This window comes from Crinia signifera, chromosome 7 (genome assembly GCF_055691185.1).
Source record: "Crinia signifera chromosome 7, ASM5569118v1, whole genome shotgun sequence".
Taxonomy (NCBI): Eukaryota; Metazoa; Chordata; class Amphibia; order Anura; family Myobatrachidae; genus Crinia; species Crinia signifera.
The window spans coordinates 10,324,471-10,396,559 of NC_139223.1; the positions used below are offsets into that span (position 1 = coordinate 10,324,471).

Genomic DNA, 72,089 nt, shown 5'->3' on the forward strand with positions numbered 1-72,089 from the left:
GCTCAACAGAGCGTTCCACATTCAAAGAATCCTGTGCAGAAAAAAATTCTCTTAGTTTAAGCTGACGGTTTAAATATTGAACATCACATTTCCACTTTAAATGATTGAAGGAGTTAGTAGGGACATAACTAAGTCCTTTACTAAGAACTGTAATTTCGTCCCCAGTCAATATACGATCTGACAAATTGTAGACTAGACTTAGGTCCTCCGCCCCCTCCCTCTGGCAGCTTTTGGCTTTGTGGCGGGATCGCCCGCCCCTTCTGATGCGTTTTTGGCGCGGCCTGTACCCCTCCTGGTAGTAACCCCTAAAGGGGGTTTCCTTGACTTAGATTGATCTGAAAATTCTTCAGAAGAGGACTGTGCATCATTAAATGTAGAATGAGGTTTTTGCGATCTTTTATTGTAAGGCCGGTACTGCTGTCCTCTAGCTGACCTATCATTGCTACCTGCCAACCATCTATACACCTGGTGATCTTGGTAATCTCGATTGACAGTCTCAAATTTCTTTTTCTTGAATGCTATAAGTTCTTTTTTATAATTAGAGATCTGTCCATTCAATTTATCGATCCAATTGGATGATACATCCTTTACCAGGGTATCAAGGTGGCTGGTCTCAAACGCCTTGATTTTTTGACGTGTAACCTCCAATTCTCGACCCACTTCTTCAATCACCAAAGTAATCAGGTCAAGAGAGCACTTATTACAGACTGCAATCCATCTACGACAAAAATCTTTGTTAAATCTGCCAATCGTCGGGGAATTTTTAACTCTAAATCCCCTCGGTATTTTTTTATCACGTACATACTCAGAAAGAGTGACGCCGTGAAGGAGATAGTCAGTCTCTTTCTTTTTCATTCGCAATAAACTGTTATACAATTCATCAGCAGACGATGTTCCCGCAGCATCCACAAATCTCTCTTTAAACAGAACTGCCTCCGTCTCACTTTCTGAGAGACTCAGTAATTCACCAGTGGGTATGTCTACCCAATTAAAGCCAGTAGCTTCTTCCATAATTTGATAAGAAAAAGTCACCACACTGTCAGGGTCACAACACACTGAAATGCAAAGTCTCTGCTGTGAAATAACACCATTCACGGGTAGCTTAACCCACAGCCAATCCAAATGCTTGTAATCTGAGTGTCAATCCATATAGGTTCTGCACCAAACCATGCTGCTGTGCAATGAAGTGCCACAGTATGAACTATTCCAACGTGGAACAGACAAGATGTTATCCAAACTGGGCTATCGCATATGTACTGTTTTTGTAGCCAGGTATTCAGGTATCACAATAAGTGAAGTGGAGGTGCAAACATGGCTAGAACGTAGATCCCACAGGGGGCCAACGCTCACATATAGACCAATCCAATAAGCCGGCACCCTCCAAAGTTGTAACCAGCTGGTGGGATCTACGTTCTAGCCATGTTTGCACCTCCACTTCACTTATTGTGATACCTGAATACCTGGCTACAAAAACAGTACATATGCGATAGCCCAGTTTGGATAACATCTTGTCTGTTCCACGTTGGAATAGTTCATACTGTGGCACTTCATTGCACAGCAGCATGGTTTGGTGCAGAACCTATATGGATTGACACTCAGATTACAAGCATTTGGATTGGCTGTGGGTTAAGCTACCCGTGAATGGTGTTATTTCACAGCAGAGACTTTGCATTTCAGTGTGTTGTGACCCTGACAGTGTGGTGACTTTTTCTTATCAAATTATGGAAGAAGCTACTGGCTTTAATTGGGTAGACATACCCACTGGTGAATTACTGAGTCTCTCAGAAAGTGAGACGGAGGCAGTTCTGTTTAAAGAGAGATTTGTGGATGCTGCGGGAACATCGTCTGCTGATGAATTGTATAACAGTTTATTGCGAATGAAAAAGAAAGAGACTGACTATCTCCTTCACGGCGTCACTCTTTCTGAGTATGTACGTGATAAAAAAATACCGAGGGGATTTAGAGTTAAAAATTCCCCGACGATTGGCAGATTTAACAAAGATTTTTGTCGTAGATGGATTGCAGTCTGTAATAAGTGCTCTCTTGACCTGATTACTTTGGTGATTGAAGAAGTGGGTCGAGAATTGGAGGTTACACGTCAAAAAATCAAGGCGTTTGAGACCAGCCACCTTGATACCCTGGTAAAGGATGTATCATCCAATTGGATCGATAAATTGAATGGACAGATCTCTAATTATAAAAAAGAACTTATAGCATTCAAGAAAAAGAAATTTGAGACTGTCAATCGAGATTACCAAGATCACCAGGTGTATAGATGGTTGGCAGGTAGCAATGATAGGTCAGCTAGAGGACAGCAGTACCGGCCTTACAATAAAAGATCGCAAAAACCTCATTCTACATTTAATGATGCACAGTCCTCTTCTGAAGAATTTTCAGATCAATCTAAGTCAAGGAAACCCCCTTTAGGGGTTACTACCAGGAGGGGTACAGGCCGCGCCAAAAACGCATCAGAAGGGGCGGGCGATCCCGCCACAAAGCCAAAAGCTGCCAGAGGGAGGGGGCGGAGGACCTAAGTCTAGTCTACAATTTGTCAGATCGTATATTGACTGGGGACGAAATTACAGTTCTTAGTAAAGGACTTAGTTATGTCCCTACTAACTCCTTCAATCATTTAAAGTGGAAATGTGATGTTCAATATTTAAACCGTCAGCTTAAACTAAGAGAATTTTTTTCTGCACAGGATTCTTTGAATGTGGAACGCTCTGTTGAGCAGAGACGTTTTCATAAGAAATCACACTTTGAGCCAGTCACCCATAACCCTGCTATCCTTGGTTTTATTAGGGCATTGGATGTACAGGTAGCCAATGCACAGACTATACAATCTACTTATCGCAATAATTTACCCAAACATGAGTGGCAGGCGTTAAAAAACCTGAGCACTCATAAGGATATAATTATCCGACCAGCGGATAAGGGGGGAGGGGTGGTGGTCCAAAGTGTGAAACAGTACTGCTCCGAAATTGATAGACAGTTGTCTGACCATTCAGTCTATCACAAATTGTTGGGTGATCCCACTGATGAATATAAAAATTTCTTGGATTCTTTACTCATTGATTCTGTGTCTAAGGGCTTGATTTCAAAAGACTTGTGTGACTTTTTGATCACCGATTCTCCGGTGGTGCCGATCCTGTACACACTTCCGAAGATTCATAAGAACTTGTTATCTCCACCCGGGCGACCTATCATCTCAGCCCGGGGTTCTCTGTTTACTAACATTGCAGAATTTCTGGATTATTACCTTCAACCGTGTGTGCAGGATCGGCCCACCTACTTGAAAGATACTACTGAATTGTTGATTTTGCTTGATGAATTCGGCCATGTCCCTAACAATACTTGGTTATTCACATTGGATATTGTTAGCTTGTACACGAGCATCCCGCATGCTGGTGGGATACATGCTGTGGAAAATTTATTACGTGATAACCCTTTATACAAAGGCCCTTCTGTCTCATTGTTCTCTGCTTTGCTCAGCATCATCCTGAAGCAAAATTATTTTTATTACAATAATGCCTACTACAGGCAAGTGAGTGGCTGTGCCATGGGATCTCCCGTGGCACCGGCCTATGCCAACACTTATATGTTCCAGCTTGAAAATGATATATTTTTTTGCAGAGAATTAAGAGACAGGATTCTATGCTATAAACGGTACATAGATGACATATTGATTATATGGAAGGGGGACCCCCTAGATCTGTGTACACGCATAGCTGAAGTTAATCTTTGGGACTGCCCCATCAAATTTACTTTCAGTAAAAGTTTAGAAGAGATCGCCTTTCTTGATGTGCTGATTATGATTACTGACAACAAAATTGAAACCACTCTGTATGTGAAGCCAACTGACCGCAACACGTTGTTGCGGGCAGAAAGCTTTCACCCAGTCAGCACTCTCAATAGTTTGCCTTTTTCACAGTTCCTTCGAGCTAAAAGTATCGTGAGTAATCCTGAGACTCTAGAGATAGTTTTGTCTGACATGTCCAATAAATTTTTGGCAAGAGGTTATTCCATCATTACATTAGAAGCTGCTAAGAATAAATTGGCTCTAATTGACCGTAAACAGACACTTCTAAGATCAGCAAAAAAAACCACCGACAATACCATCCATTGGGTACAAGAATTTAATGTGGCTAGTGGACTAGTACGGAAACATACTAAACAGCTTTGGCCGATAGTCACTAGTGATAAAGATCTGCCCAAACTTAAGAACACTAAAATTATGTCTAGCTACAGGAGAGGGAAAAATCTGCGTGACTGGTTAGTTCGCACAGATGTTACCCCCATGACCCAATTCGATCCTTTGGTACAGGTTCGCAGTCCTGGTTGTCATAAATGCACGGGCTGTACCACATGTGGACATATGATTGCCTCAAGGTGGTTCTTCCACCCTCATACTGGGAAGAAATTCTCTATTCGATACCCTCTTGGGTGTGATAGTTCTTTTGTGATCTATATGGTCAAATGCCCGTGTGGCTTGTGCTACATTGGCAAGACGGTGAGGGCCTTCAAAGAACGGATGGCCCTACACCGTACGTCAATTCGCCATGCACTTAAAGGGAAACCATCTGACCAGCCACTAGCGAGGCACTTCTTTGAAGCCAGGCATAACATGGCCAATTTTAGGCATATAATTATTGACCATGTTCCCCTTAGTAAAAGGCGAGGTGACAGACATAAACAACTTCTTCGTCTGGAGTCAAAATGGATTTTCATGTTAGATACAGTGAAGCCCAGGGGTCTTAACGACCAGTTAAATCTAAATGTATTTTTCTAAACCTCTTTTGTAGAATGTTTATCTATCTATGTTATTTAGTACTGTTGCTTTAAGAAAGTATATCTGTATAACAGTCGTAACTATTAAGATAGGTTTAAAGTTATGCGATATTTGCACTGTTGCCATGCTAGATATCTGATGTTCCATATGTCATTGTTTTTAATCATTTTTTGATGGTGTGGTGATAAGTAGATGTTTAGCTACACTGTTTTTTAGAGAATGTATCGGGTTGCTATGGTAACCGCTGTCCGCGCTGTAACTCGGATGTGACTGACGGTTTACCCCGGAAGTCCTCTGACGTGCGGCGCGTGGACGCCGGTCCAGCCCCTTGGTTTAACACTGCACTTGTAGCGTATTTAAGGTGAGCACGTTTGATTGTTTGTTTGTACTCGTATTTGTATGCCGCCTGATGAAGGGTGAATAAACCCGAAAGCTTGCAGTTCTGGTGTCCTGTGTCATTTACCTGTGAGAAGTCCGCTGGGTGCCGCTGATCTGGATTGGTCTATATATATATATATATATATATATTTATATATATATATATTTCATTGCAACCCATTTTATTATGGTAGAGACTAGTTCCCATGCAGTATAGGTTACACATTTATTATTTAACTGCTGCTGCTGCAGCTTGCGGGGGGGGGTGGGAGGGGGAAGCGCTGCGTGCGCTGGGGGAGCCGGGTGAGCCTGCTGTTCCGCCGGAGCTGCCGGGTGAGTGCCGGGTGGGTGGGAGGGGGGTGCTGCCGCTCGGTGGTGATCGGTGCTGCACCGATCACCACCGTTTTCTGTGTTACCGAGCGGCTTAGCCGCCGGTAACACAGGAAACGCTGTGATTGGCTGTTCAGATTTGAACAGCCAATCACAGCGATCGCCGACCGGGGGGGGCACCCCTGCCCCCCCTGGGTGGCGAGGGGGGATGTCTGCTGTCAGGGACAGCAGACATCTCTTAACTGTCACCGCGTCTATAGACGCAGTGACAGTTAGAAGCCATGACGTACATGTACGTCAAATGTCGGGAAGTACTTCCCGACCATGACGTACATGTACGTCAAATGTCGGGAAGGGGTTAATGCAGATTTTGAGCTAAAATGGTTTTTATAAAGATTTTATGATGTTTTAACCTTCTGCTTGTTTACATTACATATACCCATATTTGCTGCTATTTTTGATACTCGTGCTTTTATTGTGATTTTTCTCATTTTTATATATACTTATTTATAGAGATGCTGGATTCCTGTTGGTTTTATATGGATTTTAAAAGGACTGATGTGTGGGCAAAATCTGTTGCCCTTAAATGCGCTGATCACGTGAGCGCATCAGGCTTGGACTTGAAACCGGAAGTAGCATGGACGCTATATACACCTTTTGCCTGGCTTCATCTACACCCAACAGGACCAGAGACAGGAACCGGAAGTGCGCGCTGCGCTTATCCAGCTCCCCGCAGCGTGTACTATATTCTTTTGGGTTCTGGACGAAACCGGAAGTGACGCGAACGTCACTCCGGGTTGCCTGTACCCGGAAGTGACGCGAGCGTCTATCTACAGGACTTACACCCGGAAGTTAGCTTCAATTACACCCGCGAAAGAGCGGGAAAACGGACGTTTATCATAGGCTGTTTGTGGCATAAATAGAGACGCTGATACCTTAGTAAGCATACACCTTGACAAAGGATCCAGTGGGATCTGAAACGCGTTGGTGGACACAGGGCCGGACAGACGCCCAGGAGAGGACATTACCACTGACTGTGAGAGCACCTGCGTGACCCGGGATCCGTATGTGATCTATCATATGTCTATTTGAACTGTTTTTTTCGCTAAACAGTTCCTATCCATCTGGTAATTACCTTTCCAGGCCTAAGTCTGTGACCCAGTGCACTTTGTATGCTTAATCCAGATGCTGTAAAAACCCCCCCTCTTTTTTTGAAATATTGTATCCCCATGTTTTAAACGATTGTGATAATTAAATACAGTTTTATGCGATGATATTTTTCCATACTTGTATTTCCACATATATTTTCATCTGATGTGGAGACGTCCCTGTGACTATCAAGGGTGAAAAACTACTCAGGAAAAAACCCCGATAAGGGAAGTGTTTACATTTATTATATTAGCGCTGGTTGAGGGTCTTAAGAGACCCGTGTGCAGCCTCCTCCGGTCGGGCCCCCTCCTCTTTGCTGGGAGCGGTAGCGCTTGCACTCAAGAGCGCTCAGACTCCACTGAGCATATACAGATTGCCGGAAAAATGGCTGCTGCGCCATTTTTACGGCAATTTCGGCAGCGCTCCTGCCGCCGCCGCTCGACTTTGGAGGGTAAATATTACAAGCCAAAGCAACAAACCATCAATATAAGAAAGGCGAGCGCTCAGTAAACAAACATTTCTAGTGGTTACCCTGAGCATAGACCGCTCGCCACTGAGCAGCATCCTTTCAAAATTCAAATAGGGTAGACACAGCAACTGCTGCCAACTGCCATTCCAAACTGACTCACTGGCAGTGGGTGTGGCTCTCCTATTTGATTTTGGACTGTGCTGCAGCACCCTCTCTGGAGCACCCACTGGTCACTACTATACTATAAGTTTTATTTGAGGAGATAGAATAAGATTCACAACATACTCAGACTACCGTCCCCGCACTCAGTTACTGACCCGCTATGGTGAAATGAATATTGCAGGTTCAAACAATGACAAAAGGTTGACACCAGCAAAATGTCGACATGGCAATGGTAAACAGATTAAAAGTTTTTTCACGATTTTTCCCTCTTTTTTCCCCACTTATTTATGCCTTGCCATCTATATGGACTCTGATTGGCCCGACGCGATGGCATGCACTACAGTAATTTGGGGTTTGCATGCCCAGGTGTCGTCATTGACAGAAAAAACTTGAAAAATGCATGTTGACCTTTTCATGTGTTGAACTTTTGCTTGGGTCAATCTTTTGTCACTAGTGCATGTCAACCGTTTCACAATGTCAACCTATTGCATGACACTTTTTGTATTGACTGTCTACCTAGACATTGGTCAATATGGGATTCCGACTGTCGGAACATCCCAACAGTCGGAATCCCGGGCCATTTTTGTCTGATCCGACAGTAACTCCACAGTCGGTATTCAAGGTACCGGCTGTTATGTGTCATAAAGTCAGTGGATCGGCGAAAACGGGCGCCATATTGAATACCCCGCTATGTCTGTGTACTAATCCACGGTCTTTCTGTGATTAGGCTATGCAGTAGGGGTGGGACCTCAGGTGAAGGGGTGGAGCATAGGGTGGAAGGTGTTGCTCAATCCCTGCCACTGTCATTTCAGGGACATGCCCAGCATTCCCCGAGCAGCTGGGCAGCCCCTGGCTCCCCTCCCCCCACTAAATAGATGCCTGGCAATTGGGACAGTTGGGTGGTATGGATCAGAGTGATCTCCTTTTTTCCTGCAGCTGCCTCCCTGACCCCACCCACTGCAGCCCAGCCCCATCTCTTCCTGCAGCAGCCAACCTGGCCCCTCTTACTGCAGCCCAGCCCCCTCTCTTCCCGCAGCTGCCTCTCTGGCTCCCCCCACTGTAGCCTAGTCCCCTCTATTCCTGCAGCAGCCTCACTGGCCCCTCCCACTGCAGACTAGTCCCCTCTATTCCTGCAGCAGCCTCCCTGGCCCCTCCCACTGCAGCCTAGTCCCCTCTCTTCCTGCAGTAGCCTCCCTGACCACACCCACTGCAGCCCAGCCCCCTCTCTTCCTGCAGCTGCCTCACTGGCCTCTCCCACTGCAGCCCAGCATCCTCTCTTCCTGAAGCAGCCTCCCTGACCCCACCCACTGTAGCCCAGCCCCCTCTCTTCCTGCAGCAGCCTCCCAGGCCCCTCCTACGGCAGCCCAGCCACTTCTCTTCCTGCAGCAGCCTCCCTGGCCCCTCCCACTGCAGCCCAGTCACCTCTCTTCCTGCAGCAGCCTCCCTGGCCCTTCCCACTGCAGACTAGTCCCCTCTATTCCTGCAGCAGCCTCCCTGGCCCCTCCCACTGCAGCCTAGTCCCCTCTCTTCCTGCAGTAGCCTCCCTGACCACACCCACTGCAGCCCAGCCCCCTCTCTTCCTGCAGCAGCCTCCCTGGCCCCTCCTACGGCAGCCCAGCCACCTCTCTTCCTGCAACAGCCTCCCTGGCCCCTCCCACTGCAGCCCAGCCGCATATCTTCCTGCAGCAGCCTCACTAGCCCCTCCCACTGCAGCCTAGTCACCTCTCTTCCTGCAGCAGTTTCACTGCCCCCCCCCCCACTGCAGCCCAGCCTCCTCTCTTCCTGACGCTGCCTCCCTGTCTCTGCCCACTGCAGCCCAGTCCCCTCTCTTTCTGCAGCAGTATCACTGGCCCCTCTCATTGCTGCACAGCCCCCTCTCTTCCTGCAGCAGCCTCCCTGGCCCCTCTTACTGCAGCCCAGCCACCTCTCTTGATGCAGCAGCCTCCCTGGCCCCTCTTACTGCAGCCCAGCCACCTCTCTTGATGCAGCAGCCTCCCTGGCCCCTCTTACTGCAGCCCAGCCACCTCTCTTGATGCAGCAGCCTCCCTGGCCCCTGCCACTGCAGCCCAGCCACATCTCTTACTGCAGCAGCCTCACTGGCCCCTCCCACTGCAGCCCAGTCACCTCTCTTCATGCAGCAGCCTCCCTGGCCCTTCCCACTGCAGCCCAGCCCCCTCTCTTCCTGAAGCTGCCTCCCTGTCTCCGCCCACTGCAGCCCAGCCCCCTCTCCTCTTCCTGCAGCAGTCTCAGGGGCCTCACCCACTGCTGGCCAGCCCCCTACTTCCTGCAGCTGCTTCTGTGACCCGAATGCAGCCTAGCACACAGCACCCCCTCCCCTGTTCCTTTTTCTGGTCCACAGTTTCCTGTTTGGTTTCCTGACCTCTGTCTGAGCCTTTGTCCTGTCTTTGAACCAGCAATACACAGTTCTAAGGGAATACAGACACTATTTATGGGACAACTGTTTGTACTATATATATGACCTGCTTATTTATTATCCAACTATTATATCGTGATGATATACTGCTTCCTGTGCCCTGGCTGCCTGTGCTCTAACTACATTATAACAATCTCCTTTTATAGACTAGAAATTCCATGGAATGTGAATCTCACGTGTACAGTACAAAATAGTCATACAGAATGGATACTGTATCATAATCAGTATAGTTACTTCTAAATTAACTTTTATTAAATTACTATTAAAAGGCTGCAAAATATATACCTAAAAGAACACATGTAACATTTAATGATGGTTAGACAAAATAGAGTCAGTGGTAGTGTTAAAAGGGCAAGTAGGTGACGAGTAGGTAGCGAGTAGGTGAGGAGTAGGTGGCGAGTAGCTAGCGAGTAGGTGACGAGAAGGTGGCACACTGCTATTGACACTAATTTTAACAGTTTCAGTAACTGCTATGAGTTTTGGTTCAGCGTCTTAGTGGTTAATAATTCAGTATTGGTGTTGACAGTACTCTAGTGTTGGTCCCTTTAGCTAAATAGCATCAGGTAAATTTCAACCCTCCAAGATACTGTGTAACATATTTACTTTCAGAGGAAGGCTTGTAACATTTTAGCTACAATTCAGACGCTGATTGACAAAGGAAGTGTTCCTTCTACCCTGTAGGTTTAACAATGAGCAGTCTGTAAGTCAGTCTGTCTGTCTGTAAGTTGTCGATCTCTTCACTAAGGTGTGATCAGGGCTGGTGTAAGGCTTCTCAGCACCCTAGGCAAAACATCAACCTACTGCCCCCCCCCCCCCCCCCCCCCTCCTCCATACTGTCACCAATATCCACTTTCAAACCCCTTAAAGCATACTTGTCTAACATTCCGGAATGGCAGTCAGGTTCGCAAAAATCGTGTGGTCCTCCCAGCCCCCTGGGAAGGTGGGCGAGTCCCCTGCTTTCTCTGGAGGCCTCCCTTTGCCACCCACAACAGAGTACAGGCAGAGGCGTAACTCTGGGAGGCAATGGAGCCATCTGCCGCCGGGCTCCTGCTCCCAAGAGGGCACCTCTCCTCCAGTAGCGCACGCAGGGGGTGGGGGGTTCTGAGTACCCAGGAGTCTAAGGACCCTAGGCTGAAAGCTGAGGGTCCCCTCTTTCCATAGGTACAAGCATTTTAAAAATCGGCCCTTGGGAACCGGAGATATCTGACTTCAAAGCAGTGGTCCCCATCCAAGCCTGTTAATTGCTCTCCCCAGTAAGATATTTTAGTTTTTGTCAGACCTAGAGATATATTCCTAAAGCTGGGACTCTCCCCCTTTGATGGACACTAGTAGCTTGTCTCTATTGTTCCCAGAACCAGAGATATCAGCCTTCCAGCAGCTGGTTACTGCTCCAGCTCCACACACCTGGTATGTAGTTTTATATACTCATTGGCAGATTGCTCTGCCTCCTGAAATCTGATCCCCTAGTCCCCAATACCATTTGGTAGGTGGGATTCTCTAGTTTTTAATTCCTTTAAAATCTAAGAAATCTATTTCCGGAAACTGGAGATATCTGCAGTAAAGCATGCTGTCCTCCCACCAGAAAATTGTGAATAATAAGCCCCCTCCACTATACACCCCTCCTCTGCATATTAAACATCCTCTACCACCCTGGAAGTTATGTATCACGGCCCCTTCATTCAGCCCAATGCCCCCTTCTCCCACCCCATCTCCCACTATCTGTGCAGTAAAGGGGTAATTAGTGGAAATTACTGATCCAGGCCCTACATGCTGAGCGGTTGATATAATACCCCCTACCACCTGCGGGACATCAAAGCTTCCCCCACCCCTACCGCTGGAGGATCGGTAGGGACCCCAATACATTGCTATGCCCACCCCTGTATGTATATATATATGTATGTATATATATATATTATATTTTATTATTATTATTATTATTATTATTTATAAACATTTGGTCTATCTATAATACTTTAACTGACCCGGCATATATTTATTTATTTTTATTTATTAACAGTTTCTTATATAGCGCAGCATATTCCGTTGCGCTTTACACCTAAGTCACCTAAGTGTCCATCTCTGTGCTTGGCTCTGCCCCTCTGGAAACCCCCTTCTGGAAATCTTGCATTTGCCCCTGTCCTCCCCTGCGAGTTTGAATCAGTTAATTGAACGCTTTCAATTTTACTTGTGTGGCTGACTTCAGCCGCCTAACATAATTTTTACAGTTCTCACCCTGTATTAGAAGAACCCTTGACCTGTTCTACTGGAAACACCTTAATGATTGAGCTATTGGAGGGGCACCAATATTTATCTTGCCTCCGGACAACTGGGACGAACTTACGCCACTGAGTACAGGGGACAGCAAAGTAGGACAGTAGGCCTCAAGGGAAAGTATGGAGGAGAGGTCTTAGTATTAAGCACAACAAGGATCCTCATTGACATCCTTGATATTTTGATAGGCAGATTTGGTGGTGCCCCCCCAGATCCCGGTGCCCTAGGCAGTCGCCTAAAGCTGCCTAATGGTAGAGCCGGCCCTGGGTGTGATAGATATAAAATGTATTAGAAATATCAGTTCTTCATATCTTGTTGATTTATTTAGCGTGTGTGCTTTATTGTTATAGCCCATATATATCGCTGGGTTCTATTTATAATGATTCTTATAGTGCCTGCTTCCCACCTCTGTTATATACGTGGTGGAAACGGCACAAGAATTAGAGTAGTGCTGTTAAGACACAATGATGTTAAAGTCCAACAGTACTATAATTGTTTTAAGTAACAAATAAAGGACAGATTGCCCGCTGTGTATACAGCACAGAGATTACAACTTAGGTGCCGGCTTTTGCTGCTCTGTGTCGGGTTACAGAGCCCACGGTAGACTGCACAATACACATGCTGCAGTTACTGTGTCTATTACCTCAGAGCGGCACAGACTGTTCACACGCTCCCAATACTCCTTGTTCCAGGCAATGCAGAGTTCAACTCCGGAGATCGGTCCACCACACAATCCTGGAAATGGGGGGGGGGGGGGGGGGGCTGGGGGGCTTGCCAGTCAGCCAACAAAGGGATCCAAATAAACAGCACCAACACTTAATGCATTTCGGTTTCAGTGGTCCTTCCTCAGGACTGCCTTTGTTTTGTCTAAACATCACTAAATGTTACATGTGTTCTTTTAGCTATATATTTCTCAGCCTTTTAATAGTAATTTAATAAAAGTTAATTTTTTAAGTAATTAGGTGCACCATATGAAGGACAAACTTTTTTTGTCTTAAAATGCTCTTACATACCCATGTCCATTTGTAGCACACCCTCATAGCATACATAAATATTTATGCTATATTCATCTTGAGGGTCCTCATTCGTCATATTTGTCCTGTGCGATTGGCACCCTGTCTCCTTGTGCCCCTCATTATCAGTATAGACATACGGAAATAAGGTCCCCCTTCCGCCCCCCCCCCCCCCCGGGAATGGTGTACAAGCCTTCTGCATGCCCCCGGACCCCCCACACACCCACACACCTGGTCACATCTCCCCCGCAATCAGGTTCAAATACCACAAATACGGACGGTCATTGATGATTTGTGGCTCTTTGGGAAGGGCTAAAATGATGCAAATCACTTAGTGACATTTATATCAGTCCCGGTCCCCCCCAAACTGCAGCTGACAGTCTCCTCTGCGGGCTTCACCCAGAGGAGACAGAAATTGTAGGCAAGTGTGGTATAGGAGAAGATACAATGGGAGAAATTTACTAAGATCGAATGGGTACAAATGCAAACATTCATTCGCATTCAATGTGATGTATGACCAGGACCCGGTGCCCAGCTAATTTACCATCATCCAAATTCGGCAGAATTGCTGTTTTTACAAATGGCAACTTCTACAAGATTCGGCTGTACAAATAAATACACCATGGATAGAACTCGGCCGTATATGGCCATAGATTTCTATCTGATCGGAAAATGTATTATCATTCGTACCGATAAATAAAAACCAGCCCCAGGCTCAATGAGCTGGTCCTGGTTTCAGAAATACAGATGAAAACATTGTTTGGGTCCCCCTGTATTTCTATAACCAGCACCAGCCTCTTGGCAAAGTCCTGGTTTCCAAAATACGAGGGACAAAAGGAGTAGGGGGCCCCCATATTTCTGACACCAGCACCAGGCTCACAGCCAGTGGTGTCCTGTTACAGCCAGGGGACACTTTTTACATAAGGTCCCCCGGCCAAAGCATGAGCAACATGGCTGTTTAGCCATGGCCGATTCCCTGGGGGAGTGGGGACCCCCACAATAAAGGGGTCCCCCCTCCAGGGGAACCTCAGTCCAGACAGAAGCCATGGGCTGTCCCCCCCAACACTGGGCTGTGGGTAGCGGGATGATGTTGAAAAAAGTGTAAAAATGACATTGTTAAAAAAAAAAATAATAATTAGGTTCTGTAGTAGAACTACAGGGCTCAGCAAGCCTCCCCCGCATGCTGGAACTTGGAGAACCACAAGTACCAGCATGCAGGGCAATACTGGGCCAACTTGGACTTGTAGTCCTGATACAGAACCAATACCCCAAGTACAAACACACACCTGTAAAAATAAAACTTTAATACATACTACAAACATTCATACATAGCTATAGGGTCCAAGGTAGGCCTGTTCTCTTGTCCAGTAGAACCCACATCGGTACCTGTGAATAAAAATACTCACCATCCCATCCGGCCAAGATTGCAGATGTAAGATGGTTCTTCCCTGCTCCCGAGCCCTCCTCTCGCAGGTTCCTCTCTCTTTCCTTTTCTTTAACAAATATCCTTAATTCATTTTCAGTCCATCATGTTCTCATTTCCCCGGCAAAACCAGGAATAATTCAGGTTTATGCTGACGATACACTGCCTTATACTGTACTAACAGCCAGAGAATCAGTCACTGCAGACCTTCATATTTGTACTGTATTTATTATGTAGAACTTTCATTCCATTACATTAGAACCACTACAATAAAACAATTTATATCCATAAATGGACTTATACACAGTATACTAGGGGGCCGGTACAATCAGCACATAGGGGTTTATTTATTAATATGCCGGGTAAAAGCTGGGAAGTTTAGACATTTCAGTCTGAAAAAAGTATGTCACTGACTACTAGCAGCAGCATGCTATGGATGAGTGCACACCAGCACAGATAAGACCCTGTGAGCGATCATGTGCTGTCTCTCTCTACTGTCAGGGGTTCCTACTAGGGGGAGGTGTAGTTCTATTGAAGATGAGATGTTGCCCATAGCAATCAATCTACTTAATGTTTATTTAGCATCTTCTAAAAGATAATAGATAGAACCTGATTGGTTGCTAGGGGCAACATCCCATCTTCAATAGAACTCCCATCTTAGTAAACAAACCCTTAAAATCTGTTTCTTATTGTCACATGATCTTTCTTTAGTCTACAAACTATCAAACATTTCTCAACTACTTTAAATTCTAGATATAGCCTAAGAAAGAGAAGTAACGAATCAGTATACATTATAACATGCAAACAGGATCATAGGAAGGAAACTGCAAGAGAACAATTAGCGCCGGAGCACAGTGAAGACCAGTGGCGGATCCAGGGGTGGGGCTGCAGCACAGTTCAAAATTCTAATTCAGAGCCACACCTCCGAGCAGCCTGGCAGCTCCCCGGGAGGCTCCCCGGGTGGCTCCTCCCCTATCTGAATTTTGAGATGTGCTGCGGGACCCCCTCTGAAGCTGCTACTGGTGAGGACCATGCCAGTTTGCATAGGTATCCCAGTACTACTGTCTGTATCCCATAGGCTTCTGCCATTCTCTGAGAGAGACAGCCTTGATGAACTTAATGCAAATAGCAGGTGTTGACCTCCTAAGATGTCACCTCCACATGTTCACCTGAGGTGCAGGAAAGCTGGGATTGGGGTGTGGGCGGTGGAAGCAGTCAGCTAAGCTTTTGCCTTTTAGGCTGCAAGATCTATTGTAAAACACATCCGCTTTCGCTCTCTCTGGATTTGGCTGCTTGCCGCTCTCTCTCAGGCTGTTCTGCGGATAACTTATCTTGTTGTCTCTTCAGGTCACAATCATGGACAAAATTTAGTACTAACTTCTTGCGTTTCTGTCTCTCGGTTTCTGGATTCTGGATTCTTTCCAACCGAAACTCAATATCTTTAATAACTTCTAGAAAAAACTTCAGGACGTCTTCATGTCTCCCGCGTGTCTTTAAGTGATCTTCTGGCGTGAAGTTTTCCAGGGCAAAAATCTGCTCCACCCCCATGCCCTTAAACTTGGACTTCACTTCTTTCAGATGGGGATTGGTCTTATGGGTAAGAACAACCATTGGGAAAATTGCTGTGTGGTAGAAATGTATATATAGACTGTTATTCCTCTGTTATGTATATAATGCATACCTATAACATGACAGAACATTGCCCTGTGATACCTAACTTGTCTGTGCACTTCTAGAAATGTTCGAGACCTTGTACAAATTAATCATATTGGACAGCATCTTTAGCTAATATTTAATAAAAAAAACTAAAGTTAAATAAGCATCAAGGCCAAAGTGTTAATTGAGTATATAGCCATGTCTCTAAGCACTGTTACCTTTATCAGGCAGTCCTCAATATACTGTATAGGCTGTTGTTTGTGATATTAATTTACCTGTTAGTTGTTTAACTGTGATCAGCAATTCCTTTATCTCCTCTGCATCTGCAGGACTCATTCCTTTCTTCACACTAAATGAAAAAAAAATATTATTTTTTTTATACACGATTCCTTTCATAAATCTACTTAAATAATTAACAATTCTTGGAGTAACAAAATAAAACATCCAACATGAAAAAACTATGAAGTCTCAAATAAGTAATGCGTGGTCAGCAACACTCCTCTGTGCTGCTGGGGACCCTGCTCCTTACACTATATAATCTCACCTAGGGGTTTCCTGCTGCCTCCATTCCCCTCCTCACATCATGTCACTGCCCCTGTCAGATGCAGCCCTGTCCTCACTGACACATCACTCATCTCCTGATATACTCTGTGCTGCTGGGGACCCTGCTCCTCCCACTATATAACTCTCAGTCTGTGGCTCCCTGCTGCCCCATTCCCCTCCTCACATCATGTCACTGCCCCTGTCACATGCAGCCCTGTCCTCACTGACACATCAGTCATCTCCTGATATACTCTGTGCTGCTGGGGACCCTGCTCCTCCCACTATATAACTCTCAGTCTGTGGCTTCATGCTGCCCCCATCCCCCTCCTCACATCATGTCACTGCCCCTGTCACATGCAGTCATGTCCTCACTGACACATCACTCATCTGCTGATATACTCTGATGATGTCACATGCAGCCCTGTCCTCACTGACTCATCACTGATCTCCTGATATACTCTGTGCTGGTGGGGACTCTGCTACTCCCACTATATAAAACTCAGTCTGTGGCTTCCTGCTGCCTCCATTCCCCTCCTCACATCATGTCACCGCTCCTGTCACAAGCAGCCCTGTCCTCACTGATTCATAACTCATTTCCTGATATACTCTGTGCTGCTGGGGACCCTGCTCCTCCCACTATAAAACCTCAGTCTGTGGCTTCCTGCCTCCATTCCCCTCCTCACATCATGTCACTGCCCCTGTCACATGCAGCCCTGTCCTCACTGACACATCTCTCATCTCCTGATATACTCTGTGCTGCTGGGGACCCTGCTCCTCCCACTATATAGCTCTCAGTCTGTGGCTTCCTGCTGCCTCCATTCCTCTCCTCACATTATGTCACTGCCCCTGACACATGCAGCCTTGTCCTAACTGACACATCATTCATCTCCTTAAATACTCTGTTGTGCTGGGGACCCTACTCCTCTCACTATATAACCTCAGTCTGTGGCTTCCTGCCTCAATTCCCCTCCTCACATCATGTCACTGCCCCTGTCACATGCAACCCTGTACTCACTGACACTTCACTCATCTCCTGATATACTCTGTGCTGCTGGAGAGCCTGCTCATCCCACTATATAGCTCTCAGACTGTGGCTTCCTGACGCCCCCATTCTCCACCTCACATCATGTCACTGCCCATGTCACATGTTCCTCATCTCCTGATATACTCTGTGCTGCTGGGGAGCCTGCTCATCCCACTATATAGCTCTCAGACTGTGGCTTCCTGACGCCCCCATTCTCCACCTCACATCATGTCACTGCACATGTCACATGTTCCTCATCTCCTGATATACTCTGTGCTGCTGGGGAGCCTGCTCCTCCCAGTATATAACTGTCAGTCTGTGGCTTCCTGCTGCCCTCATTCCCCTCCTCACATCATGTCACTGCCCCTGACACATACAACCTTGTCCTAACTGACACATCACTCATCTCCTGATATACTCTGTGTTGCTGGGGACCCTGCTGCTCCCACTATATAACTCTCAGTCTGTGGCTTCCTGCTGCCTCCATTCCCGTCCTCACATCATGTCACTGCCCCTGTCACATGCAGCCCTGTCCTCACTGACACATCAGTCATCTCCTGATATACTCTGTGATGCTGGGGACCCTGCTCCTCACACTATATAACTCTCAGTCTGTTGTATCCTGCTGCCCCCATTCCCCTCCTCACATCATGTCACTGCCGCTGTCACAGGCAGCCCTGTCCTCACTGACACATCACTCATCTCCTGATATACTCTGTGCTGCTGGGGACCCTGCACCTCCTACTATATAACTCTCAATCTGTGGCTTCCTGATGCCTCCATTCCTCTCCTCACATTATGTCACTGCCCCTGACACATGCAGCCTTGTCCTAACTGACACATCATTCATCTCCTTAAATACTCTGTTGTGCTGGGGACCCTACTCCTCTCACTATATAACCTCAGTCTGTGGCTTCCTGCCTCAATTCCCCTCCTCACATCATGTCACTGCCCCTGTCACATGCAGCCCTGTCCTCACTGACACATCGCTCATCTCCTGATATACTCTGTGCTGCTGGGGAGCCTGCTCCTCCTACGATATAGCTCTCAGACTGTGGCTTCCTGCTGCCTCCATTCCCGTCCTCACATCATGTCACTGCCCCTGTCACATGCAGCCCTGTCCTCACTGACACATCAGTCATCTCCTGATATACTCTGTGATGCTGGGGACCCTGCTCCTCACACTATATAACTCTCAGTCTGTTGTATCCTGCTGCCCCCATTCCCCTCCTCACATCATGTCACTGCCGCTGTCACAGGCAGCCCTGTCCTCACTGACACATCACTCATCTCCTGATATACTCTGTGCTGCTGGGGACCCTGCACCTCCTACTATATAACTCTCAATCTGTGGCTTCCTGATGCCTCCATTCCTCTCCTCACATTATGTCACTGCCCCTGACACATGCAGCCTTGTCCTAACTGACACATCATTCATCTCCTTAAATACTCTGTTGTGCTGGGGACCCTACTCCTCTCACTATATAACCTCAGTCTGTGGCTTCCTGCCTCCATTCCCCTCCTCACATCATGTCACTCCCCTTGTCACATGCAGCCCTCTCCTCACTGGCACATCACTCATCTCCTGATATACTCTGTGCTGCTGGGGACCCTGCTCCTCCCACTATATAACTTCAGTCTGTGGCTTCTTGCCGCCCCCATCCCCCCCCTCACATCATGTCACTGCCCCTGTCACATGCAGCCCTGTCCTCACTGACACATACCTCATCTCCTGATATACTCTGTGCTGCTGGGGACCCTGCTCCTCCCACTATATAACTCTCAGTCTGTGGCTTTCTGTTGCCTCCATTCCTCTCCTCACATCATGTCACTGCCCCTGTCACATGCAGCCCTGTCCTCACTGACACATCACTGATCTCATGATATACCATGTGCTGCTGGGGACCCTGCTCCTCCCACTATATAACTCACAGTCTGTGGCTTTCTGCTGCCTCCATTCCCCTCCACACATCATGTCACTGCTCCTGTCACATGCAGCCCTGTCCTCACTGACACATCGCTCATCTCCTGATATACTCTGTGCTGCTGGGGACCCTGCTTCTCCCACTATACAACTCTCAGTCTGTGGCTTCATGCTGCCTCTATTCCCCTCCCCACATCATGTAAGTGCCTCTGTCACATGCTGCCCTGTCCTCACTGACACATCGCTCATCTCCTGATATACTCTGTGCTGCTGGGAAACCTACTACTCCCTTTATATAACTCACAGTCTTTGGCTTTTTGCTGCCTCTATTCCCCTCCTCACATCAAGTCAGTGCCCCTGTCACATGCAGCCCTGTCCTCACTGATACTTCACTCATCTCCTGATATACTCTGTGCTGCTGGGGACCCGGCTCCTACCACTATATAACTCAGTCTGTGGCTTCCTGCTACCTCCATTCCCCTCCTAACATCATGTCACTGCCCCTGTCACATGCAGCCCTGTCCTCACTGACACATCACTCATCTCCTGATATACTCTGTGCTGCTGTGGACCCTGCTCCTCCTACGATATAGCTCTCAGACTGTGGCTTCCTGCTGCCCCCATTCCCCTCCTCACATCATGTCACTCCCCTTGTCACATGCAGCCCTCTCCTCACTGGCACATCACTCATCTCCTGATATACTCCGTGCTGCTGGGGAACCTGCTCCTCCCACTATATAACTCTCAGTCTGTGGCTGCTGCCTCCATTCCCCTACTCGCATCATTTCACTGCCTATGTCACATGCAGCCCTGTCCTCACTGACACATCACTCACCTCCTGATATACTCTGTGCTGCTGGGGACCCTGCTGCTCCCACTATATAACTCTCAGTCTGTGGCTTCCTGCTGCCTCCATTCCCCCCTTCACTTCATGTCACTGCTCCTGTCACATGCAGCCCTGTCCTCACTGTCACATGTTCCTCATCTCCTGATATACTTTGTGCTGCTGGGGAGCCTGCTCCTCCCAGTATATAACTCTCAGTCTGTGGCTTCCTGCTGCCTCCATTCCCCTCCACTCATCATGTCACTGCCCCTGACACATGCAGCCCTGTCCTCACTGACACATCACTCATCTCCTGATATACTCTGTGCTGCTGGGGACCCTGCTCCTCCCACTATATAACTCTCAGTCTGTGGCTTCCTGCTGCCTCCATTCCCCTCCTCACATCATGTCACTGCCCCTGTCACATGCAGCCCTGTCCTCACTGACACATCTCTCATCTCCTGATATACTCTGTGCTGCTGGGGACCCTGCTCCTCCCACTATATACATCTCAGTCTGTGGCTTCCTGCTGCCTCCATTCCCCCCCTCACATCATGTCACTGCCCCTGTCACATGCAGCCCTGTCCTCACTGACACATCACTCATCTCCTGATATACTCTGTGCTGCCGGGGACCCTGCTCCTCCCACTATATAACTCTGTCTGTGGCTTCCTGCTGCCTCCATTCCCCTCCTCGCATCATGTCACTGCCCCTGTCACATGCAGCCCTGTCCTCACTGACACATCATTCATCTCCTGATATACTCTGTGCTGCTGGGGACCCTTCTCCTCCCACTATATACATCTCAGTCTGTGGCTTCCTGCTGCCTCCATTCCCCCCCCTCACATCATGTCACTGCCCCTGTCACATGCAGCCCTGTCCTCACTGACACATTACTCATCTCCTGATATACTCTGTGCTGCTGGGGACCCTGCTCCTACCACTATATAACTCTGTCTGTGGCTTCCTGCTGCCTCCATTCCCCTCCTCGCATCATGTCACTGCCCCTGTCACATGCAGCCCTGTCCTCACTGACACATCATTCATCTCCTGATATACTCTGTGCTGCCGGGGACCCTGCTCCTCCCACTATATAACTCTGTCTGTGGCTTCCTGCTGCCTCCATTCCCCTCCTCGCATCATGTCACTGCCCCTGTCACATGCAGCCCTGTCCTCACTGACACATCATTCATCTCCTGATATACTCTGTGCTGCCGGGGACCCTGCTCCTCCCACTATATAACTCTGTCTGTGGCTTCCTGCTGCCTCCATTCCCCTCCTCGCATCATGTCACTGCCCCTGTCACATGCAGCCCTGTCCTCACTGACACATCATTCATCTCCTGATATACTCTGTGCTGCTGGGGACCCTTCTCCTCCCACTATATACATCTCAGTCTGTGGCTTCCTGCTGCCTCCATTCCCCCCCTCACATCATGTCACTGCCCCTGTCACATGCAGCCCTGTCCTCACTGACACATTACTCATCTTCTGATATACTCTGTGCTGCTGGGGACCCTGCTCCTCCTACGATATAGCTCTCAGACTGTGGCTTCCTGCTGCCTCCATTCCCCTCCTCGCATCATGTCACTGCCCCTGTCACATGCAGCCCTGTCCTCACTGACACATCATTCATCTCCTGATATACTGTGTGCTGCTGGGGACCCTTCTCCTCCCACTATATACATCTCAGTCTGTGGCTTCCTGCTGCCCCCATTCCCCTCCTCACATCATGTCACTGCCCTTGTCACATGCAGCCCTCTCCTCACTGGCACATCACTCATCTCCTGATATACTCTGTGCTGCTGGGGACCCTGCTCCTCCCACTATATAACTCTCAGTCTGTGGCTGCTGCCTCCATTCCCCTCCTCACATCATTTCACTGCCTATGTCACATGCAGCCCTGTCCTCACTGACACATCATTCATCTCCTGATATACTCTGTGCTGCTGGGGACCCTGCTCCTCCCACTATATAACTCTGTCTGTGGCTTCCTGCTGCCTCCATTCCCCTCCTCGCATCATTTCACTGCCCCTGTCACATGCAGCCCTGTCCTCACTGACACATCATTCATCTCCTGATATATTCTGTGCTGCTGGGGACCCTTCTCCTCCCACCAGTGCCGGCCCTAGGCATAGGCAGACTAGGCAATTGCCCTAGGGCACTGGCCTATGCCTAGGGGTGGGCTGGCCGGCTCCTCCACCATTGGTGATCAGTAGGGCACCCAAGTGTCAGCACTGCCTCCTGCACTTTTGTGCTGAGCCGCCCGCCAGCCTTAGTGCCCGAGCGGGTGATATAGAGGATTCGCTGCGGGGGGATTCTCTCTGACCCTAACAAAAATTATATATCTCTTGTGTGTTTTGCCCTGAGGACGGGGGACACCCCGAAAGCGCTAGGCGCTATAATACACATGGTTTTTACTGCAACTTTGTGTTGAGACTTTATTTTTTGAGTGCCGCCCTCCTCCCGGATTGTATGTATGTATATATATATATATATATATATATATATATATATATATATATATATATATATATATGTTGTTCCTACACCTTGACAAAGGTGGCCGGAGGCCGGCGGCCATCTTCCTGTAGCCGCGGCCGTGCTCTGGAAGCCGCGGCCAGCGCAGGAGGGCGGCCTGGAGGAGGTGGATGGTGATCCAGCGTGGCCAGCAGCCAGTGACTGGCTAAGCGGCCTGCGGGAGCAGGAGGGCTGTCTGTCCCGGTCCCCCCAGCCCAGCAACAATGGTGAGTTGCTGGTGGGGGCATGTGTGTCTCCTCTGGCACTGTGGGGGCATGTGTGTCTCCTCTGGCACTGTGGGGGCATGTGTGTCTCCTCTGGCACTGTGGGGGCATGTGTGTGTCTCCTCTGGCACTGTGGGGGCATGTGTGTCGTCTCTGGCACTGTGGGGGCATGTGTGTCTCCTCTGGCACTGTGGGGGCATATGTGTCTCTGGCACTGTGGGGGCATATGTGTCTCTGGCACTGTGGGGGCATCTCTGGCACTGTGGGGGCATATGTGTATCTGGCACTGTGGGGGAATATCTGGCACTGTGGGGGCATATGTGTCTCTGGCACTGTGGGGGCATATCTGGCACTGTGGGGGCATATGTGTATTTGGCACTGTGGCAATCCCCCTTGGCAACGAGCATGGAACCCCTGGCAAGGAGATTTTAGGTAAGCGGCACTTATGTGCCTATCAGCGCGATTAATCGCAGTTAATCGCAAAAATTTCATGAGATTAATCGCGATTAAAAATTGTAATCGTTGCCCACCACTAATATATATATATATATATATATATATATATATATATATATATATATATATATATATATATATATATATATATATATATATATATATATATATATATATATATATATAGTACGTTGGTTTGAAGCAGGCACTCACCATAGGCAATTTTGAGCAGGTTGGATCAAGTTTTATTCAAGTCAACAAGAAGTTGGTCGACGTTTCGATCCTCAACAGCGATCTTTGTCAAGACAGAAGTATGTCACATCACAGGACAGGCAGCACATGGCAGTGTACATATGCAGTCTCCCATGCGGCTATTTATGGTATCACTGGACTAATAGGTAGACACACCTACTTCCTGTGAGGTAAAACACCGGAAGTGTATCAAAACCAAGTAATAAGGGGCCAAACACAACCAAATAAATCCCCAAACAACATTGGTGGGATAGCGTATAGTATGACTGATATAAAGCAAACATTTGTCTCATGTGAGCAAAAAAGCTCCTATGCTATCCTACCGTCGTGGACCAAATATTAAGCAGTTGCTCATGCGACCCCTATCACAGCCCAGTGTGAGTAATACTTCCTGGTTACCAGTACAACGTCTGGGTTGTGTTCGTTGTGTCGACTGCACCACTTGCCGATCCATGTTGGCTGGACAGACATTCCCCCATCCACATACGGGCAAGAAAATCAAGATCCAACATCGATTATCTTGTACCACATCTTTTGTGATTTACATACTGATTTGTCCTTGCGGACTCTACTATGTGGGACTTACTACAAGGTGCTTTAGGGAGCGGATGGCGAACCACCGGCTGTCAATACGTCAGGCACTTGAGAACAAGGTATCTGACAAACCGGTGGCCAAACATTTCCAGCAATTTGGCCATTCAGTTGCTAGTCTGAGATGCATGTTAATTGACTTTATACCCCCCCCCCCCCCCCTGCGAGGTGGAGATCGGGTAAAAAAACTTCACCAGCGTGAAGCACGCTGGATCTACGATCTAGGAACAGTAGCCCCTCGGGGTCTAAATGAACATATTTCATATAATGTTTGTCTCTAGGGAGTAGGCATGAAATTGACAATGTTGCAAATGTCTTCAAATTTTTACTCTTATTTTTTATTTATAAATTTATGTTATTTTTTAAATTTTTTTTAATGTACATTATTATTTTTTTGTACATTTTTTATCTGCATATTATAAAAATAAGTTGTATTGTTGTGATTTACGATGTGATGTATCAGGCAGTCTCTCTGGTCCGGCATTTATGGTGGCAACTGGTAATTAATTAATATTATATCTTTAATATTGGTACCTCAAGGTCTTGATGCATATTGCGCTGATTCACTATTCCCCCCCAAAAAAAATTCAATAATTTTCCCATGATTAAGCTATTTTTAATACTATTTTTATTTTGCTTTCCGGGTTGCGTTCCACTTGATTGGAACGCAAGTTAGTTCCGTTTTTTGCTTCTCACCATTTTCCGGTAAGCAGTGTGCTCCATTGGTTGGAGCGCACTCAGCTTCCGGTTCCTGTATCAGTTTCACATCCGGCCAGCCATGCGGTCCACAGTAGTGGCGCGCATGTTACTTTCCGGGTTGTGTGACTGAGCGGGATTTTCTTTCTTAGGATATCCGTTTCTACCTTACTTCCGGTTAGCCATGCGTTCCACAGCGGTGGAACGCATGCCACTTCCGGTCGCACGGAACATCAGCGTTTTCAGCGCATATGCTTAAGACTTATTTGCTTACTGAGGTGCTTTATATCAGTCATACTATACGCTATCCCACCAATGTTGTTTGGGGATTTATTTGGTTGTGTTTGGCCCCTTATTACTTGGTTTTGATACACTTCCGGTGTTTTACCTCACAGGAAGTAGGTGTGTCTACCTATTAGTCCAGTGATACCATAAATAGCCGCATGGGAGACTGCATATGTACACTGCCTGGTGCTGCCTGTCCTGTGATGTGACATACTTCTGTCTTGACAAAGATCCCTGTTGAGGATCGAAACGTCGACCAACTTCTTGATGACTTGAATAAAATTTGATCCAACTTGCTCAAAATTGCCTATGGTGAGTGCCTGCTTCAAACCAACGTACTATTATTGGGTCTTACACTCCTCTAAAGTGGAGCACCGCTGAGTTGTCCAATTTTCTTCCAGAGTGCGGTTCCAGTCTTCTATTATATATATATATATATATATATATATATATATATATACACACACACACACAGTTTGGTAGAATGTCCGGCTCTCCCCGTTCTCCAAGGGTAAAATGCCCGGGTGCCTTCCCAAGGTGGGTATTACCACCAATACAGTGCAGGAACAAATGGGCGTCACTCCGGGTCTCATGCATTGCAAACAGGTGATGCTTTAATGTGTTCGTCAGAGTACCTGACTATAGGATTATTAAATCCGAAACTAGTAAGCACCTAAGCTGTGTGTGGTGTCAGCTCTCTTCTTTATTCGTACCAAGTCCCCATCGAGTGCCGCCAGCACCATCTCCCACGCTGTATCTCTTTCCTTCGGAAGGCACCTATATGGGGCGATGTGCTGGCACACATCCAATCTAATACAGCTGCCCTGGTGCCGGCTCAAGATAAGATAACACAGGAGTGCTTCAAGTGGCCGCACTCATGGGTCTCTGCTCGTCAGGAAAAATAAACACGCAAGAGCCGTGTCTTACAGCAACGTTTCGGGAAGGTTTATTATCCCGTCCTCAGGCTTCAACATCGAGTGCCGCCAGCACCATCTCCCACGCTATATATATATATATATATATATATATATATATATATATATATATATATATATATAGTAGAAGCGGCGGCACTCACAGGACATATCAAGAGACCTAATAGACCAAATGCATCAAAATTCATCTTCTTAGTTTCCCTCCCAACTGTGTCAAAAGGTGTCACGTGTGATCAATTTAAACATGCGGTCTCAGACAAAAAAGGAAGAGAAAAGAAGAAAATCGTATAGGGGGGCCATTTACCATTGATAAAACCCATTAGGGTGCTTATACAATTTAAAATCGCATTGCATCTCATCGCATGCGGGTATATGGCTTGCGATGCGATACAATGCATAAAATGCCATACGACTGAATATCTTGGGCGCCGTGCTAGGAAACAAGTACCGATAATTTTTATGGAAAAGTGTTACTTGCTGCCCTCAATGAAGGCTCTCTGCATGTCCTAGAATACAAAAATAAGAAAGACAATTTCTAGAGAGCGCAAGAAACACTAGAGCTTAGCTGTTATAAAAATTAACATTTAATAATAATACAGCACACACAGAATAAAATCAACAGTAAAAAATATACATATATGCATAGATCCCTAAATCATACAATCAATATGAATGCATAAAACTAAGAAAAAGGACGGTAGACACTTTGCCAACTGTTTCCAATTAGTGGTATAATTCAGTAAACTCTCTTGACCATATACTCCAATAGCCAATTTTTTGATGTCTCAGATTCAAGGTGAGATTCCCACGGGAATGCAGAACATCCGGACTTTTATGGTTATATTCAATGTGTAAGAATGGAAACAGTCCAGGAAGTCACGTTTTTAATAAAAGTTTACAGAGATCACCTGTGGTAACTTAAGCTCCTAACCAATTCAGCAGGTGTATACATTCAATATCAATCCTATTTTTAAATGCTTCAATGGCAAGTTTCTAGCAACAATGTTTGCAAAAAGAATAATTCTAACCCAAGAGGGAAATAAGGATATTCCAAGCACAAATTACTACCATACAGATACATAATTATACACAAATAAACCAATTGTTTTTCTATTATCAACACATTGAAGTACTTGCTGCCAGCTTAGAATTCCAGGAGCTCCTGTGGCGCACTACATAGAGCAGCCTCAGAGCAACCTCAAATCACACACACATATATATATATAAGAAAATCTCTGCTTTCTATTTTCTCACCCCTCTTTCAATTCGTAATCAATATATTTTATTATTATTAGTATTTGTTTTTAGTTTATTTATTATAGGCTAGGTAATAGGGCTATAAGTTTTATATAATGATTGCTCAAATCTTATAAACACTTCCGTACGATAGGTGCCTCATTCGTCAGTGCCTAAACTTTCAACCCTTAGGCTATACTCAGGGCCGTCTTTCCCATTGGGCTTAATGGGCAGTTTCCCAGGGGCCCAAGGAATGTAGGGGCCCACCACAATGGGGAAGACGGCACTGGGGAATGGCGGCGGGTGGCGGGGATCTGGGCAGCGGCTGTCAGCAGTGATGATCCAGGCTTGATGTAGCAATACGGGCGGCTTGTGTCGGGGATCTGGGCAGCTGCTGTCAGCGGGTATGATCAAGGCAGCGGGGGGCCTGATGTAGCAATCCGGGTGGCTTGTGTCGGGGATCCGGGCAGCAGCTGTCAGCGGCGACTCAGCGGTGATCCAGGCAGCGGGGGGGGGGGGGGTTGATGTAGCAATCCGGGCGGCGTGTGTCAGGGATCCAGGCAGCAGCTGTCCCGCTCAGTCAATCAGTGTCCGGCCAGTCTTTTCAAAATCTGCAGTGCTTCCCGCCCGGCGACAAATAGCGCTACATCAAGGTCTGAGCGACACCTCTTTGATAGCTAAATCAAGCTCCCAGCCCCCTCGCTGCCTGGATCAACGCTGAGTCGCCGCTGCCTCTGCCTGGACAGATGCCGCTGACAGTTGTGCCCGGATCCGCACCACACGCTGCCCAGGTAGCTACTTCAAGCTCCCAGCACCCCCCTCCTGTTGCTGCACATAGGTGGGTGGAGAGGGGTTGTGAGGAGGAGAGGGGAAGGCCCTAAAAATTATTTTGCCCAGGCCCACTAGATTCTTAAGATGGCCCTGGCTATACTCTAATAAATTCAGAAAGGGGGGACTTATTTAGAGTATTGAAAAAATAGTTCTCTAAAGAACACAGATTAATCCAAAAGGCATTAGATACGAACATTTAACCAAAGTATATAATTACACATAAAACCACTTATTGTTTCACATTATGGGCCTTATTCTAGTTCACTCTTTCTCACAAAATCCTTCTTAGATGGACAAAACCATGTGCACTGCAGGTGGGGCAGATGTAACTTGTGCAGAGAGAATTAGATTTGGGTGGGGTTTTACTTCAGTGAGATCTATATTACAGTGTAAAAATAAAGCAGCCAGTATTTACTCTGCACAGGAACAAAATGACTCACCCAAATCTAATTCTCTCTGCACATTTTACATCTGCCCCCCTGCAGTGCACATGGTTTTGTCCATCTAAGAAGGATTTTGTCAGAAAGAGTGAACTAGAATAAGGCCGTATATGACTGATATGTCACAAAACATAGGCCAAAACAAAATACACACAAATGGGCAGTAATTACCAATTAAATAAGTTTATAACCAATTTTTCATATACAATTTTTATTCTTTTTGTCTTTTTTTCTTTTATTTTTTCTTTTTTATTATTATTAAGACAGTCACTATAATCAGCTATGATACCAAATATAGAAATATACCTTATTTTATTTTATTATTATATTTCCTAAAACCACTGCAAAAAAAACATGGAAAAAGAACAGAAGGAGAGGAGGATATTTAGATATGTATTATTTTATTGTCACTGAAATAAAATATATTTTGTCTATATATATTGGTGTATTTACTTTCCAAGATTATTAAGTTCAATGGACTCATTCGATTGCCTGTAGCTTCAAGAACTTTTGCATACGGAATCCTGACAGCTGTCAGGTAGTTATACTGTACTTATCATCCCCCCTAACCCTATCCTCCCATGCTGTTGCCTAGCCCTGCTCTAGTAGCCCAATCCTGTCCCCACTAGTGGCAATCTCTAACTCCCATACCCCAGCACTTAAACATAACCACTCCACAGCCTTACCCTACCCCACCTTTTAAGTAACTAACCTGAAACCCCCTTTCCTGCGGTCTAACCTTCCCCTTCCCCCTCCCCACAGCCTACCTCTAAGTTCCCCCATTGAGCCTAACCTTCCCAACCCCCCTTCTCCGGCCTTATGCTAGCGGTCCCCGCAGGGGCGGATTAAGGTCTGTGGAGGCCCTGGACAACAAAATCGTGGGGGACCCCACAGACTGCCGCCTGACGGGAGGGACGGGGCAGGGAACTATCTCATGCCGGCCATGTGTGAGGTATATACATACGTGCGGTGACAGCGCTGCTGCTATCGGCCAGGAGAGGATCTAGGGGGGCGACCCCCCCTGTATCTGTCCCTGGCCCAAGCACAGGGCCACAGGAGCCCCACACCGGCAGCAGTGCCGGTGTGGGGGGCCCTTTTGTGGGGGGGCCCCGGGGCGACCGCCCCTGTCGACCCTTGCTTAATCCGCTACTGGGTCCCCGCATACTTAAGTTCGGCAGTCAGGATTCTGGTGCCGGTCTCCTGGTGGTGGATAGTACCTGCTGACATCTTGTTTGCCAGGATGCTGAATGCCTCCCATGTCAGGATTTGTGCTTATGTGCTATAGCATATCTTAAAGGTGACAAAAACCTGTATTTCCCTGCAGTTACCCATTGACCAAGTGTATAATGCTTTTACTCTGTGTTTTGACAGTGTAATATTCTCCCATGCAGTTTGCGGCCAGTAATCACAAGTAGGAGGGGGCCCCCGTGTCTAAAGTGCCCCGGGCCCCCCGAAGGCTTAATCCGGCTCTGGGTGTTGCTGTGGTCTGTGCTGTGCCAGGAGAGGAGTACTAGGGGGCACCATCTAAAATCTTGCCTAGGGCATCAAATTGGTTAGGACCGGCTCTGCCTCCCACCATATAATTCTTAGTCGGTGGCTTCCTGCTTCCTCCCTACACTTTCCCCAGTTGTATTATATAATTAGAGGGTATATGACCACAAGTCAATTACAAGTGAATATACCTTTAATTGCATCTGCCACATCCCACTTCTCTATTTAACCCCTTCCCGACAATTGACGTACATTTACGTCATGGTCGGGAAGTACTTCCCGACACATGGCGTAAATGTACGTCATGGCATTTAACTGTCACCGCGTCTATAGACGCGGTGACAGTTTCAACATGTCTGCTGTCCCTGACAGCAGACATGTCCGTGCATGCCCAGGGGGGGCTGCGATGCCGCCCCCCCGTCGGCGATCGCTGTGATTGGCTGTTCAGTGTGAACAGCCAATTACAGCGTTTTCTGTGTCACCGGCGAATAACGTTCGCCGGTGACACGCGATCGGAGGTGATTGGTGCTGTAAAGTACAGCACCAATCACCGCGGGGTGTAAGGGTGACACTGGTGTCACCCCACCTCACCCCGCCCGCCCCCAAAGGCCGTGATTGGTCCGTCGGACCGACGGACCAATCACAGCCATGGAGGGGGGTTTAAACTAACGGTGACTGCACTGCAGACGCCATTCCGGTCTGGAATTGCGTGCAGTGCGGTCACCGTGCCTAGCTGCCGCGATATACTGACCAGAACCTTGCAAAATACTTACCTGATCCTTGCAAATATCTTGCCTGCTTCATCACTGCTTGTAGTGTGCTGGATGCTTCCTGGATCCTGTTACTTGTGACTTCCTGTGAACTTGTGCTGCTGCAGTGTAATAGCGTTAGTTAGATAGAGAGAGATAGAGAGAGATAGTGTCAGAGAGTGCTATATTTTGTGCTGCTGCAGTGTGATATAGTTATAGAGAGAGAGATAGAGAGAGATAGAGAGAGATAGAGAGAGATAGAGAGAGATAGAGAGAGAGAGATAGAGAGGCCTAGTGACAGAGAGTGCTATATTTTGTGCTGCTGCAGTGTGATAGTTATAGATAGATAGAGAGAGATAGAGAGATAGAGAGAGAGAGATAGAGATAGTGACAGATTGTGCTATATATTTTTTATATAACTGACTGCTGCCCCCCCTTTTGTGCTGATCAGTATAAATTAACTGATCAGCAACTTTTTGGGGGCGCAGGGTATTTTTTATATATATATATACCTGTCACTGCTGCTGCTGCAGTGTCATAGAGTGTTAGATAGTGAGAGATAGAGAGATAGAGAGAGATAGTGACAGAGAGTGATAGAGAGTGCTAAATTTTGTGTCTGCTGCCCCCGCCTTTTGTGCTGATCACTATATCTGAGGTGATCAGCAACTTTTTGGGGGTGCAGAGGTTTTTTTTTTTTTTATATATACCTGCCAGTTGCACTGTCAGTTGCACCTGCTGCCCCTCACTGGTAATCAGTGTCGCATCACTGATCACCTTTTTTTTTTTTGTGTGTGCTGTGGGGTCTTTTTTTAATTTTTTTTTTTACACACACTGTGATTTTGTGGGTGTCCTGTGGCCGCTGTGCGCTGATCAGTGACGTACATCACTGATCATCTTTTTCGGCACAGGGTTGATCTATTTTTTTTTTTTTTTTTGATCAAATTCCTGTTGCCTTTGAGCGCTGTTCAGTGACGGACGTTACTGACCAACATCTGTGCTCAATTTTTGGCGCAGGACCTTTTTTTTTTTTTTTTTAACCCCTTCAATTTTTTTTTTTAACCCCTTCAATTTTTTTTTTAACCCCTTCAATTTTTTTTTTTTTTTTAACCCCTTCAATTTTTTTTTTTTGTATAAAGTATTTTTTTTTTCTGCACACTACATACACACTACACACTACATACCCCCGGATTGAAATAAAGTTTGTACCCCCCCCTACACTATACACGTGTTGAAACATTTCACTACCAGTAACACAAAAATAAAAATGGCATCCCAAATGTCATCCCAAATGTCATCCCAGTCATCCAGAAGAATGTATTCAGCGGAGGAGGCATATGCCATGCTTGCCTCTGACTCTGACACAGCCAGTGATGCAAGCGGGGAATTTAAAGGATTCGCCTTAAGCTCCTCTTCCTCCTCTGGTGATGAGGGACCCCCTCAAAGACGCCCCCGTAGAGCAGCTGAGACCCCCCCCAATAATTGATCTCGTATGGACCCCACCACCAGACAATTTTGAGCCCCAGGTTCCTGAGTTTTTGGCCATGCCAGGAATCCAATTTGATTCCACAGGTCTCAGAGAAATTGACTTTTTCAAATTATTTTTCTCTGATGATTTTATAAATTTAATGGTGGACCAAACTAATTTATATGCCCAGCAGTTTATTGCTCAAAACCCCACGTCATCATTTGCTAGGTGGACCCCTGTAGATGCAGTAGAGATGATGACGTTTTGGGGTCTGGTGTTTCATATGGGCATAGTAAAAAAGCCAGAAATTAGGCAATATTGGAGTACAGATGTTCTGTACAGCACCCCATTTTACCGTATGGCCATGCCCCGGGCTCGATTTGAGACGATCCTTAAATTTTTGCATTACAACGATAATGCACAGTGCCCACCCAGAGATGATCCCACCTTTGACCGGCTATTCAAAGTCAGGCCGGTCATTGATCATTTCAGTGCCAAATTTGAAGACATGTACATCCCAGATAAATTCATTTGCATAGACGAGTCCCTTATACATTTTAAAGGAAGGGTTAAATTCCGCCAGTACCTTCCCAGTAAGAGGGCAAGGTATGGCATAAAAATGTATAAGCTGTGTGAAAGCACCTCAGGGTACACTCACAGGTTTAGGGTATATGAAGGGAAGGATTCAAGAATTGAACCGCCAGAATGCCCCCCCTCCCTCGTAGGTGTTAGTGGAAAAATTGTCTGGGATTTAGTGCACCCCTTCCTGGATAAAGGTTATCACCTCTATGTGGATAACTTTTACACCAGCATCCCCCTGTTTAAGGCCCTTGGTTCAAGAGGTACAGCAGCTTGCGGTACTGTGCGCAAGAACCAAAGAGGCCTCCCAAAAACGCACATTGCCCAAGTAATGAGAAGGGGTGAAAGCAGGGGAATATGCACCGAAAATATGTTGTTGGTCAAATATAAGGACAAGAGGGATGTCCTTATACTGACAACAATTCACGGAGACAGTACCACCTCCGTCCCTGTACGAGGTACCAGTACCCACACCTCAAAACCTAATTGTATCCTGGATTACAATAGGTACATGGGCGGAGTGGATCTTTCAGATCAGGTACTGAAGCCGTACAGTGCCCTGCGGAAAACAAAAATCTGGTACAAGAAGCTGGCCGTGTATATCATCCAGATGGCACTGTATAACGTTTACGTGCTATTCCGTTCTACCGGCCAGAGGGGGACATTTATGCACTTTCAAGAGGAAGTCATAAAGGGCCTAATATTTGGGAACCAGCAGGCAGAGGGCCCCAGTACTTCTAGTACTGGCCCCCGTATTGTACCAGGGCAGCATTTTCCTGATGAAATCCCCTCCACTGGAAAAAAGGGCAGGACACAAAAAAGGTGCAAAGTTTGCTATAAAAAGGGAATAAGAAAGCAAACTATTTTCCAGTGTGACACTTGCCCCGACAAACCCGGCCTATGTATAAAGGAGTGTTTTAAAATATACCACACATCTATGGATTATTAGGTTCATAATTTCACCGTGCTTCGGGGGTCTTGCTAATGCCACATAGCACCCACCATTCATTCCACCAGAATCTGAGCCGCAAAATCCAAAAATCACTCCTTCCCTTCTGAGTCCTGCCATGCACCCAACTGGTATTTTTTGGTCACATGTGAGGCATTGCCGTACTCGGGAGAAATTGGGGCACAGATTTTGGGGTGCTTTTTCTCCTTCATACCTTCTGAAAATGAAAAATTTTGAGCCAGAACTGCATTTTTGTGTAAAAAAATGTAATTTTCATTTTCACTGCCCACTTGTATCAAAATTGGTGAAACCCCTGGGGGTTTGAAATGTACACTATACCCCTAGATGAATTCCCTGAGGGGTGTAGTTTGCAAAATGGGGTCACTTGTGGGGGGGTTCCACTGTATTGGTGCTTTGGGGGTCTTGCTAATGCGACATAGCACCCACCATCATTCCACCAGAATTTGTGCTGCAAAATCCAAATATCACTCCTTCCCTTCTGAGTCCTGCCACTTTTTGGTCACACATGAGGCATTGCCGTACTCGGGAGAAATTGGGGCACAGATTTTGGGGTGCTTTGTCTCCTTCATTCCTTCTGAAATTGAAAAATTTTGAGCCAGAACTGCATTTTTGTGTAAAAAAATGTAATTTTTCATTTTCACTGCCCACTTGTATCAAAATTGGTGAAACCCCTGGGGGTTTGAAATGTACACTATACCCCTAGATGAATTCCCTGAGGGGTGTACTTTGCAAAATGGGGTGACTTGTGGGGGGGTTCCACTGTATTGGTGCAACATAGCACCCACCATTCATTCCACCAAAATCTGTGCTGCAAAATCCAAAAATCACCCCTTCCCTTCTGAGTCCTGCCATGCACCCAACTGGTATTTTTTGGTCACATGTGAGGCATTGCCGTACTCGGGAGAAATTGGGGCACAGATTTTGGGGTGCTTTTTCTCCTTCATACCTTCTGAAAATGAAAAATTTTGAGCCAGAACTGCATTTTTGTGTAAAAAAATGTAATTTTTCATTTTCACTGCCCAGTTGTATCAAAATTGGTGAAACCCCTGGGGGTTTGAAATGTACACTATACCCCTAGATGAATTCCCTGAGGGGTGTAGTTTGCAAAATGGGGTCACTTGTAGGGGGGTTCCACTGTATTGGTGCTTGGGGGGTCTTGCTAATGCGACATAGCACCCACCAAAATTCCACCAGAATCTGAGCTGCAAAATCCAAAAATCACTCCTTCCCTTCTGAGTCCTGCCATGCACCCAACTGGTATTTTTTGGTCACATGTTAGGCATTGCCGTACTCGGGAGAAATTGGGGCACAGATTTTGGGGTGCTTTTTCTCCTTCATACCTTCTGAAAATGAAAAATTTTGAGCCAGAACTGCATTTTTGTGTAAAAAATGTAATTTTTCATTTTCACTGCCCACTTGTATCAAAATTGGTGAAACCCCTGGGGGTTTGAAATGTACACTATACCCCTAGATGAATTCCCTGAGGGGTGTAGTTTGCAAAATGGGGTCACTTGTGGGGGGGTTCCACTGTATTGGTGCTTGGGGGGTCTTGCTAATGCGACATAGCACCCACCAAAATTCCACCAGAATCTGAGCTGCAAAATCCAAAAATCACTCCTTCCCTTCTGAGTCCTGCCATGCACCCAACTGGTATTTTTTGGTCACATGTGAGGCATTGCCGTACTCGGGAGAAATTGGGGCACATATTTTGGGGTGCTTTTTCTCCTTCATACCTTCTGAAAATGAAAAATTTTGAGCCAGAACTGCATTTTTGTGTAAAAAAATGTAATTTTTCATTTTCACTGCCCACTTGTATCAAAATTGGTGAAACCCCTGGGGGTTTGAAATGTACACTATACCCCTAGATGAATTCCCTGAGGGGTGTACTTTGCAAAATGGGGTGACTTGTGGGATGGTTCCACTGTATTGGTGCAACATAGCACCCACCATTCATTCCACCAAAATCTGTGCTGCAAAATCCAAAAATCACTCCTTCCCTTCTGAGTCCTGCCATGCACCCAACTGGTATTTTTTGGTCACATGTGAGGCATTGCCGTACTCGGGAGAAATTGGGGCACAGATTTTGGGGTGCTTTTTCTCCTTCATACCTTCTGTAAATGAAAAATTTAGAGCCAGAACTGCATTTTTGTGTAAAAAAATGTAATTTTTCATTTTCACTGCCCACTTGTATCAAAATTGGTGAAACCCCTGGGGGTTTGAAATGTACATTATACCCCTAGATGAATTCCCTGAGGGGTGTAGTTTGCAAAATGGGGTCACTTGTGGGGGGGTTCCACTGTATTGGTGCTTTGGGGGTCTTGCTAATGCGACATAGCACCCACCAAAATTCCACCAGAATCTGAGCTGCAAAATCCAAAAATCACTCCTTCCCTTCTGAGTCCTGCCATGCACCCAACTGGTATTTTTTGGTCACATGTGAGGCATTGCCGTACTCGGGAGAAATTGGGGCACAGATTTTGGGGTGCTTTTTCTCCTTCATACCTTCTGAAAATGAAAAATTTTGAGCCAGAACTGCATTTTTGTGTAAAAAATGTAATTTTTCATTTTCACTGCCCACTTGTATCAAAATTGGTGAAACCCCTGGGGGTTTGAAATGTACACTATACCCCTAGATGAATTCCCTGAGGGGTGTAGTTTGCAAAATGGGGTCACTTGTGGGGGGGTTCCATTGTATTGGTGCTTGGGGGGTCTTGCTAATGCGACATAGCACCCACCAAAATTCCACCAGAATCTGAGCCGCAAAATCCAAAAATCACTCCTTCCCTTCTGAGTCCTGCCATGCACCCAACTGGTATTTTTTGGTCACATGTGAGGCATTGCCGTACTCGGGAGAAATTGGGGCACATATTTTGGGGTGCTTTTTCTCCTTCATACCTTCTGAAAATGAAAAATTTTGAGCCAGAACTGCATTTTTGTGTAAAAAAATTTAATTTTTCATTTTCACTGCCCACTTGTATCAAAATTGGTGAATCCCCTGGGGGTTTGAAATGTACACTATACCCCTAGATGAATTCCCTGAGGGGTGTACTTTGCAAAATGGGGTGATATGTGGGGATGTTCCACTGTATTGGTGCAACATAGCACCCACCATTCATTCCACCAGAATCTGTGCTGCAAAATCCAAAAATCACTCCTTCCCTTCTGAGTCCTGCCATGCACCCAACTGGTATTTTTTGGTCACATGTGAGGCATTACCGTACTCGGGAGAAATTGGGGCACAGATTTTGGGGTGCTTTTTCTCCTTCATACCTTCTGAAAATGAAAAATTTTGAGCCAGAACTGCATTTTTGTGTAAAAAAATGTAATTTTTCATTTTCACTGCCCACTTGTATCAAAATTGGTGAAACCCCTGGGGGTTTGAAATGTACACTATACCCCTAGATAATTTCCCTGAGGGGTGTAGTTTGCAAAATGGGGTCACTTGTGGGGGGGTTCCACTGTATTGGTGCTTGGGGGGTCTTGCTAATGCGACATAGCACCCACCAAAATTCCACCAGAATCTGAGCTGCAAAATCCAAAAATCACTCCTTCCCTTCTGAGTCCTGCCATGCACCCAAATGGTATTTTTTGGTCACATGTGAGGCATTGCCGTACTCGGGAGAAATTGGGGCACAGATTTTGGGGTGCTTTGTCTCCTTCATACCTTCTGAAAATGACAAATTTGGAGCCAGAACTGCATTTTTGTGTAAAAAAAATAATTTTTCATTTTCACTGCCCAGTTGTACCACAATTGGTGAAACCCCTGGGGGTTTGAAATGTACACTATACCCCTAGATGAATTCCCTGAGGGGTGTAGTTTGCAAAATGGGGTCACTTGTGGGGGGTTCCTAACTTTTAGCATCTTATGGTGCCTAGAAACCTACATGGTGCCTAAAAAATAATCTCATAAAAAGGAGGCTCCAAAATCAAGTAGGTGCTCCTTCTATTATGAAGCCTGTGGTTTGGTCACCGTGCACACTAGGGCCACATATAGGATATTTATGAAAACAAAAGAATTGGGGGAATCAATTTTTAGTCACATTTCTCTAGTAAAATGTACTGTGTTCCTTAGAAAAATGTATTAAAATTGCAAATCTGCAAAAAAAATGAAATTTTGAAATTTCGCCTACACTTTGTTTTAATTCCTGTGAAACACCTAAAGGGTTAACAAACTTCCAAAATGCTGTTTTGAATACTGTGAGGGGTGCAGTTTTTGAAATGGTATCATTTATGGGGGTGTCTCACATACAAGTCCCTCAAAGTCACATCAGAACTGAACTGGTCCCTAAAAAAATCAGTGTTTGAAATTTTCTTGAAAATTTGAGAATTTGCTATTCATATTGTAAGCCTCCTAGTGTCCAAAAAAATTAAAAGGAAGTTGAAATAATGATGGAAACGTAAAGTAGACATATGGTCTATGTTAGTTATTAACTATTTTGAGTGGTATGATTATTTGTCTCACAAGCAGAAAATTTAACATTTTGCAAATTGCTAAATTTTCCATTTTTTTACGACATTTTGGTATTTTTCACAAAAAAACACAGACTGTATCGACCCAAATTTACCACTAATTTGAAGTACAATGTGTCACGAAAAAACAATCTCAAAATCACTGGGATAAGTAAAAGCAAAAAAAAGTTATCCCCACTTAAGTGAGACATGTCAGATTTGAAAAAAAGGGCACTGTCAGGAACGCAAAAACTGGCTCTGTCAGGAAGGTGTTAATAAATCCTGCAGATTCTTGTGAAATATAGTGATGTCTGTGAAGTTGCTCGCAGGGTTGCAACGGGGGGCATTCATTCACTGGGCTAGGCTGTGCTTCGATCCAATTGCAGCAGCTCCGGGTGGTGGTGACAGGGAGGACAGCACTGCTCCAGCTGCGAGGCCGCCATCTTTATGCCTGGCAGGTGAGAGACAGCGGCGGTCCGGCTGTAGGGGGGCGGGATGCAGGGGGGGCATCTTTATGCCTGGCAGCTGGCCAGAGGAGAGACAGCGGCGTCCCGGTCGGGGGGGGGGGGGAGTGACCAAATCCGGTCCGGCCCACCGGGAAATGGCCCAGTTTCCCGTTGGCTCAATCCGCCCCTGCCTATGACACATATTCTGTGTCATAATTATTTTCTTTATACTACTTTAGCTTTGTCGTATTGAATATAGTTTGGGAGGCACCGATAAGTATGCCTCCCAAGTGCACGGTGATGAATCTGGGGCTAGACAAGATCATTAAAAATAATTGCAAAAGCAGCACTTCTAGAAGGGCTTTATTGAAAGGGCTGCTGTTATTGGACAGCAGATCCAGCTGCTGTCCAATCACAGCAGCTGCTGTCATTTATGTTTCTGGCAGTGCTGCTTTGCTCTCCCATCCCCTGTGACCTGTACCCCAACGTCCCTGTCCCCTATCCCAGTTCCCTGTCCCCGTGTACCCGCTCCCCTCTCCCCTGGTGTGCCAGGTGAGTATAATATTTTGTATTTTTTTTCTGGGAAGGGTGTTGGTGGCAACAAGGCGCGGGGGTGCTGTGACAGTGCAGCCAGCACTGCACGTCACTGCTCTCACCTGTACACGAATATCGGGAAGATGAAGTCAGATGCTTTCACCAGATGTTCTGATTCCACTATTTTGTTCACAAGCTTAAAGCCTTCGCTCCACTCAATCTTTTCATTAAAAGGCAGAAAATTACCTGAAAACATTGTAAATGAAATATTATTCTTAGCTGCAACATTGCAGCTTGCTGAGCACCTGAGATGCCGCCATTCTGAATGCCCCCCACCCTGCGCCGATTCCCCTCCGTAACATGCTAGGGGATGTGTAACAAAAACACAATCCCTCACATGCTTCTGTAACAGTGTAATGTGGGCTAGGTGACATGAGGGAAATCGCTAGACTAATGAGGGAGAGAGGGAGATTGCTGCCATGTCAGGGAGTCTCCTGTAGAATGCAGGTGGGGAGGTAACTATGATGTAACAGTGTAATGTGGGCCAGGTGACATGAGGGAGATTGCTAGACTAATAAGGGAGAGAGGGAGATTGCTGCTATGTTAGGGAGTCTCCTGCAGAATGCAGGAGGGGAGGTAACTATGATGTAACAGTGTAATGTGGGCTAGGTGACATGAGGGAGATTGCTAGACTAATGAGGGAGAGAGGGAGATCCCTGCTATGTCAGGGAGTCTCCTGCAGAATGCAGGAGGGGAGGTAACTATGATGTAACAGAGTAATGTGGGCTAGGTGACATGAGGGAGATTGCTAGACTAATGAGGAAGAGAGGGAGATTGCAGCTATGTCAGGGAGTCTCCTGCAGAATGCAGGAGGGGAGGTAACTATGATGTAACAGTGTAATGTGGGCTAGATGACATAAGGGAGATTGCTAGACTAATGAGGGAGATTGCTGCTATTTCAGGGAGTCTCCTGCAGAATGCAGGAGGGGAGGTAACTATGATGTAACAGTGTAATGTGGGCTAGGTGACATGAGGGAGATTGCTAGACTAATGAGGGAGAGAGGGAGATTGCTGCCATGTCAGGGAGTCTCCTGTAGAATGCAGGTGGGGAGGTAACTATGATGTAACAGTGTAATGTGGGCTAGGTGACAGGAGAGAGATTGCTAGACTAATGAGGGAGAGAGGGAGATTGCTGCCATGTCAGGGAGTCTCCTGTAGAATGCAGGTGGGGAGGTAACTATGATGTAACCGTGTAATGTGGGCTAGGTGACAGGAGAGAGATTGCTAGACTAATGAGGGAGAGAGGGAGATTGCTGCCATGTCAGGGAGTCTCCTGTAGAATGCAGGTGGGGAGGTAACTATGATGTAACCGTGTAATGTGGGCTAGGTGACAGGAGAGAGATTGCTAGACTAATGAGGGAGAGAGGGAGATTGCTGCCATGTCAGGGAGTCTCCTGTAGAATGCAGGAGGGGAGGTAACTATGATGTAACAGTGTAATGTGGGCTAGGTGACATGAGAGAGATTGCTAGACTAATGAGGGAGAGAGGGAGATTGCTGCTATTTCGGGAGTCTCCTGCAGAATGCAGGAGGGGAGGTAACTATGATGTAACAGTGTAATGTAGGCTAGGTGACATGAGGGAGATTGCTAGACTAATGAGGGAGAGAGGGAGATTGCTGCTATTTCGGGAGTCTCCTGCAGAATGCAGGAGGGGAGGTAACTATGATGTAACAGTGTAATGTAGGCTAGGTGACATGAGGGAGATTGCTAGACTAATGAGGGAGAGAGGGAGATTGCTGCTATTTAGGGAGTCTCATGCAGAATGCAGGAGGGGAGGTAACTATGATGTAACAGTATAATGTGGGCTAGGTGACATGAGGGAGATTGATAGACTAATGAGGGAGAGAGGGAGATTGCTGCTATGTCCGGGAGTCTCCTGCAGAATGCAGGAGCGTAGGTAAGTATGGTGTAACAGTGTAATGTGGGCTAGGTGACAGGAGAGAGATTGCTAGACTAATGAGGGAGAGAGGAAGATTGCTGCTATGTCAGGGAGTCTCCTGCAGAATGCAGGAGGGGAGGTAACTATGATGTAACAGTGTAATGTGGGCTAGGTGACATGAGGGAGATTGCTAGACTAATGAGGGATAGAGGGAGATTGCTGCTATTTCAGGGAGTCTTTTGCAGAATGCAGGAGGGGAGGTAACTATTATGTAACAGCTACATAATGTGGGCTAGGTGACATGAGGGAGATTGCTAGACTAATGAGGGAGAGAGGGAGATTGCTGCTATGTCAGGGAGTCTCCTGCAGAATGCAGGAGGGGAGGTAACTATGATTTAACAGTATAATGTGGGCAAGGTGACATGAGGGAGATTGATAGACTAATGAGGGAGAGAGGGAGATTGCTGCTATGTCCGGGAGTCTCCTGCAGAATTCAGGAGCGTAGGTAAGTATGGTGTAACAGTGTAATGTGGGCTAGGTGACAGGAGAGAGATTGCTAGACTAATGAGGGAGAGAGGGAGATTGCTGCTATGTCAGGGAGTCTCCTGCAGAATGCAGGAGGGGAAGTAACTATGGTTTAACAGTGTAATATGGGCTAAGTGACATGAGGGAGATTGCTAGACTAATAAGGGCGAGAGGGAGATTGCTGCTATGTCAGGGAGCCTCCTGCAGAATGCAGGAGGGGAGGTAACTATGATGTAACAGTGTAATGTGGGCCAGGTGACATGAGGGAGATTGCTAGACTAATGATGGAGAGAGGGAGATTGCTGCTATGTCAGGGAGTCTCCTGCAGAATGCAGGAGGAGAGGTAACTATGGTGTAACAGTGTAATGTGGGCTAGGTGACATAAGGGAGATTGCTAGACTAATGAGGGAGAGAGGGAGATTGCTGCTACTGTATGTCATGGAGTCTCCTTCAGAATGCAGGAGGGGAGGTAACTATGATGTAACAATGTAATGTGGGCTAGGTGACATGAGGGAGATTGCTAGACTAATGAGGAAGAGAGGGAGATTGCTGCTATTTCAGGGAGTTTCCTGCAGAATGCAGGAGGGGAGGTAACTATGATGTAACAGTGTAATGTGGGCTAGGTGACATAAGGGAGATTGCTAGACTAATGAGGGAGAGAGGGAGATTGCTGCTATTTCAGGGAGTCTCCTGCAGAATGCAGGAGGGGAGGTAACTATGATGTAAAGGCCCCCATACATTAGTCCGACTTGTCCTAAGGACAAGTCGGACCTGATTTCCCCCTGCAGCTCCCCGGGAGGGGGACACACGATTTGGCACTTGATGTGCCAAGTTTTGCAAATGATACATCGCATGCGATGTATCATTTGCAACTCCCGGGGAGCTGCAATGTGGAGCGAGCAGGGGGGTCGGGGACATCGAGGTGGCGGGCGGGGGATGCTGCAAGGCGGCTGGGGGGACTGACGCACGCTGCTAGTAGTGCGGACGCTGCGGGGGACACAGGCGGCAGTGACATAGAGCCGGGCGGGGGGAGCCGGGAGCTGTCAGTACTGAAAAAAAAAAAAGCCCATACAATGAATGGGCACCCTGTGATTGGCTGAGCGCTCTCTCAGCCAATTGCTGACAGGCTGAGAGAGCGCTCAGCCAATCACAGGCTGCCCATTCATTGTATGAGCTTTTTTTTTTTTTTCAGTGCTGACAGCTCCCGGCTCCCCCCGCCCGGCTCTATGTCACTGCCGCCTGTGTCCCCCGCAGCGTCCGCACTACTAGCGGCGTGTCCCTCCCGCCTACCCGGACGGAGCATGACAGCTCCCTGCTCCAGCTCCCCCTGCCGCCCCCCTCCCTCGCCGGCGTCTCCCGCCCCCCTCCCTCGCCGGCATCCTCAGAGTCCCCACGGCTGCACATAAGATTTATCTTATGTGCAGCTGGTCCGACGTCCCGACTCTGACCCGATGCGCACGGGACCGCGCATCGGGTCGGACCGGGTGTCAAAACCTGCGATTTGGTCCGATTTCACTGCCCGATCCATCTGGATCGGGTGAAATTGGGGCCAAATCGCATAGTGTATGAAGGCCTTAACAGTGTAATGTGGGCTAGGTGACATGAGGGATATTGCTAGACTAATGAGGGAGAGAGGGAGATTGCTGCTATGTCAGGGAGTCTCCTTCAGAATGCAGGATGGGTGGTAACTATGATGTAACAGTGTAATGTGGGCTAGGGGACATGAGGGAGATTGCTAGACTAATGAGGGAGATAGGGAGATTGCTGCTATGTCAGGGAGTCTCCTTCAGAATGCAGGAGGGGAGGTAACTATGATGTAACAGTGTAATGTGGGCTAGGTGACATGAGGGAGATTGCTAGCCTAATGAGGGAGAGAGGGAGATTGCTGCTAGGTCAGGGAGTCTCCTGCAGAATGCAGGAGGGGAGGTAACTACTGTATGATACAACAGTGTAATGTGGGCTAGGTGACATGAGGGAGATTGCTAGACTAATGAGGGAGATAGGGAGATTGCTGATATGTCAGAGAGTCTCCTGCAGAATGCAGGAGGGGAGGTAACTATGATGTAACAGTGTAATGTGGGCTAGGTGACATGAGGGAGATTGCTAGACTAATGAGGGAGATAGGGAGATTGCTGCTATGTCAGGGAGTCTCCTGCAGAATGCAGGAGGGAAGGTAACTATAATATAACAGTGTAATGTGGGCTAGGTGACATGAGGGAGATTGCTAGACTAATGAGGGAGAGAGGGAGATTGCTGCTATGTCAGGGAGTCTCCTGCAGAATGCATGGGGGGAGGTAACTATGATACATAACCGATTTAACATGTGCAGAGAGAGTTAAAGTTGGGTGGGGTATGTACTTCAAAACTGATATCTATATTACAGTGTAAAAATAAAGTGCCAGTATTTACAGTATCCTGCACAGAAACTAAATAATTCACCCAAATCTAACTCTGTCTGCACATGTTACATCTGCCCCCCCCCCCCCCCCCCTGCAATGCAGCATGGTTTTGTCCATTAGCAAAAAAAATGTGCTTTGCGAGCCAACCTGAAACACCATCTCCGTCTCATGTCTTACTGTATACACGACATAAAGGAGAACATTCTACAAAATGCAATAACAAAACACTCATTGTCATATGTAAGTCTTCCTAGTTACCTAGTTGGGCAAATATCTCCCCAATTTCATAGTTGTTCATGAAGGTGACGCCTCGATTGTCCACTAGCATCAGTGTGTCCGTCAGTGGATACGTGATCCGTTCTGTGGTGTTACCTCCGTCTGTCACTGTCACATTGGCGTAAGTGGCAAACTCTCCGTCTTCCAGGACGTACTTGCAGGTGTTAATGAACGAGGACTTCCCATGGCCTTGAAATCCGAAAAGTTGGAGGAGAACTCGGTTAAATCCCTGATTACCTCTGGGACAGTCATCTAGGCTGAAGTTAGTGATATACTGCGTCATCTCAGGAATGGTCTGCATCCTGGTGCTCTGTGCGGTCCTGGTGCTCTGTATGGTGTACGGACTAGTATCTGTCAGTGCTCACAGGCAATGAGAGGGGGGAGAACAGCAGCTCTCCTTATATACATGATAGAACCAAAAGTGAAAGTAGTTACCTGTTAAGTGAAAGTAGTTACCTGTTATTTAGAAACTAGGTGATTCATCGCGCCCTACGGGCGCTCTTCACACCGGCGTAAGGGGCTACGCCCCTTAATTTGTGAACATTTGTATTGTGAGAAATATGATTAGAATTGTATGAAAGATGCCCTGTATTGCAGCTTCTGGCAGTGGGTGAGGGTCCAGGAGTACAGGACGGTGGCCCTGAGTCAGTGTCTCCTCCTACTGGGTGGGAGTTAGGGTGCATGAGAGCAGGAGGCTGGGATATGAGGCATGATAGGGGTATGTGGGCAAAACAGCGTCAGCGACTCCCCAGTGGTGGAAGTTACGGTTCAGGAGAGCAGGAAGCTGGGTAGTGATAGGGGTGTGTGGGCATACGGGGGACTAAAGAGGGTGGTGGACACTGTGCAGCTTCTGCCAGTGGGTGAGGGTCCAGCGTGGCAGCACAGAAATACAGGAGTCAGTGTCTCCTCCGACTGGGTGGGAGTTAGGGTGCATGAGAGCAGGAGGCTGGGCGGTAAAGCATGATAGGGGAATGTGGGCAACACAGGGTGAGCGGGTCTCCACTGGCGGAAGTTACGGGGCAGGAGAACAGGAGGCAGGGCAGTGTCCTCCCACATTGATGGCAAAAGTATTCAACATCGGCCATAAACCATCGATTATTTGAAAATCATTGATGGTCGATGGGCATCCCTAGAACTGGAGGAGGGTGGGGGACAGTATGCAGCTCCCGGCAGTGGGTGAGCGTCTCCTCCCACTGGGAGGGAGTGAGCGTGCATGAGAGCAGGAGGCTGTATAATAGTGGTATGTGGGCAAGACATTGATACAAGTTGTGGCGCTGGTGCAGAGGGCAGTGGGGAAACCTGCAGTGCGGCAGCCAGGGCCGGATTTCCCACCTAGGGGCGGTACCTGCTTGTGGTGGTACAGGATCCCCCATTGTCACGGGGGTACGTGAAATGCGGGGGCCGCGGTGGTCCGCTGGGGGGTGGAATTGCCGGAAGGGGGTCTGGGGGGTCTGCAAATTGCGGGAGGGGGGGTGGTGTGTGGGGATCCGCGGTTAGCGGGAGGGGGCGGGGGTCCGCAAATCGTGGGCGGGGGGGCTTGTATCGTGGGAAGGGGGGTCCGCAAATTGCGGGAGGGGGGTTGTCGGGGTTAGTGAATTGCGGGAGGGGGGGTTGCGGAGGTCCGTGAATTGCGCGAGGGGCGCGTGGGGTGCCGTGAGTCAAGGGGGGGTGGTGCGGGGGTCCGTGAATCACGGGAGGGGTCATGAATCGCAGGAGGCGGGGGTCGTGGGGGGGCTGCGAATCGCAGGAGGGGGGGTGTGGGGGGTTGCCGTGAATTGCATGAGGGGGGGCGTGAATCAAGGGAGGGTGGGCGCAGGGGGTGGTGCGGGGGTCCGTGAATTGTGGGAGGGGGCATGAATCGCGGGAGGGGGGGTCGTGGGGGGTTCCGAATCGCAGGAAGGGGGGTATGGGGGGTGCCGTGAATTGCGTGAGGGGGGCATGAATCGCGGGAGGGGGGGTCCCCGAATGTGTGAATTACGGGGCGGTCGCAAATCGCGAGAGGTGCCGAGGGGGCCCGCAAATCGCGGGAGGGGGGCGCTACGGGGGGTTTCGTGAATCGCGGGAGGGGGGGTCGTGAGGGGTTGCGAATCGCAGGAAGGGGGGTGTGGGGGGTGCCGTGAATTGCGTGAGGGGGGCATGAATCGCGGGAGGTGGGGTCCCCGAATGTGTGAATTAGGGGGCGGTCGCAAATCACGAGAAGTGCCGAGGGGGCCCGCAAATCGCGGGAGGGGGGCGCTACGGGGGGTTCCGTGAATCGGGGGAGGGGGCGGCGCGAATTGCGGGAGGGGGGTCGCAAATCATAGTAGGGGGGGGGTGCCGTGAATCGCGGGAGGGGGGGTCGCGGGGGGCCCTTTTAATGCCGGAAGGGGGGTCGCAGGGGACCCGCGAATCGCGGGAGGGGAGGATGCAGGGGTCCTGCGAATCGCGGGAGGGGGCTCGCGGGAGGGGTCGCTGGGGTCCCGCGAATTGCGGGAGGGTCGCGGGGGTCCCGCGTTTCGCGGGAGGGGGTGGTCGCGGAGGTCCAGCGAATCGCGGGAGGGGGTGGTCGGGTCTGGGACGGATATTAGACAGCACTTACATCGACAGCCATTACATCGACACCATTAGTTCGACAGCTCAATAGGTCGACATGGTTTTAGGTCGACATACCATTAGGTCGACATGTCATTATGTCGACAGCTCATTAGGTCGACAGCTCATTAGGTCGACATGTTTTTAGGTCGACACTGCCATTAGGTCGACAGAGTCTATGTCGACAGTCAAACGGTCGACATGGGTTTTTTCACTGTTTTTTGGCCGAAATGTCGACACAGTCGACATGGACACAGTTTGAAGTGTACCGCAGCCGCTCGCTATGCTTCGGGCACGGTGCCTCGCTGCGCTCGGCACACTATTTTATTCTCCCACCACGCCCTAGTGGATAGTAGGGCATGAAATACCGCCTGTCGGCACATGTCGGCTCAATAAACAGTGAAAAAACCCATGTCGACCTTTTGACTGTCGACATAGACACTGTCGACCTAATGGCAGTGTCGACCTAAAAACATGTCGACCTAATGAGCTGTCGACCTAATGAGCTGTCGACCTAATGAGCTGTCGACATAATGAGATGTCGACCTAATGGTATGTCGACCTAAAACCATGTCGACCTATTGAGGTGTCGAACTAATGGTGTCGATGTAATGGCTGTCGATGTAAGTGCTGTCTAACAATAGTCCGGATACCGGGGTGGTCGCGGGGGTCCCGCGAATCGCGGGAGGGGGGTCGCGGGGGTCCCGCGAATCGCGGGAGGGGGGGTTCGCGGGGGTCCCGCGAATCACGGGAGGGGGGGTCGCGGGGGTCCCGCGACTTGCGGGAGGGTGGAAAGCGGGGGTCCCGCGAATCGCGGGAGGGGGGGTGCGGGGTCCTGCGAATGGTGGGAGGGGGGGTCACGGGGGTTCCGCAAATCGCGGGAGGGGGGGTCGCGGGGGTCCCGCGAATCGCTGGAGGGGGGGTCGCGGGGGTCCCGCGATTCGCGGGTGGGGGGGTCACGGGGGGTCCCGCGAATCACGGGAGGGGGGGTCGCGGGGGGGGTCCCGCAAATCGCGGGAGGGGAGGGTCGCGGGGGGTCCCGCGAATCGCGGGAGGGGCGTCGCGGGGGTCCTGGCAGAGGGTAGGGATGTGCAGGAGTAATGGTGGATGGTGGCTGTGGAGTAATGGTGGATGGTGGGCGTGTACTGAAGCCCTGGCTGGGCGGGGGGAGGTGATGTCAAGGGGGTGGAACGTCAGACACATGAAAGTGAAACTGTTCTACACAGGAACGTTCTCCACAGGGGTTGAGTGACAGATCTGGCTAAATATATAAGAGATGGGTTCATTTACAAGAAAAGCTGATACTTATATGTTAGTTGGGCGCCCACTATAGTTAACAAAGAACAGGGGTTTGCAGGATGAAGGTAGCTAAACAGCCAAAAGAAATTTAAAACAAATGGAGGCAAAATAACACCAATGCGCTGCTAAGTGGATAAGTGTAATTGCCTTGCTGAATAAAATGTATGCTGGACACACTGTATGATTATACATTTATAAAAGGTAACATGTAAAGATACAATTAAATAAAATAAAACAAATACATATATTGCAATTATAGCAAATGAGTAACAATTAAAATAAAGCACGTTGAAGACTACTCCATGGATTTAAAAGCATTTATCCAGTGTGGGATCACTGTTAAACGTGGTTATTGATATGGGAATTTGCCAAGCATTTTGGGGGCACAGGTGTGCAGGGGTTATCAAGCAGCCTTATATTGCTGAGAAGCAGTTAGTTCAAGTATCAAATGCTGTTACACCCGGCCAAATTAGCATGTATACAGTCCACGCAGATAGGTCTGTGGGCCCGTCGGTGCAGGTGAATACAGAGCGATATAAGATGTTTTTGGATTATCTCACCCTTTGGAGTTGGTTGTTGAGTTCTGGGTTACAGGGGAGCCCCGTCCAATTGATGGTGCAGAGTCACGGCTTGGTGTGCTCAGGATGGTGGAGAGGTGTTCAGGCGGCTTACTTGTGCTGTTTGCGGCAGTGGCTGAGAAGTGGAAAGCCGGCAGGAAGGAAGGGCAGCTTGGCGGCTGAGCATCTGCACGTGGAGTAAGGTGCAGCGGCAGATCAGGCAAGATGTAGGCAAGTGGCCATGTGTAATATAGTGTGTGTATTTATATGTATATGTATATCTATCTATATATCTACATGTATCTTGAGTCAAATTTCCCATTAGGCACGTGAGGCACGTGCCTAGGGGCGGAACACGTTTGGGGGCGGCACTTGGATGCCTGTGATAGTACTGTCAGGCCAAAATGTACCAATAGCTGGAAAATATCCACTATACTGTACTATATTCCTTCTTACATAGAGTGTAAATGGATAGGACAAGCAGGTACTTCCCCTGTAATCTGGCCTACTCAGTAACTATGTATTCATAATAAAAGAACATGTCACAGTTAGTGGCTTTTTTACAAAAAAACATTATATTGTCTGTTAACAAAGAATTAGGCGGTGTGTGTGTGTGTGTGTGTGTGTGTGGGGGGGGGGGGGGGGGGGGGTGTTGTGTGAACAATATTGTTGTGCCTAGGTGCGCCCTCATCCCTAAATCAACCCCTGTATCTCTCTCTCTCTCTCTCTCTCTCTATATATATATTCTCTATATATATATATATATATATATATGCCATATTCTCTATATATATATATATATATATATACTAGGTGATTCATCGCGCCCTACGGGCGCTCTTCACACCGTCGTAAGGGGCTGCGCCCCTTTAATTTGTGAACGTTTGTATTGTGAGAAATATGGTTAGAATTGTATGAAAGATGCCTGTATTGCAACTTGAGTTATAGGTGAAATGTGTTAAATAGAGAGCATATGATGTGGAAGGGGGTGTGTATTGTATTGTTTAATTAAAAAGCGGTTACAGAGTAAGATGTACATTGATAGTGTGGAGGGTACAGTGACATTTGTGGGTGTGGGGGATGTGTGTGTGTGTTTTTTAGATGTGTGTGTGTGTGCAATAGTATAGTGGTGTGTTTTTAAGTCAGCGGCTCCCCACTGGCGGAGGTCACGACACAGGAAAACAGGAGGCTGGGTAGTGATAGGGATGTGTGGGCATAAGGGGGACTAAGGAGGAGGGTGGGGGACACTGTGCAGCTTCTGCCAGTGGGTGAGGGTCCAGCGTGGCAGCACAGGAGTACAGGACGGTGGCCCTGAGTCAGTGTCTCTTCCTACTGGGTGGGAGTTAGGGTGCATGAGAGCAGGAGGCTGGGCTATGAGGCATGATAGGGGTATGTGGGCAACACAGCGTCAGCGACTCCCCAGTGGTGGAAGTTACGGTTCAGGAGAGCAGGTAGCTGGTAGTGATGGGGTGTGTGCGCATACGGGGGACTAAAGAGGAGGGTGGGGGACACTGTGCAGCTTCTGCCAGTGGGTGAGGGTCCAGCGTGGCAGCACAGGAGTACAGGACGGTGGCCCTGAGTCAGTGTCTCCTCCTACTGGGTGGGAGTTAGGGTGCATGAGAGCAGGAGGCTGGGTGGTAAAGCATGATAGGTGAATGTGGGCAACCCAGGGTGAGCGGGTCCCCAGTGGCGGAAGTTATGGGGCAGGAGAACAGGAGGCAGGGCAGTGATAGAGGTGTGCGGGCATGAGGGGTAGTAAAGGTTTTTGGCTGTTGCTGAGTAGGGATTGGCATTGGTGCAGACGCCATTGATGGTTGGCGTTAATGGCGATTTTGCACCCTGCCATCGATAGTAGTAACATATTACTTGGATAACCATCGATTGTTGTAGCTATCGATGGTCATCCATTATATCTGACGGAATAGACCGTGGGTCAATCAGAACTTGGCGGAGGGACTTCGGGGTGTGGGGGGCGGAGCTATGCTCCGTGTCCCCTCACCTTAAATTTTTTTTAAACTTGATTGGTTCTCCTTTGCCATCGATGTAGGGAAACCATCTGGTCCTCCCACATTGATGGCAAAAGTATTCAACATCTGCCATAAATCATCGATTATTTGAAATCATTGATGGTCGATGGGCATCCCTAGAACTGGAGGAGGGTGGGGGACAGTATGCAGCTCCTGGCAGTGGGTGAGCGTCTCCTCCCACTGGGAGGGAGTGAGGGTGCATGAGAGCAGGAGGCTGTATAATAGTGGTATGTGGGCAAGACATTGATAAAAGTTGTGGCGCTGGTGCAGAGGACCGTGGGGACACTTCTGGCAGTGGGGGAACCTGCAGCGCGGCAGCCAGGGCCGGATTTCCCACCTAGGGGCGGCACCTGTTTGTGGCGGTACAGGATCCCCCATTGTCACGGGGGTACGTGAAATGCGGGAGCGAGGTCGCGGGGGTCCGCTGGGGGGTGGAATTGCCGGAAGGAGGTCAGAGGGGTCTGCAAATTGCAGGGGGGGGGTGTGCGGGGATCCTCGATTAGTGGGAGGGGGCGGGGGTCCGCAAATCGTGGGAGGGGGCGCAGGGGGGCCTGTATCGTGGGAAGGGGGTCTGCAAATTGTGGGAGGGGGGTTGTTGGCGTCAGTAAATTGCGGGAGGGGGGGTTGTGGGGGTTCGTGAATCGCGGGAGGGGCGCGTGGGGTGCCGTGAATCAAGGGAGGGGGGTGGCGCAGGGGTCCGTGAATTGTGGGAGGGGGCATGAATCGCGGGAGGGGGGGTCGTTGGGGGCCGCAAATTGCAGGAGGGGGGTGCGGGGGTGCCGTGAATTGCGTGAAGGGGGGCGTGAGTCATGGAAGGGGGGATCCGCAAATAGGTAGGGGGTCTGCAAATTGGGGAGGGGGTATGGGAGGGGGGGTGTGAATCACGGGGGAGTCCGCGAATCGCGGGAGGAGGCACGGGAGGTGCAGAGGGGGTCCGCAAATCGAGGGAAGGGGGCGCTATGGGGGGGGTTGCGTGAATTGTGGGAGGGGGCGGGGGTCCGCAAATCGCTGGGGGGGGGCCTAGAATCGCGGGAGGGGGGCGCGAATTGCGGGAGGGAGGGTCGCAAATAGCAGGAGGAGGGGTGCCGTGAATCGTGGGAGGAGGCGGTGGTCCTCAAATCACGGGAGGGGGGTTCGCCGCGAATCACGGGGGATGTGTGTCTGTCGCGGTGGGCCCCGCGAATCGTGGGAGGGGGGGGTCGCGGGGGTCCTGCGAATCGGGGGAGGGGGGGTCGCGGGGGTCCCGCGAATCGGGGGAGGGGGGTGCTGGCAGAGGGGGGGGGGGGTGGTGGGAGTAATGGTGGATGGTGGCTGTGGAGTAATGGTGGATGGTGGGCATGTACTGTAGCCCTGGCTGGGCAGGGGGAGGTGATGTCAAGGGGGTGGGGTGTGTAGAACGTTATACACAGAGAACACTTTTCCCTGGTGTAACCTGCTGGGCGGGAACGTTATATACACAGGGGATGAGTCAGTGGCGTAGCTTGTGTAAGGCAGCCCCCGCTGCCACTTGGGGGAGCAAGCGACAGTGGGGTCTGTGTGGGCGCAGGGCTCTCATGGCTGTGGATCAGGGAGGAGGGGTTACCTCGTCTCCCTGTCAGTGCAGCAGCGGCTGGCATCTAAAGTTAATTTCACACCCCCCCCCCCCTTCCTGCCAGCGTGCAGCAGGAGCATCCGGACTCCGGTGTCTAAACCCGCCCCCACCCACAAACCTGTCAGTGCGCAGAGGCTTCTCCGTGCCAGGCTGGGCAGGGGGAACGGTGGTCTGTCCCCCATTCTTTATACTCTACATTACTCCTACAAGTTCAACTGAGTCCAGGGCAGTGCCTGTCATGCTATGCGCAGCGGCGCCAGCAGACAGTAGCTCCCGTCCCTCCAAGCAAACAGCGCATGAAGGTGGGAATCCTCCGTATACACGTATTACTTGCTCCATTCCAGGGGGGGTTGTGGGTTACTTGCTCCATGCCAGGGGGAAGGTGGGTTCCTTGCTCGTTGCCAGGGGGGTGGTGGGTTACTTGCTACATGCCAGGGGGGTGGTGGGTTACTTGCTTCCTTCCAGGGGGGTGGTGGATTCCTTGCTCGTTGCCAGGGTGCGGGGGGTTCCTTGCTAGTTCCCAGGGGGGTGGTGGGTTACTTGCACCATGCCAGGGGGTGGTGGGTTACTTGCTTCCTTCCAGGGGTGTGGTGGGTTCCTTGCTCGTTGCCAGGGGGGGGGGGGGGTTCCTTGCTCGTTGCCAGGGGTTGCAGGGTCCACAGTGCTCTTCCGGGTAGCACTGGTCACTCTGCACATCACTGACAGATGCTAGAGGTAAAGGTGCACCTCTAGCGTCTGTCTCCTTCACAGCGGCGGCCATATTTGGAGGGGCGCAGGGTCTCCGTCAGCATGTGGATAGAGACTCTGCACCCCTGCGGTGCAGACCTGTCCGTTTCCCTGTGACCGGAGGCAGCCTCTGTCTCCCGATCCCTGCCACCACAGCACCCCCACCGCCACGCCTCCCCCCCCCCCTCGGCGTTAACGGCGATAATAAATGTAATCGCCGTTAATGTGCTGGCGCGTTAACGCGATATTAACGCGATATTAACGTGTTAACGTGCCCAGCACTAATATGTATATATATATATCTATATATATACAGATCGGTGTCCCAGGAGTAGGTGACCCCTATAACAGACAAGCGGCACTCAAGGGCGATGGTTGTATCCAATTTTATCAAGAGTTAAACAGTGATACAGAGCATGGTCATACAAAGCACGGTCGACGTTTCAAAGCCGTGTCGGCTTTTTCCTCAGGACGTGTGCTTTAAGAAAGTGCTGATAGTGCTGTGCATATATATATATATATATATATATATATATATATATATATATATATACATACATACATACATATATATATATATATATATATATATATATATATATATATATATATATATATATATATATATATATATATATACATATATACATACATACAGTACTATTTTTCTGGAAAAATAGGTTCAGGAACTCCAGGTCTGGGGGTGGATCGATTAAATAAAAAAAAAACATATAATAGAGAGAGGGAGAGATAGATAGATAGATAGATAGATAGATGTATTGTATTTAGAAACAAAGGGACTCACAGGTGACTTTAAAATAAAACTTATCTTATGAAAAGTACATTTTCAGTTCCTGATAATGTCATATTTAATTGGAGGTTTAGGAACTGAGTTCCTGCTGAAAAATAGCACTGGGTGTATATATATATATATATATATATAATCCAGAGAGAGGCCGGCACTCAGGTCTTCAAGGTAGATGCCCGTGGGTACTTGCTCCGGTGCCCTCTTAGCCAGAGGGGAAGGCTCCTCAGGAAGTATGTAGAGTGAAAGAAATCAGCGGCACTCGGAGACTGGAGAATCAAGTGAAAAAATCTGGAATATTTATTCCATGTGCAGTGGAAAACGTTTCGGAGCTCGAGGGCTCCGTCGTCAGTTCAAAAGTAAGCACAAATACACATACAAACAGAGTGACATTTATAGGAGACTTACCCGCCCCCTGTGCGTTCCGTCCGTGTTCTCCTGCGTTGGCTTCCGGGTTGGCGCCGTCTCTGTGACGCTGCGGGCGCAACTCCGATGGTCGCGATGGTCGCGATGGTTGCGTCCGGCCCCGTCAGTGATGCGCGCTCCCGGCTGCCAGCTCCTGGATCACGTGGGGCGGCTGTGCGCTGTGGTAAAATAAACAAACACGAGTGTCATAGTATGCAAACAACCACTTCTAAAAAACAGTGCTAAACTCCTGTTTCCATGGGTACACAATCTTAAGGGAAACAGCTTACAATAGGTGGGGAAAAAAACACGCAATCTGTGACATTGACATGCAAAGCTAGTGATGTGATGCTGCCATCTACTGGGCGGCATATGATATTATTATAAAAAAGACATAAATGTACATAACGGGATAAAAATGCGGACAGCATGAGGGGACTGTCCCTGTCATTAGCGCACCACCATGTATATGTGCCTAGGCAGATAACTGCCAATGTATCAAACATATCTGTTATAGAGTTGGAGCATATGTAGACTCATCTAACTGGTTTACAGATCGAGTGGCACCATATAGGAATGTGCAGACAGACATAGGGGTATCATAATTAGTTAACCTCTGTCTAGGAGGGGCAAGAGAGGGATAGTCTCCTGTAATGAAAAGGATTCCGCGTAGGGAATGGACTAGATGGTCAGGTCCTGTGGGACAACTCTTATCCAGTGTGCTAGCAGGCCACACGTCTATAGGATATATGGCTGAATGATAAGAAAAACATCCAGCCCCGCTGGTGGCGTGCCCATGTGGGTATCACTATAGGGTGGCAACTATCGTGGATTATAAAAAGTTGTGTAGGCCCAAGTTCTCGTTGAGGCCTTTGGGTTGTAAAGAGTTCAGTTTAAAAATCCATTCGGATTCTAACTGTAACAATTTACGGGATCTGTTGCCGCCTCGGATAGAGAACGGCACATGGTCCACTATTTTATATTGCAGGGTGGCCATGCTATGTTTGAGCGTGGCAAAGTGGCGAGCCACTGGCTGCTCGCTTTTGCCAGAAATCAAGGCTGCTCGGATGGCGCATCGGTGCTGGGCCATCCTCACTTTCAGTGTACAATCAGTCTTACCTACGTAATATAATCCGCAGGGTCAGGAAATTACATATATAATAAATTGAGACGTGCACGTCAGAGGCCAACGGATTTTAAACTTTTGCCCGGTGTATGGGTGTTGTATGGTCGTACTCGGAGTAAGAGAGCTGCATGTGGTGCAGCCCAGGCAGCGATAGCACCCATTTTTTCGCTGTCTGGTGCCAGGTGGAGATGAGTTAAAAGCAGTAATATCAAGCTTAACTAGGCGATCTTTTAAGTTATAACTGCGTTTATAGCTGGGCAGTAATCTGGTTTGTTTTAAACTCTTAAGGTCCGGGTCTGATGATATGATCATCAGACCCGGACCTTAAGAGTTTAAAACAAACCAGATTACTGCCCAGCTATAAACGCAGTTATAACTTAAAAGATCGCCTAGTTAAGCTTGATATTACTGCTTTTAACTCATCTCCACCTGGCACCAGACAGTGAAAAAATGGGTGCTATCGCTGCCTGGGCTGCACCACATGCAGCTCTCTTACTCCGAGTACGACCATACAACACCCATACACCGGGCAAAAGTTTAAAATCCGTTGGCCTCTGACGTGCACGTCTCAATTTATTATATATGTAATTTCCTGTCCCTGCGGATTATATTACGTAGGTAAGACTGATTGTACACTGAAAGTGAGGATGGCCCAGCACCGATGCGCCATCCGAGCAGCCTTGATTTCTGGCAAAAGCGAGCAGCCAGTGGCTCGCCACTTTGCCACGCTCAAACATAGCATGGCCACCCTGCAATATAAAATAGTGGACCATGTGCCGTTCTCTATCCGAGGCGGCAACAGATCCCGTAAATTGTTACAGTTAGAATCCGAATGGATTTTTAAACTGAACTCTTTACAACCCAAAGGCCTCAACGAGAACTTGGGCCTACACAACTTTTTATAATCCACGATAGTTGCCACCCTATAGTGATACCCACATGGGCACGCCACCAGCGGGGCTGGATGTTTTTCTTATCATTCAGCCATATATCCTATAGACGTGTGGCCTGCTAGCACACTGGATAAGAGTTGTCCCACAGGACCTGACCATCTAGTCCATTCCCTACGCGGAATCCTTTTCATTACAGGAGACTATCCCTCTCTTGCCCCTCCTAGACAGAGGTTAACTAATTATGATACCCCTATGTCTGTCTGCACATTCCTATATGGTGCCACTCGATCTGTAAACCAGTTAGATGAGTCTACATATGCTCCAACTCTATAACAGATATGTTTGATACATTGGCAGTTATCTGCCTAGGCACATATACATGGTGGTGCGCTAATGACAGGGACAGTCCCCTCATGCTGTCCGCATTTTTATCCCGTTATGTACATTTATGTCTTTTTTATAATAATATCATATGCCGCCCAGTAGATGGCAGCATCACATCACTAGCTTTGCATGTCAATGTCACAGATTGCGTGTTTTTTTCCCCACCTATTGTAAGCTGTTTCCCTTAAGATTGTGTACCCATGGAAACAGGAGTTTAGCACTGTTTTTTAGAAGTGGTTGTTTGCATACTATGACACTCGTGTTTGTTTATTTTACCACAGCGCACAGCCGCCCCACGTGATCCAGGAGCTGGCAGCCGGGAGCGCGCATCACTGACGGGGCCGGACGCAACCATCGCGACCATCGCGACCATCGGAGTTGCGCCCGCAGCGTCACAGAGACGGCGCCAACCCGGAAGCCAACGCAGGAGAACACGGACGGGACGCACAGGGGGCGGGTAAGTCTCCTATAAATGTCACTCTGTTTGTATGTGTATTTGTGCTTACTTTTGAACTGACGACGGAGCCCTCGAGCTCCGAAACGTTTTCCACTACACATGGAATAAATATTCCAGATTTTTTCACTTGATTCTCCAGTCTCCGAGTGCCGCTGATTTCTTTCACTCTATATATATATATATATATATATATATATATATGTATATATACAACTTTTGGATATGCGGATCCTGGATCCTGATGAAGATGTTCTAAATACATCGAAAACGTTTGATCCCCAAACACCTGCAGTTGTGTTTTATTTTTCCGAGTGCCGCTTATCCAAAAGTTGCATATTAGGACCATAACAGGTCCTTTGAGGGCACCGGAGCAAGGAAACCTTTGAACATTGGAGTGCTGTCCACTATGCTGGAGAGGTGCTGGCACTCGGTTTCTGTGGTGTTAATCTGCCCGGTGCCCTCGGAAGGGACCTACCGCGGTGGGACCCAAAATGAGTGTAGGAGAGGGTCGCGGCACTCGGGACTGACGGAGAAACAGATGACTGAAGCCAAAAGATTGGTTGACGTTTCAGCCTTTTAATTCAAAGCTGTTTTGAAAAAAGCCTTGAATTAAAAGGCTGAAACGTCAACCAATCTTTTGGCTTCAGCCGTCTGTTTCTCCGTCAGTCCCGAGTGCCGCGACCCTCTCCTATATATATATAGGAGAGGAGATATATATATATATCCATTTGTGAGGGCACCAGGAGCCGTTGATCTTTTTCTAGCTGAGAATGCCGGACCTGCCACGATATATATATATATATATATATATATATATATATATATATATATATCGTGGCAGGTCCGGCACTCTCAGCTAGAAAAAGATCAACGGGTCCTGGTGCCCTCACAAATGGATAACCAGTGTGTACAGAGGTGCGGCACTCAGGACAAATACAAATGAAACCGACTCATGGGGAATTCACCACTTTGTTTTATTTGTCCTGAGTGCCACACCTCTGTACACGCGCTATATATATGTATAAATATATATATATATATATATATATATATATATATATATATATATATATATATATATATATATATATATATATATAAAAATATATAGTTTCTAGGGAACTAGGTTTGTGACATAATGTGTTATGGGCATAAAGATTTGTGGCATAATGTGTAGCAAAAAGATGGAGCAAAAATTACAAAAAAGGGCATGAGTCGGGCATTTATTTTTTCTGTGGTGGCCAAGGTTTGTGCAGGTTGTAAAACAGGTATAAAGTATTTTTTTTTGCAAGACCACAGCCCTTGCAGCAAGGCCACAAACCTGTTTTTCAGAAACATGCATACAGATGTATCGGGCACTGTCTTTGCTGGTGATCCGCCAGCAGCATGTTGCTGGCGGATCGCCAGCAACACGGCGCCGCTATCTGACTGTGACGCGCGTGCGTCCCCCACGCACGCGCGTCACAGTATCCGGGCGACGGGGCGTCGAGGCGGACGCATTACTGTCCGCCTCCCGCTCCAGGGGCAGGGGGGGGGGACCCGAGGAGGCTACGGGGGGGATCTGGATATATATATATATATATATAAAATAATGTGTGTGTACATATTTTCAAATGAATCTTTGGGTCTTTTTTAAATAGTACATGAGGAAATATTGTTATTACCACGTGTTTTCATCATCACAGCATCACGTCCTGCTGCTGGGCCTATGTCTGTCCAGAAAAGGAGAGCCTCTGCAACTGTCTCTGTGGCCCCGCGTGAGAGTGATGTTGATGAACTGTTTAAAGCATGCATGTCCAACGTTGGCCCTCCAGATGTTTTGAAACTACACATCCCAGCATGCTTTGCAATAGTTTTAGCATTCTCTAATAGCAACACTGTGGCAAAGCATGCTGGGATGTGTAGTTTCAAAACATCTGGAGGGCCAACGTTGGACATGCCTGGTTTAAAGGGAAGTGCAGGATCAGACCATTATGTTCCTCTTGGATTGGGCAATGTTTGAAGTTATGTTTCTTGTATGCAGGGCAGGTTCCATATTTAAAAAAAAAATACATCTCACTCTCCATCACATACACATCGATCTAGTAACCTGCCATCCTTATTAATGTTTGCCATCATCAGGTTCTAGAAAGCCTTGTTGTGAAGCCACCTCTGTGAATCAGGTGACAGCAATCAAACATTAACTGGATGTTACACAAGCATCATGCTAATCCTCCAGGATTGAGGCATTTGGTTGGGCCTGCATGAGACATTATTCCCATTGACTGTTTTTATTGTTTACATGTAAACACAATTTGCATCCCATCATAGTGGATATCAATGTTAAACCAGGAATATTAATATATAAAACCAGATACATTTCTATTTAAGTGTGTGTTATTCCATCACTTTTTTTGCCTCGATTGTGACATTGTAGGAGGGATTGATGGTCCAGCATTTGTCCATCATGTGCTGTTCTGAGATTAATATATTAGTTTGGGAATACTGCAATTGTACCCAAAATGAAATTGCAAATGAACCATGTGACAGCAACTGCACAGCATGCTTGGTACTTGTTTCCTAGCACGGCGCCCATCGCATGGTATACCATTATACTAAATAAGGTATACGATGGTATGCGATGCAATGCAACGCAACGCGATATTGTACAATAAAATATCGCATCGTATGCCATACAATGGCATATGATGCGATTGTATACGATTTTTGATTGTACAAGCACCCTGATGGGTCCTTACAATGTTAAATGGCCCCCCATAGTCAATGCCACCCCCAGGATCAACGCCAGCGAGCGGACGCGGAATACTTGTAAAGTAATTTGCGTCCGCTCGCCATGCTTCGGGCTCGGTGGCTCGCTGTGCTCGCCACATTATCTAAAATCAACTCCACGCCAACGTGGATAGTGGGGGTATGAAAAGGTCGGAGGACGCGTACCGCCGCCATTTGCCACGCCTCGGGTTTGCGCTTCGACTTTGCGTTGATAGTGGGGGGGTGGCGTGGGGGTGCATTTAACATTATAAGCACCCATTAGGGTGCTTGTACAACTAAAAAACGCATCGCATGCATCTATATGGCATGCGATCAGATGCCGTAAGATGGACATCGGGGGCTCCGTGCTAGGGAACAAGTACTGCATGCTTTTTAACATGAAGGTGCAGGTTGGCCAAGCAATAAGTTTGTGTCCTTGAACTAAGTTGTTAACATAGGGAATAGTGTGTTGTGTTTTTATTGTGGCTAATTGATCATTTGACCCCAGAAGTTGCTATGGGCAATCACACTAAAATGAACTATGGGTAATTAACCATCATATAAATCATGTGTGTATTTAAAAAATTAGGCAGAGCTTACACAGTAGGACTGCAGTGGGCATCCACAGTGGATATACTGTATGTTGACATTGTTTAAATGTTGTAATAATGGGAAGGCATGCTGCAATGTGTACTATTACATCAGCTAGAGGTCCAAAGGTAACATTTGGGTTGTTACAAATCTAGTATACACATACCCTCCAACATGACCCCTTGCATTCGGTACACAATGCTCTCTTCCTGGCCTTCCCTGGTAATGTATGATTGCCATCACCTGTGTTGAAACACCCTTCTCATCAATTACCTAGTTCCACACAGGTGCTGGCAATCATACATTATCCATACCTCCCAGCATGCCTCTCTTTCCGGGGACACACAATGCTCTGCTCCTGGGCTTCCCTGGTAATGTATGATTGCCATCACCTGTGTTGAAACACCCTTCTCATCAATTACCTAGTTCCACACAGGTGCTGGCAATCATACATTATCCATACCTCCCAGCATGCCTCTCTTTCCGGGGACACACAATGCTCTGCTCCTGGGCTTCCCTGGTAATGTATGATTGCCAGCACCTGTGGTGACACCTTTCTTATCAGTTACCTAGCTCCCCACAGGTGCTGGTAATCCTTTATTATCCATACCTCCCAGCATGCCCCTCTCCAGGAGGACACAATGCTCTGCTCCTGGGCTTCCCTGGTAATGTATGATTGCCATCACCTGTGGTGAAACCTTTCTTATCAGTTACCTAGCTCCCCACAGGTGCTGGCAATCATACATTATCCATACCTCCCAGCATGCCCCTCTCCAGGAGGACACAATGCTCTCTTCCTGGACGTCCCTGGTAATGTATGATTGCCAGCACCTGTGTTGAAACACCCTTCTCATCAATTACCTAGTTCCACACAGGTGCTGGCAATCATACATTATCCATACCTCCCAGTATGCCCCTCTCCAGGAGGACACAATGCTCTCTTCCTGGACGTCCCCGGTAATGGATGATTGCCATCACCTGTGTTGAAACACCCTTCTCGTCAATTACCTAGTCCACACAGGTGCTGGCAATCATACATTACCAGGGAAGTCCAGGAGCAGACCACTGTGTACCGAATGCAATGGGTCATGTTGGAGGGTATGCATACATCATATGGCTGCTTAACATAGTGCAATTACAGATTAACAGTTTAAAATCTGTTTAAATAATATACATATGGAAATGATGGTTTGTTACTGTAGTACCATAAAAAGTGTTTTTAAAAAGGTTAATGTTCTCTGTCACTGTTCTAGGTGTTGACATTCCGGAGGCGGCTGAGCGGAGCCTGCATATAGACAGCAATTGCATATGTTGCCACCATCACCTCCCCATGCCCACATAGTCCATACTCCAGAGTTGACCTTCAGCCCACAAGGACATGACAGTGGTGCTGCAAACTTTTTCACTAACTGGGCAGAACACCAATCCCAATGTGAGGCTGCCCTGAAAAAGCAGGCTGAAAATCTGCAGGCGATATCCCTGGAAACCGCTCGCATTGCCAAATCAGTGTCCCTGCTTCACAAGGAGACCAAGACACTGAGTAGGTGCATGGCCGATACACGTGTGGATCAGATCCATTTCCAGACTGACACTGATGGAGTCCTTGTGCCAACAGCACACAACACAGACCCGTTTTCTGGAGGATATTTCGGTTGCATTCAGGGAGCACAATATAATGCCAGCAAGAGACCGGACACCATCTCAAGTCAGCAGTGCTACCCCCCAATCCACACCACTCCCTTCACCACAACGCCGGTCAACCCGTCAAAAAAGCCAAAGAAAACCCCAAAGTTAAGGTGTCAACGGCTCCCAAACGTGGGAGAAAATAACATAAGCTATGTGTGTGAAGATTGCTACGGTCATTTTGCCTTTGATAACAGCAGTAAAGAAGTTTTGTTGCCACATTTGCATCTTGTTATTACCCATTAATGGAACATATCACATAAACAGACATTAGCACTAAAACTTTATTTCACTTACACACATAGCCAATCTGTTTACAGTACACATGCAAATAATCAATGTATGTGTTTACAAACACACACACACACACCACAAAACGAAGAAATATGTATATTGCACATTAACATCATATCCAATCCAGAGGAAGCAGAAGGTTAATAAAATGTGTATTCCGACAATAGAACACCCTAAAAAATGATGGGGAAAATTAGTGCATACGATCAACACACATCTAGACCTATAAATCTAGGAAACACTTCTACACAGTATAGTGCATGGAAACACATATCGCAATACAGCAATGTAATCACTATGTTCACTATTTAGGCATAGGAGCCACAAATCTGCCACACCAGCTCTTCTTAGCAATTCTCCCTAGCTGTGTCCCAAGAACCCCATGAGGCTGCAGAAGAGAAAGAGAGGTACAGTAGGTGTTAAATGCAAACAACACAATAGTGAGTATGCCTGTGAAGGTTGACAACAACATCAATGAGCATAGAATCACACCATTGCAAAGGACAATCCGTTACCACATTAGTTAACCCTTTCACATATAGTAAGGCTATAAGCTGCCTAAGGAATTATGTTGGTTGGCCTATACCTTAACTTACACTTAAGTGCCTAAAAATAAATCACACAGGACACCTTAACTAAAATAACGACTCGGCATAAGTTTAAACTGGTCACATTATTTTTTGAGGTGGTATGACCCTTATTTGTCTATCAAAAAGGGATGGCCAAGAAAAGCACTTGAGACCAGCACCAGTCAGGGGTGTATGCCAATGGTAGCGACTACGACGCTCCAATCTAACAAAACATCCCTTACGTGAGATACAGCCTGCACCGTGATGGCGTACTGCCCCTTCTAGGTATGACGCAGACACTTCCAGGAAGTGTCCACCGTCCCCGCCCAATTGGGGACTCGCCCACCGTCCTGGCAAAGGGGGGCCGTACCCCCCCCGCTGAGGGACCCCGGGAGGCCTGGTGGGCGTTGCCACTCCACTGCTCCCCGCCCTGGTAGAATGGGCTGGGGAACTGCCGGCTCAGGGGTTGGCCAGCACAACTACAGGCGTGCTTGGCCTCCCCCCACCAGCTGGTGCGCCATGACTGCTCCCAGCAGCACTACTCGCAGCTGGGAGAATGGGGGCATCTGAAATGGCAGCCCGCTCCCCGCCCGCTGCCGTAACCTGCACAGCTGGGGAGCCGCTGCCTGGGGTAGGGGACACTATCCCCCCGATGTCTGCGCTAGCAGGAGGCGGTGCCTGGGCCAGCGATGATGCGGGGTGGCCAGCCTGCTCGCTCCCCTCCCCCCACCACGCACTGGCACTGTGACCAGCGGGCGAGATGCGTCTGCCAACCACCTAGGAGTTGGTGCAGACCTCTTGGGGCAGCCGGACATGATGGGCTGCGTGTGAGAGGGTGCTGCACGCTGATTTAAGGAAAAATAAATGTACTTAGCTTCGCCTGTGTCACGCTGCCCAGCTAGGATCAAGACTCCAAGAGGAAGTGCTACTCCTCAAGCTATCCCTTATATACCCCTCCTCCAGCTGCCTCCTCAAAGCTGCCTGATTGGACCAAAGTCCCATGACCCTGCTGCCTTGGATTTCTCCCACAGCACCTTGCTTCTATAACAACTTTATTAGTCACCTACAAATTCCCAGGCTCTTAAATACACTCGAGCCTATGCAGCTCTCATTCTATATAATTCACACACATGATTTCACAGACACTTACAGTAAAAATGAAGTCAAGGAGGAGTCAGGCACACATCACCCATGACAGCAGCAGCACCACATCAAACATCACACTAGCTGCATTCCAAGAACCCCATGAGGCTGCAGAAGAGAAAGAGAGGTAGGTGTTCATATCAAGAACACCATATGATGTGGGTGCCTGAGTTAAGCTTTGACCAGTCAAGTTTGTACACCAAAACAACATATTACATAACACCAATGGAACCAATAACAGCATTTTCACATAACAAATAACAGCATTACTTGGAAACAATACTTACAGGCAATATACAAGTGACATCCAGGTACCAGGCAACCCAGGAAAACAAGACCCATCCACATGTGTGTGTTCACCACATACACAATCAGCCTACAGACCGAGAGTTGGAACAATAACATGTATTGATATGTGGGTGTGAGTAATATAAATGTTTACATTTACAGTAAACCCATCCAAAAAATACATTAGAACAAACACACAATAGATATTTCACTTAATCTATTACAAACTTGACCCAGTCACTCATAATGGTAGACCTCTGAAGGCACTGTGTAAGTGTAGGAGGTACATACACATTTAGCACTGCCATGTACCTACTGTATAGCATGGAGTAAATGTTGGCCGTATGCCATAGTTACTCACCACTAAAAGATGCCTCTATGAGCTCATGCGAATCTGCCGCCCAGACGCTGAACTCCATCTATCACCAGATGGTTCATTCTCCAATGCAGCCTCGTTGTCTTCTCCGCCCTCAATGACTGGTAGATCTTGATCCAGACAGAAGTTGTGAAGAAAACAGCGAGCCATCACAATTTGCGACACCTTTTGGGGGCTGTACAACAACAACAAGCCACCAGACTTATCTAGGCACCGAAAGCGAGATTTTAATACACTAAAGCATCTTTCTATCACACAACTGGTGGCCTTATGCGCACGTTGAAAATTGTGATCTGCATCAGAAAGGGGGTTAGACAGTGGAGTCAGGAGCCAGGATAAACAGGGGAACCCCCTATCACCTGAAAATAAGTAATGGGACCTAAATGATAACAACTCAATACATGATTGTCAAAGGACACATATTTAGATATATATATTCATTACATTCTTTGGTGTTGTGCAAACGTGCAAATGTCACTACTTGCATCATCTTACACATATATAAGTGATGCAAACATGCAGGATTGATGAAAAACATTCTAAAATAACAAAACACCCATCCATCACATCATATATATATATATACTGTATATATATATATATATATATATATATATATATATATATATATATATATATATATATATATATATATATATATATACGTGGCGATGGGGACCGGCACTTGGACTAATAAGGGAGAAGTTGAAGGTGCCTTCCACAAGGTATTATATACAAACGAATTTGTCCAGGTGAATGGAAAAACAGGAGGCGGCACTCAACATGTAAAAAAGGTATATTCAATCACATCATAACATAGTGAGAAAAAATCAACAACTCAGCCTGTGCGTCAACGGTTTCGGAGCTGGCGCTCCTTCATCAGGACAGCTGATAAGTGCAAAATGACAGCATAGCAAAAATCGTGCAGAAACAAACAAGTCTGTTAAAAGTTACACAGTTTAACCCCTTCCCGACATTTGACGTACATTTACGTCATGGCCGGGATGTACTTCCCGACACATGGCATAAATGTACGTCATGACTTTAAACTGTCACTGCGTCTCGAGACATGTCCCTGCATGCCCAGGGGGGGCTGCGATGTCGCCCCCCCGTTGGCGATCGCTGTGATTGGCTGTTCAGTGTGAACAGCCATTCACAGCGTTTTCCTGTGTTACCAGCGAATCAGACGCTCGGTAACACAGGTGTCAATCACCGCCGGGCGTCAGGGGGCATGAGGGGGTCATCGGTGACGATGACACCTCACCCCACCCTCACCCCACCTGCCCCCAAGGCTGTGATTGGTCCGTGGGACCCACGGACCAATCACAGCCAAGGCGCGACATTTAAACTAACGGTGACTGCGCTGCAGACGCCATTCCGGTCTGGAATAGCGTGCAGAGCGGTCACCGTGCCTATCTGCCGTGATACTGACCTGATCCTTGCTAATACTTACCTGATCCTTGCAAATACCTTACCTGATCACTTGATCACTGCTTGTAGCGTGCTGGACGCTTCCTGGATCTGACTTCTTGGGACTTCCTGCTGCTGCTGCAGTGTGATAGAGAGATAGAGAGATAGAGAGAGAGATAGAGAGAGATAGAGAGATAGTGACAGAGAGAGCTATATTTTGTGTCTGCTACCCCCCCTTTTTGGGGGTGCAGGGTTTTTTTTATATATAAATAACTGTCAGTGCTGCTGCTGCAGTGTCATAGAGTGATAGATAGTGATAGATAGTGATAGATAGTGATAGATAGTGAGAGATAGAGAGATTTGTGTCTGCTACCCCCCCCTTTTTGGGGGTGCAGTTTTTTTTTTATATATATATAACTGTCAGTGCTGCTGCTGCAGTGTCATAGAGTGATAGATAGTGATAGATAGTGATAGATAGTGAGAGATAGAGAGATAGAGAGAGATAGTGACAGAGAGTGATAGAGAGTGTATATTTTGTGTCTGCTACCCCCCCTTTTTGGGGGTGCAGGTTTTTTTTTATACATATAACTGTCAGTGCTGCTGCTGCAGTGTCCTAGAGTGATAGATAGTGATAGATAGTGAGAGATAGTGAGAGATAGAGAGAGATAGAGAGAGATAGTGACAGAGAGTGATAGAGAGTGTATATTTTGTGTCTGCTACCCCCGCCTTTTGTGCTGATCACTATATCTGAGGTGATCAGCAACTTTTTGGGGGCGCAGAGTTTTTTTTTTTTTATATATACCTGTCAGTTGCTGCCAGTTGCACTGTCAGTTGCACCAAAGGTTGTGCACCTGCTGCCCCTCACTGGTAATCAGTGTTGCGTCACTGATCACCTTTTTTTTTTTGAGGCTGCTGTGGGTCTTTTTTTAATTTTTTTTTACACACACTGTGATTTTGTGGGTGTCCTGTGGCCACTGTGCGCTGATCAGTGACGTACATCACTGATCAGCTTTTTCGGCACAGGGTTGATCTATTTTTTTTTTTTTTGATCAAATTCCTGTTGCCTTTGAGCGCTGTTCAGTGACGGACGTTACTGACCAACATCTGTGCTCAATTTTTGGCGCAGGACCTTTTTTTTTTTTTTTTAACCCCTTCAATTTTTTTTTTTTTTAATTGGGTTCAAATTCCTGTATAAAGTATTTTTTTTTCTGCACTACATACACACTACACACTACATACCCCCCGGGTTGAAATAAAGTTTGTACCCCCCCCCTACACTATACACGTGTTGAAACATTTCACTACCAGTAACACAAAAATAAAAATGGCATCCCAAATGTCATCCCAAATGTTATCCCAGTCATCCAGAAGAATGTATTCAGCGGAGGAGGCATATGCCATGCTTGCCTCTGATTCTGACACAGCCAGTGAGGCAAGCGGGGAATTTGAAGGATTCATCTTAACCTCATCTTCCTCCTCTAGTGATGAGGGACCCCCTCAAAGACGCCCCCGTAGAGCAGCTGAGACCCCCCCCCCAATAATTGATCTCGTATGGACCCCACCACCAGACAATTTTGAGCCCCAGGTTCCTGAGTTTTTGGCCATGCCAGGAATCCAATTTGATTCCACAGGTCTCAGAGAAATTGACTTTTTCAAATTATTTTTCTCTGATGATTTTATAAATTTAATTGTGGACCAAACTAATTTATATGCCCAGCAGTTTATTGCTCAAAACCCCACGTCATCATTTGCTAGGTGGACCCCTGTAGATGCAGTAGAGATGATGAAGTTTTGGGGTCTGGTGTTTCATATGGGCATAGTAAAAAAGCCAGAAATTAGGCAATATTGGAGTACAGATGTTCTGTACAGCACCCCATTTTACCGTATGGCCATGCCCCGGGCTCGATTTGAGATGATCCTTAAATTTTTGCATTACAACGATAATGCACAGTGCCCACCCAGAGATGATCCCACCTTTGACCGGCTATTCAAAGTCAGGCCGGTCATTGATCATTTCAGTGCCAAATTTGAAGAGATGTACATCCCAGATAAATTCATTTGCATAGACGAGTCCCTTATACATTTTAAAGGAAGGGTTAAATTCCGCCAGTACCTTCCCAGTAAGAGGGCAAGGTATGGCATAAAAATGTATAAGCTGTGTGAAAGCACCTCAGGGTACACCCACAGGTTTAGGGTATATGAAGGGAAGGATTCAAGAATTGAACCGCCAGAATGCCCCCCCTCCCTCGTAGGTGTTAGTGGAAAAATTGTCTGGGATTTAGTGCACCCCTTCCTGGATAAAGGTTATCACCTCTATGTGGATAACTTTTACACCAGCATCCCCCTGTTTAAGGCCCTTGGTTCAAGAGGTACAGCAGCTTGCGGTACTGTGCGCAAGAACCAAAGAGGCCTCCCAAAAACGCACATTGCCCAAGTAATGAGAAGGGGTGAAAGCAGGGGAATATGCACCGAAAATATGTTGTTGGTCAAATATAAGGACAAGAGGGATGTCCTTATACTGACAACAATTCACGGAGACAGTACCACCTCCGTCCCTGTACGAGGTACCAGTACCCACACCTCCAAACCTAATTGTATCCTGGATTACAATAGGTACATGGGCGGAGTGGATCTTTCAGATCAGGTACTGAAGCCGTACAGTGCCCTGCGGAAAACAAAAATCTGGTACAAGAAGCTGGCCGTGTATATCATCCAGATGGCACTGTATAACGCTTACGTGCTATTCCGTTCTACCAGCCAGAGGGGGACATTTATGCACTTTCAAGAGGAAGTCATAAAGGGCCTAATATTTGGGAACCAGCAGGCAGAGGGCCCCAGTACTTCTAGTACTGGCCCCCGTATTGTACCAGGGCAGCATTTTCCTGATGAAATCCCCTCCACTGGAAAAAAGGGCAGGACACAAAAAAGGTGCAAAGTTTGCTATAAAAAGGGAATAAGAAAGCAAACTATTTTCCAGTGTGACACTTGCCCCGACAAACCCGGCCTATGTATAAAGGAGTGTTTTAAAATATACCACACATCTATGGATTTTTAGGTTCATCATTTCACCGTGCTTCGGGGGTCTTGCTAATGCCACATAGCACCCACCATTCATTCCACCAGAATCTGAGCCGCAAAATCCAAAAATCACTCCTTCCCTTCTGAGTCCTGCCATGCACCCAACTGGTATTTTTTGGTCACATGTGAGGCATTGCCGTACTCGGGAGAAATTGGGGCACAGATTTTGGGGTGCTTTTTCTCCTTCATACCTTCTGAAAATGAAAAATTTTGAGCCAGAACTGCATTTTTGTGTAAAAAAATGTAATTTTTCATTTTCACTGCCCAGTTGTATCAAAATTGGTGAAACCCCTGGGGGTTTGAAATGTACACTATACCCCTAGATGAATTCCCTGAGGGGTGTAGTTTGCAAAATGGGGTCACTTGTGGGGGGGTTCCACTGTATTGGTGCTTTGGGGGTCTTGCTAATGCGACATAGCACCCACCAACATTCCACCAGAATTTGTGCTGCAAAATCCAAATATCACTCCTTCCCTTCTGAGTCCTGCCACTTTTTGGTCACACATAAGGCATTGCCGTACTCGGGAGAAATTGGGGCACAGATTTTGGGGTGCTTTTTCTCCTTCATACCTTCTGAAAATGAAAAATTTTGAGCCAGAACTGCATTTTTGTGTAAAAAAATGTAATTTTTCATTTTCACTGCCCAGTTGTATCAAAATTGGTGAAACCCCTGGGGGTTTGAAATGTACACTATACCCCTAGATGAATTCCCTGAGGGGTGTAGTTTGCAAAATGGGGTCACTTGTGGGGGGGTTCCACTGTATTGGTGCTTGGGGGGTCTTGCTAATGCAACATAGCACCCACCAACATTCCACCAGAATCTGAGCTGCAAAATCCAAAAATCACTCCTTCCTTTCTGAGTCCTGCCATGCACCCAAATGGTATTTTTTGGTCACATGTGAGGCATTGCCGTACTCGGGAGAAATTGGGGCACAGATTTTGGGGTGCTTTGTCTCCTTCATTCCTTGTGAAAATGAAAAATTTTGAGCCAGAACTGCATTTTTGTGTAAAAAATGTAATTTTTCATTTTCACTCACCAGTTGTATCAAAATTGGTGAAACCCCTGGGGGTTTGAAATGTACACTATACCCCTAGATGAATTCCCTGAGGGGTGTAGTTTGCAAAATGGGGTCACTTGTGGGGGGGTTCCACTGTATTGGTGCTTGGGGGGTCTTGCTAATGCGACATAGCACCCACCAAAATTCCACCAGAATCTGAGCTGCAAAATCCAAAAATCACTCCTTCCCTTCTGAGTCCTGCCATGCACCCAACTGGTATTTTTTGGTCACATGTGAGGCATTGCCGTACTCGGGAGAAATTGGGGCACAGATTTTGGGGTGCTTTTTCTCCTTCATACCTTCTGAAAATGAAAAATTTTGAGCCAGAACTGCATTTTTGTGTAAAAAAATGTAATTTTTCATTTTCACTGCCCAGTTGTATCAAAATTGGTGAAACCCCTGGGGGTTTGAAATGTACACTATACCCATAGATGAATTCCCTGAGGGGTGTAGTTTGCAAAATGGGGTCACTTGTGGGGGGGTTCCACTGTATTGGTGCTTTGGGGGTCTTGCTAATGCGACATAGCACCCACCAACATTCCACCACCAAAAATCACTCCTTCCCTTCTGAGTCCTGCCATGCACCCAACTGGTATTTTTTGGTCACATATGAGGCATTGCCATACTCGGGAGAAATTGGGGCACAGATTTTGGGGTGCTTTGTCTCCTTCATTCCTTGTGAAAATGAAAAATTTTGAGCCAGAACTGCATTTTTGTGTAAAAAAATGTAATTTTTCATTTTCACTGCCCAGTTGTATCAAAATTGGTGAAACCCCTGGGGGTTTGAAATGTACACTATACCCCTAGATGAATTCCCTGAGGGGTGTAGTTTGCAAAATGGGGTCACTTGTGGGGGGGTTCCACTGTATTGGTGCTTGGGGGGTCTTGCTAATGCAACATAGCACCCACCAACATTCCACCAGAATCTGAGCTGCAAAATCCAAAAATCACTCCTTCCTTTCTGAGTCCTGCCATGCACCCAAATGGTATTTTTTGGTCACATGTGAGGCATTGCCGTACTCGGGAGAAATTGGGGCACAGATTTTGGGGTGCTTTGTCTCCTTCATTCCTTGTGAAAATGAAAAATTTTGAGCCAGAACTGCATTTTTGTGTAAAAAATGTAATTTTTCATTTTCACTCACCAGTTGTATCAAAATTGGTGAAACCCCTGGGGGTTTGAAATGTACACTATACCCCTAGATGAATTCCCTGAGGGGTGTAGTTTGCAAAATGGGGTCACTTGTGGGGGGGTTCCACTGTATTGGTGCTTGGGGGGTCTTGCTAATGCGACATAGCACCCACCAAAATTCCACCAGAATCTGAGCTGCAAAATCCA

The 72,089-nt window shown here is 47.4% G+C and overlaps 1 protein-coding gene across 1 annotated transcript; it reads right to left on the reverse strand.

The window, feature by feature from the left end:
* Positions 1-14,626: 14,626 nt before the first annotated feature.
* LOC146019753 (uncharacterized) lies at positions 14,627-45,059 on the reverse strand. The gene is made up of 4 exons (XM_083152284.1): positions 44,657-45,059; positions 39,659-39,782; positions 16,350-16,423; positions 14,627-16,040 (listed from the first exon to the last, which is right to left on the reverse strand). Exons 1-4 carry the CDS (start codon positions 44,973-44,975, stop codon positions 15,667-15,669), a joined length of 891 nt encoding a protein of 296 aa, XP_083008410.1. The 5' UTR covers positions 44,976-45,059; the 3' UTR covers positions 14,627-15,666.
* Positions 45,060-72,089: the final 27,030 nt, after the last annotated feature.

Excerpts from the sequence above, each read along its gene's own strand:
- LOC146019753 (XM_083152284.1), bottom strand. The coding sequence starts at position 44,975 with ATGCAGACCATTCCTGAGATGACGCAGTATATCACTAACTTCAGCCTA. Across the intron at positions 39,783-44,656 it reads GGAGATATTTGCCCAACTAG|GTAATTTTCTGCCTTTTAAT; the intron begins GTAACTAGGAAG and ends CAATGTTTTCAG. Across the intron at positions 16,424-39,658 it reads TTCCCGATATTCGTGTACAG|TGTGAAGAAAGGAATGAGTC; the intron begins GTGAGAGCAGTG and ends TTTTTCATTTAG.